Source organism: Salvelinus namaycush, chromosome 21 (genome assembly GCF_016432855.1).
Source record: "Salvelinus namaycush isolate Seneca chromosome 21, SaNama_1.0, whole genome shotgun sequence".
Lineage (NCBI taxonomy): Eukaryota > Metazoa > Chordata > Actinopteri > Salmoniformes > Salmonidae > Salvelinus > Salvelinus namaycush.
Genome location: NC_052327.1, coordinates 42,092,847 through 42,164,935, shown reverse-complemented (window position 1 = coordinate 42,164,935; position 72,089 = coordinate 42,092,847).

Below are 72,089 nucleotides of genomic sequence, written 5' to 3'. Positions count from 1 at the left end.
GGTTTGTAGGCCTCCTTGCTCGCACATGCTTTTTCAGTTCTGCCCACACATTTTCTATGGGATTGAGGTCAGGGCTTTGTGATGTCCACTCCAATACCTTGACTTTGTTGTCCTTAAGACATTTTGTCACAACTTTGGAAGTATGCTTCGGGTCATGGTCCATTTGGAAGACCCATTTGCGACCAAGCTTTAACTTCCTGACTGATGTCTTGAGATGTTGCTTCAATACATCCACATAATTTTCATACCTCATGACGCCATCTATTTTGTGAAGTGCACCAGTTTCCTTCAGCATCTTCACAAGGTCCTTTGCTGTTGTTCTGGGATTGATTTGTACTTTTCGCACCAAAGTACGTTCATCTCTAGGAGACAGAACGCGTCTCCTTCCTGACTGGTATGACGGCTGCGTGGTCCCATGGTGTTTGTACTTGCGTATTATTGTTTGTACAGATGAACGTGGTACCTTCAGGCGTTTGGAAATTGCTCCCAAGGATGACCCAGACTTGTGGAGGTCTACAATTTTTTTTCTGAGGTCTTGGATGATTTCTTTTGATTTTCCCATGATGTCAAGCAAAGAGGCACTGAGTTTGAAGGTAGGCCTTGAAATACATCCACAGGTACACCTTCAATTGACTCAAATTATGTCAATTAGCTTATCAGAAGCTTCTAGAGCCATGACATAATTTTCTGAAATTTTCCAAGCTGTTTAATTAACGGCACAGTCAACTTAGTGTATGTAAACTTCTGATCAACTGGAATTATGATACAGTGAATTATAAGTGAAATAATCTGTCTGTAAACAATTGTTGGAAAAATGACTTGTGTCATACACAAAGTAGATGTCCTAACCGACTTGCCAAAACTATAGTTTGTTAACAAGAAATTTGTGGAGTGGTTGAAAAACGAGTTTTAATGACTCCAACCTAATTGTATGTAAACTTAAGAATTCAACTGTAGGTTGGGGTAAAAATGACTAGGCAATCAGGATAGATGATAAATAGAGTAGCAGCAGCGTATGTGAAGAGTGTGAAAGTGTGTGTGTGTGTGCGTGCGTGTGTTGGAGTGTCAGTGTAGTGTGTGTGGGTAGAGTCCAGTGAGTGTGTATAGAGCAAGTGCAAGAGAGTCAGTGAAAAAAAATGGGATCAATGCAAATAGTCTGGTTAGCCATTTCATTAACTGTTCATCAGTCTCATGTCTCCTGGAGCCTTTTTGGTCCCAAGTCCTCACTTGCCGTGAGGAAGCAGAGAGAACAGTCTATGACTTGGGTGGCTGGAGTTTTTGAAATTGTTTAGTGCCTTCCTCTGAAAACCGGCCAGTATAGAGGTCATGGATGGCAAGGAGCTTGGTCCCAGTGATGTATTGGTCCATACACACTACCCTATGTAGCGCCTTACGGTCGGATGCCAAGCAGTTGTCATACCAAGGGGTGATGCAGCCAGTCAAGATGCTCTCAATGTTGCAGCTGTAGAACTTTTTGAGGTTCTGAGGGCCCATGCCAAATCTTTTCAGTCTCCTGAGGGGGAAGAGGCGATGTCGTACCCTCTTCACGAATGTGTTGGGGTATTTGGGCCATGATAGGTCCTCCCTATAGGCTGTCTCATCATCGTTGCTGATTAGGCCTGCCACCGCCATGTCGCTGGCAAACTTAATGATGGTGTTGGAGTCAAGCGCGGCCACACAGTCATGGGTTAACAGGGAGTAAAGAAGGGGACTAAGCAGGCACCCCTAAGGAGCTCCCGTGTTGAGGGTCAGCGTGGCAGATGTGTTGTTGCCTACACTCATCATATGGGGGCGGCTCATTAGGAAGTCCGAGATCCAGTTGCAGAGGGAGGTGTTTAGTCCCATGGTACTTATCTTTAGCTTGGAGGGCACAATGGGTTGAATGCTGACCTGTAGTCAATGAACAGCATTCTCACGTAGGTGTTCCATTTGTCCAGGTGGGAAAGGGCAGTGTGGAATTTGTGATAGAAAAATTACGTATTTACCTGATTTATTTGATTATAATGGTTAACAATTAATATTTAACTAATTGTGAGATATTTCTGTCTTACTAATGCTGTGTTTTTATGGTCTCCACTCTAGTTCTCTGCAGCTAATCTGGAAGTATGGTCACTAGAGATGGCTTGAGATGACAAATGAGTTAAAGACTGCATTACATAGACAAGAATGTGTTTTACTGAAGATAGCTTAGGAGTAGAACAATCCATCATTGTCTCAAAATCAACCTTGCATCTGGGAAACTAAGCAAGGGAGGGGTGAAACCAGCCAAGACTTAGCAGTCTCATTATTGCAATAATTAAATCGATATTGAATAAAGATGATTGTTTGAAGAAATGGCAAATAGAGATTGCATCATCTGTGGATCTGTTGGGGCGGTATGCGAATTGGAGTGGGTCCAGGGTGTCTGGGATGATGGTGTTGATGTGAGCCATGACCAGATTTTCAAAGCCTTTCAAAGAGACTGAAATACATACCAAATTAAGTTAAATGTACTATTTCTATCAATATTGTGGGAATTGAATTCATGAATTAAGCCCATCATTGGGAATGTTTACTTTTACTCTGGTTGGATTGATCTGATGTTTCCTTGTTTCAGCACTACAAGACAGCTGTTGGGAGACAGGCTTGCATTTACTCTCAATCAAAATGATGGAAGAAAGCTATTCTGATCTTGGTAAACAATTACTAAATGTAAATGACTAATTGTGTCATAGCCTATGATGGGATATGTCAAATAGAAGGAAATGAGTCAGGTGTCCTTTTGCTAAGTAATCAGCATTCTCAAAAGTGATTTTATACATTATAGATGGGACGATAGATTTTGAGCCAGCAATACATCTTGAAGTTAATTTTCCCCCTCATAATTTCTCTGTCAACACTCCATATTACAGAATGAAATTTGGCACACCGGTTGAGAAGGCTGGATAGAAATATAGCATTCTCCCATAGGGATTCTTTAAGAAGACATTCAACAAATTCCAAAAAGTTGTCAACACTGACACGCGAATAACAGAGAAATATTAATTATGGCTTCCATTGGAATATTTGAAGAGGTGTTGTTGACTTAATTAAAACCAATATTTTTTCTGCTATCTCTTCCAACAAAAACATTTGGAAAGATAATTAATTACATGGGGTCTAACTGGCTGATATTTAATTTCTGTTGAATGAGAAACAGAAAAAGATTTTTCAGAATTAGTATTACAGATCATACAGTCTCATTCAAAGTGAGAATGCGGCGGCTCTAAGTTCTATGTTCCGAGCTGTGACCTATCCAAACTGAAACCTCTGTTTCATCTCCAATAGCTATCTAGCTAGCTAACACCACTCAGATGAGTGCTAGCTAGCTAAACAACAGGCAAAGAAAGCTAGCTAGCTGTATTTAGTTATGGAAGGATTTACACAGATTACTTCAGCCTGGAATTAGCTAAATAGCTAGAGTCAGACAACAGCTGATCTTGACACATAGCTAGCTACTAGCTAGCTCACATCCGGATGACAATTAGCGAGCTAGCTAGCTAGTCAATCATACCCAAACAGTGATAAGTTAAAAGCCAACACATAGCTTTGGAGAACTGCCACGCTAGTAACACTGCATTACTAAACCCAAGCTAACTATTTAGCTAGCCACTCTGTAGTCAAAGAACTAGCTTGGGGTATCTACGGTCAGACAACAAAAACACTGCCAGCTCCCACATCTCCTCGAACAAGATCAGACAGCACCCAATAAGAAACTAGCTGAAAATGAATTGCCTTGCTAAGAAACAATTTGCTGTTCAATGTAGTGTACATGCTCACTAGATCAATACACCAGACATCCATTGCTTAACATAGCTAAGCATTCAAAAGAGATTGCAGGTTCTTACCTCATGATGCAAATTCAGTACTTATGTATTTGTTAATTTGTCAGGGACCAAGTACAACATGCCATTTTGTGTGTGTCTCACTGTGTCTGTCACCAGGACGAAACCTCCTCTGTTGAATGTCTCCTCTGTCCCAGTTCAACCACGATGAGCTGTTCGCGTTGTCTGTGAATGCATCCACACACACATACACACACACACACACACACACAAACACACAAACACAAACACAAACACAACTGTAAATCTACCATACACTAACGAAAAACAATTAACAAACCAATCAGTAATTTGGAACTGATGATTCACTATAATGAGATGGGAAGTGAGTACTACTTAGCATCGCTGAGATAGTTGTATTGTAGCATGAGGTCATAATAAAGACAGACGTAGACATGCTCACCTCCTCTCTATTGTGCCTCTTTCTCGTTCTTCCCTTTTTTACTTTTCTTTTCTGGCACCCACTCCTGAAATAGAAGTTTAATGAGACTCTATTGAACAAGAAGGCAGGCCGGTCCAGTTTATTATCCTCCAGCAGTCTCTAATAATGGTCACATTGTTTAGATCATACACAACTATTATACAGTCTGCTACATTAGCTAGTAACACCGTTAACTACATTAGATTAAGTTACATTAACACAGGGTTGAAGTCTACATCATCCTATATTACAGTAAAATCCATTAGGCCTCATTAATGTGTGTGTGAGTGTGTTGCACCTGGAACTGAGGCCAGTTGGTGGGCATGTCTGGACTGTGGGTGTTCCACCAGCACAGATCGTCCTGATGGCCATGAGAGTGTTGTGGAGATCATTACAGTATACAAGAGGAATTTCTTTACCTTCCCTGGAGAGGTGGAAAGAGAGTAAAGGGGAGAGACATTAGAGCAGGCCAGATCCAGCCTGTTTATTAACTTAGACTGGCCCTTTGATCAATTCTGAACATTAATTCAGACTGGCATTTCGCGTATGCTCTATGTTATACTGATCGTGCTATATTATTTTGTGCGTGTAGATATGATTGTCCTTGTTCGATACAGCCATTTTACGGCAAATCTGACCATAATTCTATCCTCCTGATTCCTGCTTACAAGCAAAAATGAAAGCAGGAAGCACCAGTGACATGGTAATAAAAAAGTGATCAGATGAAGCAGATGCTAAGCTACAGGACTGTTTTGCTAGCACAGACTGGAGCATGTTCTGGGATTCGTCCGATGGCATTGCGTACACCACATCAGTCACTGGCTTCGCCAATAAGTGCGTTGATGACGTCGTCCCCACAGTGACTGTACGTACATACCCCAACCAGAAGCCATGGATTACAGGCAACATCCGCACTGAGCTAAAGGCTAGAGCTGCCACTTTCAAGGAACGGAACACTAACCCAGAAGCTTATAAGAAATCCCGCTATGCCCTCCAACGAACCATCAAACAGGCAAAGCGTCAATACAGGACGAAGATCGTTTCGTACTACACCGACTCTGACGCTCGTCAGATGTGGCAGAGTTGGCAAACTATTGCAGACTACAAAGGGAAGCACAGCCGAGAGCTGCCCAGTGACACGAGCCTATCAGACGAGCTGAATTAGTTATATGCTTGCTTCAAGGCAAGTAACACTGAAACATGCATGAGAGCATCAGCTGTTCCGGACAACTGTGTGATCACTCTCTCCGTAGCTAGAAGTTAGAAATTTAAACAGGTCAATATTCACAAGGCCACAGGGTCAGACGGATTACCAGTACGTGTACTCCGAGCATGCGCTGACCAACTGGCAAGTGTCTTCACTGACATTTTTAACCTCTCCCTGTCTGAGTCTGTAATACCAACATGTTTCAAGCAGACCATCATAGTCCCTGTGCCCAAGAACACTAAGTTAACCTGCCTAAATGACTGCCAACCTGTAGCATTCACGTCTGTAGCCATAAAGTGCTTTGAAAGGCTGGTCATGGCTCACATCAACACCATTATCCCAGAAACCCTAGGCCAACTCCAATTTGCATACTGCCCTAACAGATCCACAGATGATGCAATCTCTATTGTACTCCACACTGCCCTTTCACACCAGGACAAAAGGAACACCTATGTGAGAATAATATTCATTGACTACAACACCATAGTGCCCTCAAAGCTCATCACTAAGCTAAGGACCCTGGAACTAAACACCTCCCTCTGCAACCGGATCCTGGACTTCCTGACGGGCCGCCCCCAGGTGGTAAGGGTAGTTAACAACACATCTGCTGCGCTGATCCTCAACACTCGGACCCCTCAGGTGTGCGTGATCAGTCCCCTCCTGTTCTCCCTGTTCACTCATGACTTCACCACAAGAAGGCGCATGACGAGGCTGAAGAAATGTGGCCAGCACCTAAAACCCTCACAAAATTTTAAAGACGCACACTTGAGAGCATCCTGTTGGGCAGTATCACCAACCCGGGAAGGCAACTGCACCAACTGCCCAGGACTCTCCAGAGGGTGGTGCGGTCTGCCCAACACATCACCGGGGGCAAACTACCTGCCCAGGACACCTACTGCATCCGATGTCACAGGAAGGCAAACAAGATCTTCAAGGACAACAACCACCCAAGCCACTGCCTATCATCCAGAAGGCGAGGTCAGTTCAGGTGCATCAAAGCTGGGACCGAGAGACTAAAAAACAGCTTCTATCTCAAGGCCATCAGACTGTTAAATAGCCATCATTAGCATATTTTAGGCTGCTACCTATATATATAGATTTGAAATCACTGGCCACTTTAATAACTGGAACACGAGTCACTTGAATAATGTTTAGCTATATTGCATTACTCATCTCATATGTATATACTGTATTCTATTCTACTGTATCTTAGTCTATGCCGCTCTGACATTGGTTGTCCATACATTTTTATATTCCATTCCTTTACTTAGATTTGTGTGTATTGTTGTGACATTGTTAGATATTACTTGTTAGATATTACTGCACTGTTGAAGGTAGAAACACAAGCATTTCGCTACACGCACAATAACATCTGCTAAACACGTGTATGTGATCAATACGATTTGATTTGATTTGTCCTCACTCTTGCCGTCATCATTCTCCAGTGAGAAAAGGTGGCGGTACTGGGGAGCTTCCCCCGATCTCACTGGCCAGACTGCAAGCATTTCTCTCTGCCAGAAGTCGTCCGAGGCACCCCTCTCCAGAGGAACACTGAGGGGGGAGAGAGGAAGGGAGAGAGAAAGAGGGGAAGACAGAGGGTATAGATTGTAGGAGAGAAAATGTACATGATTTTATCAGTAAGGACCTACGCCAAGGGAGACATTGTTTGTTAATGGGGAAGGAGCAACCCCTTCATTGCACAGCATATTTGTTTGTTTTGGCAGGGGATGCATAGAATGCATCCCGCTGAGAATTCAACAACAATCAGGAAAAACATATCAAATCAAATTGTATTTGTCACATGCGCCGCATACAACAGGTGTAGCCCTTACCGTGAAATGCTTACTTACAAGCCCTTAACCAACAATGTAGTTCAAGACATTGAGTTAAGAAAAAAAATACTAAATAAACTAAAGTAAAAAATATATAATCAAAAAGTAACACAAGAAAATTACGTAACAACAACGAGGCTAGACCTAGTCAATGTACGGTCAAAGTAATGTATAGCTAGCTAAGTCAAAAATAGTTAAATAGCTGGCCAGCTAACGTAAACTCGTACATCGCCTTGGTCCGTACAATTGCCCTTATTTTAGCGCACCAAAAACGTAATACTTCCAGATCAACTGTAATGCCAATACCATTGTAATGCACAATTTCTCCCCTTTCCAACAAAATCGATTACATGACCTAAACACTGCCCGTTTCTGCATAATTCAAGCAGGCAATGAGCCATGTCGGGTCTTTTTAAAAATGGCGGGTGGGGAAGCGAAACTAATGCGTGGTAGTGAGAAGGACAGATGTCGTGTGGGAAAATTGCTTTTTTTCACTCGATCTGTCCAACTTATCACCTTATCGACTCTAAAATGTAAATAAAACACTATAAAGAGTTTATATAATGTGGCATTACATACCTATTTGAAGGTTTGTGTCGAATTTGAATCTGGTTTTTAGGGCGGTGCTAAAGTGATCTTAGAAGTAAACAGCAGCTTTGAGAATGATGATCGCATGCAATGATGACGAAAAAAATTACTAGGTATCCCCTCTTACCCCCGTCACTGTCCCATTTCTTGTTTTTAATCGATGAGAGAAGTGCTACGCCTGGTGGAGAGAGATTGTAAGACGGAAATAGTTGCTTAATGCGTGCTGTACGTTACGACATGACACGTCAAGATGTAACGGAGGGTCAGTTTTTTTCAACTTTTCTCCAATACTATAGAGCCATTACCATGTCGATCAACACATGAATAAAAACCTAGTTCAGACCCCCGATTTTGAAGTCAAGACAGTCGCTACAGTCCCATTAGTTTTCTTTGTAGCCTCGTTTGAATGTCGCGGATACGCACATTTGTACGGAATGGGGTGAGTTTACGTTAGCTAATGTTACAACTTTAACACTAGCTAACGTTTAGTTAACGTTCATTGACAAGCTAGCAGGAAGAGGTGAGGCTAACTAACAAGCCTAGTTACAGTTGTTAATGATGTCCATTGACCAATAGTTACATCACCACCATTTTTGCCACTACGCTGTGTAGCTAGCTAATGCAAGGCTGTGGTGCTACCTTGGCTAGTTACCGAGCTAGCTGGCTAGATAACTGACAGTACTGTGTCAAATACATATATCTAGCTAACATAGGTACAACATTACACAACAGATAAAAGGGAAATTAAAATATTTGGATACAGTGATGGTTAACCTCACCAGCTAGTAAAGCTAGCTAACATTAGCTAGCCAACGTTGTGAACTAATTGAGCAAACCTATTTGTAACATTAGCTGGCATTATTATCTTATGAAATAATTAGCTAGCTAGCTATTAATGTTCATATTGCTTGTGCTAGTTAGCTAGCTACCTAACTAGCTAGGTGGCTAGCTAACTAGTGTCTATTTTCAATGTGTAACCACATATTTGTAAAGTTAATAAATCTTACCTAGAAAGTATGCCCTCCCTCCAGTTTGACGATGTCCAGTACAGTATCCACTTGCCTCGAAAGACTACTAGCTAGCTAACTAACAGACGAGCGTGAGTGTCCCCAATGCCATGGTCCCCACACGATCTCCCACGAGAAGGGGGTAGTTGCAGCCCAATATGGCAACCAGAGTATGGGTGAGCAGGTGTGTCGAAAGGAAAGTAGTGGGCGTTTTGATTGAGCTGTGTTTTTTACCTTCCGTTTCTTACCATGCAACTACCGTATATTGCGATACCATACTGTGAGAGTTTCAACTTCTGTTATGAAGCCAGAGGATGAGTCTGAGTTGTATTTCACTGTTAGTTTTACACAAATAATTGCGTATTTTCAGTTATAAAACTGACGATTTACTATTTTTGATTAACAGTACTGATGATGGGTGTACTGTTGCTTCATTGTTGTATACTTCTGCTTACAGTGACTGTAGTGCTTGTCAAGCGGGAGCGAAGTGCACTGTGTCCCGGTTGCCATTCATGCCTTCCTCATTAAGTAGTAGACTTTATGTTCAGTGCATTCGGAAAGTATTCCTGGCCCCTTGACTTTTTCCACATTTTGTTACGTTACAGCCTTATTATAAAATATATTAAATTAAATGTTTTCCTCATCAATCTACACAATACCCCATAGTGACAAAGTGACAACCTGGTTTTTAGAAATGTTTACAAAAATATGAAAAAACAGAAATACCTTATTTACCTAACTATTCAGACCCTTTGCTGTGAGACTCAAATTAAGCTCAGGTTCATCCTGTTTCCATTTAACATCCCTGAGATGTTTCTACAACTTTATTGGGGTCCACCTGTGGTAAATTCTAATGATTGGACATGATTTTTAGAAGCGCACATAGTTGACAGTGCATGTCAGAGCAAAAACCAAGCCATGAGGTCAAAGGAATTGTCCGTAGAGCTCCGGGGACAGGATTGTGTCGAGGCACAGATCTGGGGGAGGGTACAAAACTGTTCTGTAAGCATTGAAGGTCCTCAAGAACACAGTGGCCTCCACAATTCTTAAATGGAAGAACTTTGGAACCACCAAGACTCTTCCTAGAGATTGCCGCCCGGCAAAACTGAGCAATCGGGGGAGAAGGGCCTTGGTCAGGGACGTGACCAAGAACCCAACAGTCACTCTGACAGAGCTCCAGAGTTACTCTGTAGAGATGGGAGAACCTTCCATAAGGAACAAATCGCTGCAGCACTCCACCAATCAAGCCTTTATGGTAGAGTTGCCAGACGGAAGCCACTCCTCAGTAAAAGGTAAGAGAGCCCGCTTGGAGTTTGCCAAAAGCCACCTAAACGACTATCAGACCATGAGAAACAAGATTCCCTGGTCTGGGGATGCCAAGTGTCAAGTCTGGAGGAAACCTTGCACCATTACTACAGTACATCATGGTGGTGGCAGCATCATGCTGTGGGGATGTTTTTCAGTGGCAGGGACTGGGAGACTAGTCAGGATCGAGGGAAAGATGAACGCAGCAAAGTACAGAGAGATCCAGTGTGCCCAGAAGCTCAGCCTGGGGCGAATGTTCACCTTTGTAACAGGACAACGACCCTAAGCACACAGATAAAGACAACACAGGCGTGGCTTCGGGATAAGTCTCTGAATGTCCTTGAGTGGTCCAGCCAGAGTCCGGACTTGAACCCAATCGAACATCTCTGGAGAACATATGTTCGTCTAAATGGATTTTCATGGGCGAGCAGCCGCACACAAGCCTAATTTCACTATGCGCAATGCCAAGTGTCGGCTGGAGGGGTGTAAAGCTTGCTGCTATTGGACTCTGGGGTAGTGGAGACGCATTCTCTGGAGTGATGAATCACGCTTTACCATCTGGCAGTCTGACAGAGGAATTTGGGTTTGGCGGATGGCAGGAGAACGCTACCTGCCCGAATGCATAACACCAACTGTGAAATTTGGTGGAGGAGGAATAATGGTCTGGGACAGTTTTTCATGGTTATGGCTAGGCCCCTAAGTTCCAGTGAAGGGAAATCGTAACGCTACATCACACAATTACATTCTAGAGGATTCTGTGTGTCCAACTTTGTGGCAACATTTTGGGGAAGGCCCTTTCCTGTTTTAGCATGACAATACCCCCTTGCACAAAGCGAAGTCTGTAGAGAAATGGTTTGATGAGATCGGTGTGGAAGAACTTGACTAGGCTGCACAGTGCCCTTACCTCAACCCAATCGAACACCATTGGGATGAATTAACACGCAGACTGCGAGCCAGGCCTAATCGCCCAACATCAGTGACTGACCTCATTAACGCTCTTGTGGCTGAATGAAAGCAAGTCCCCACAGCAGTTTACCAACATTTAGTGGAAAGCCTTGCCTGCAAAGTGGAGCTGTTATAGCAGCAAAGGGGTGACCAACTCCATGTTAATGCCCAAAATTTTGTGATGAGATATTCAACGAGCAGGTGTCCACATACTGTTGGCCATGTAGTAATACTCTTAGAGTAGGTTTACCCCAATAACCCCCTAGAGTCAATTGCATAAATCTAATTAACATTAAAAAATTCCATTAAATCTGTCAGTTTAAGCTAGAGATACCTGTTTTTTGCATTGGATGCGTCTCAATACACCGCAACCGCCGATATTGCACTTCTGCATCTGCGGTGAAAGGTGGCAGAGCTAGAGCGGTGTTTGTCAGACCGAGACACATCTCAAATTGGGCTTCTCACAAAAATGTCTGTTAAATATGTGTAAAAAAAACTCCAAAATATTTCCTGAGCTTTCTTATATCTTCTAGATATAGGACAAACACTTCAAAATCTTGTTTCTTATGATTTCTTTTTTGACTATTTTTGCCATTTATAAAAGTGTTATTCAATTTGTTTCTCTGGGCTATAGTAATAAAGGCGAAATTCAATATTTTTATCAAATCATTAAAAAAAAGATATATATATATATATTATATCTAAAGGGGACTGAGAATTCTAAATCAAATAGCTAAATGATCCATCATAGTATGACCATCTTAAAACAATTCCATATCTCAGCTTAGAACCCACTAACAAATATACAATGGAATAATGCAACCTTTCATTTGGGGTTATGAGAGTTAAGACAGGTGCGTCTTGCTCTTGAGACATTTATTTGATAAACTATTTAAAGGGTCAATCTGCCGTTGCTTCATCAATTGTTTGACTTTTAAATTATTTACACACACCCATAGATTCTTAAAGAATATACATTATATAATAAACAACGTAATTGTAAACAAACAGTTTAGCCTCTGAATATGGTTAAAATGTATAATTTTGTATCCATAGCTCTATTGATGAAATTGAGAGTGGTTACTTTTCCTCACCCCAATTTCCTCTGGTTTGAATTAAAGATTTCCCCTTTAAAACCTCTCTGGGATACGTGGGACGCTTGCGTCCCACTTGGCCCATAGCCAGGGAAAATGCAGAGCGCCAAATTAAAAGAAATTATATAAAATCAAACTTTCCTTAAATCACACATGTAAGATACCAAATTAAAGCTACACTCGTTGTGAATCCAGCAAACATGTCAGATTTCAAAAGGCTTTTCGGTGAAAGCATAAGATGCTATTATCTGATGATAGCACAACAGTAAACAAAGAGTGTAGCATATTTCAACCCTGCAGGTGCAACACAAAAGGCAGAAATAAAATATAAATCATGCCTTACCTTTGACGAGATTCTTTTGTTGGCACTCCAATATGTCCCATAAACATCACAAATGGTCCTTTTGTTCGATTAATTCCGTCCATATATATCCAAATTGTCCATTTATTTGGCGCGTTTGATCCAGAAAAAAACAGCTTCCAATTTGCGCAACGTCACTACAAAATATCTCAAAAGTTACGTGTAAACTTTGCCAAAACATTTCAAACTACTTTTGTAATACAACTTTAGGTATTTTTAAACGTTAATAATCGATCAAATTGAAGACGGGTCTATCTGTTTTCAATACAGGAGGACAACAATCTAACGCTACTTTTCTAGTCTTGCGCAACTCTCAAACAGTACACAACGTTACACTGATTCCAGATGGCCGTACTTCTTCATTGCACAAAGGAATAACCTCAACCAATTTCCAAAGACTGGTGACATCCAGTGGAAGCGGTAGGAACTGAAAATGAAAACTCATTGAACAGACAGTGACCTCAAAAAAAAAAAAATCTGAATGGTTAGTCCTCTGGGTTTTGCCTGCTACATAAGTTCTGTTATACTCGCAGACATGATTCAAACAGTTTTAGAAACGTCAGAGTGTTTTCCATCCAAATCTACTAATAATATGCATATCTTATATTCTGGGGATGAGTAGAAGGAATTTGAAATTGGGCACGCTATTTATCCAGAAGTTAATAACCAATGGACATATATCAAGATTAGTACCGTTGAACAGATTACACGATGCCAGATTGCATGTGTTTTACATGTAAAAAAACATGTTTACATTACCAAGTACATTATAAGAGCAACATAAATCATGTATAGCTTGAAAATATGTTTAAAGGCTGTCAACTAAAGGCTGTCCATTTCCCATCTGATCGGCCTATGTATTAGGCTAGGTCATATGTAGGGTTATGTCCCACGTGGTGCTCTGTGTTAAGCCTCTGCAGTCCAATCACATGGCAGTATTTAAGCACAAATATCACGCTTAAAAAAGGTTCCCCCTTTAACTTCCAGCAAATTAAATTGATTAGACTAAAAAGTTACACTGCGCCATATCTGATCTTCCGAACTAAGCCCTTTCCCATCCACCCTCTGTCACACTTTTCTTTGTTTGAAGAAATGCTGCTCAGGCAGAATGTGCACCTTATCACTATAGAGTGACTTATTGCTAAAGCTAATAAAATGTCAACGCTATTGTCTTTGTTCTTCTTATCGCTGCAGTTAAGCAATTTAGCCATACGTTCCCACTGTTCAATCACCAGCCTGGTGCAATTATAAAAGTCTTAATGTTTCTGAGGAATATTGTGGAGGATGGAACAATCTCTCAAGAAGTATAAGAGGAAACAAAGACACGCACTGTACCATAGACACGTGAACATCATTGAACATGTTTTTAAATATGCCTGCAAATATATTTGACATGGGTATTTTGGGGAGCAAAGATGAATCTGGGCACCACAACACCACAAAAGACCCCAGTTCAGTGAATCATAGATATAGAAAAAATAGTGCTTTCATGCACAACTTGACTGAAACATCAACACCAAAAACATACACAAAGTAATATATTTGCAGGAATTTGTTTTTATTTGCAGGAATTTGTTTTTAACACAAAACAAAGTGTTATTTTTTCAAGCATTGCATTATTTACAAAACAAGGCAACACTATAGTCTAGAATTTTGCCAATGCTATTTGTTGGCTTATCACTAGTACAGTAGGATGGGTTTTGTTTAATTGAATTATTAATGAACCAATAACCTTTCACCATTTCTGAAACATAATGGAAGATTTGATTTCTCTCAAATTTTGGGGACAAATTTGTTTACATCCCTGTTAATGAGCATTTCTCCTTTTCCAAGATACTCCATCCAGCTGACCGGTGTGGAATATCAAGAAGCTGATTAAACAGCATGATCTTTGCACAGGTGCACCTGGTGTTGGGGACAATAAAAGCCCACTAAATGTGACCCACCACCTGGATTCAGTCCTACAGTATGTAGCAAAATTTGAAATGGTGTTTTTACATTGGATAAAAGTAGCTAGAGCTAGAAAATTGTATATAATACACTGCAGTTGAGGAACAATGGGTAAATCATTCTGCTTTGAAAGTTGATGAATTTGTAAACCCACTTTTGAGAAAATGGCTCGAATGTTTTGGTACACCTACTGGATTGCTGTTCTTTGTCTACAACCATTTAGCATTGTTCACAGCCTTTTAAGGCTTAGCCCCACCCATCTCTTTAAGGATTCACAGTGTAGTTAACAACCAAAGATTTCAAGACTGAAAGTGGTGAAAGTAGTAACAAAAAGTAGTAGTAAAAATACAATTAATCAAGTCCTTGGCCTATATCCTAATCTGACTTTGGTGCAGGTCATGTAGTTTCCATCTCTGGTAAACACACAGTTTATCAAATAAAATCTAAGTTTATTTGTCACATGCACAGGATACAGAAGGTATAAACGGTGCAGTGAAATGGTTACTTGTATAGTGGAGTCTTTTTTTAAGATAACTAGATAGCTAGCTAAACAATGAACCATAATCCCAACTCTAATGCCGCATTCAAAACAACTGGGAACACAGAGATACCGTGACGAGATCCTTAAGCCCATTGTCGTGCCCTTCATACGTCACCATCACCTCATGTTACAGCATGATAATGCACGGCCCCATGTCGCATGGATCAGTACACAATGCCTGGAAGCTGAAAATGTCCCAGTTCTTCCATAACCTGCATACTCACCAGACATGTCACCTATTGAGCATGTTTGGGATGCTCTGGATCAACGTGTAAAACATTGTGCTTCTGCCAATATCCAACAACTTCGCACAGCCATTGAAGAGGAGTGGGACAATATTCCACAGGCACAATCAACAGCCTCATCAACTCTATGCGAATGAGATGTGTCGCTCTGCAGGAGGAAAATGGTGGTCACACCAGATACTGACTGGTTCTCTGATCCACACCCCTACATTTTTCAAAAAGGTATCTGTGACCAACTTTGAAATTGTTGCATGTTGCTTTTATATATTTTGTTCAGAATATTTTGTTTTAAAAACATGCTTTAGTTTTCTATAATGTATCAGTGGCATACTTATTGGCATGTGCAAAAATTCACAACATACACATATGTATGTGGTGAAACAATACACAGGTAAATGCATGGCAAATATATACAGTTCATAAGTATTATGTACATAGAGTAATATACATAGCTACACAGTAATCATGGCATTGCTGCTGGTTTGGCGTGGTGATTATTGTTGGACTAACTTGGCTCATGGTGTCAGGATGTCACTTGAGCTTTGACTTACCCTAATGCCTTTTTTATTTAAAGTAGAAGTCAGTTCTCAGTGGGTTTTCACAATTAGTGGGCTGCTTTACTATTGATTAATGCTAATCAAGAGCAAATTCAATCTCAACATGATGGGAGCTGAGAGAGAGAGAGCGAGAGAGAGAGAGAACAACTTATGGTGGACTGCCAGACTGCCCTTAGCAGATAAGGCTCCATTGAGGAGAACAAGACATGGGATGGAATAATGAATAGTGTTGGCTACCAAGTGAGTATCTGACAGTTTCTAATCTGAAATGCCTGAGAGCTTTTAGCTGCTAAGTCACCAAAAGCTCCGATCAGAGTCAGTGTGGAGCGAGCAGAGGGCCTGCTGTCGACATAATGCCTCTGTCTAAACTGATCTGGGCACACAGTCAGCACACTCAGCTATTAGGTACAGCACACTCAGTTTATTAGGTACACCCATATAGTACCGAGTCCATCCCCCTTTCCCTCCAGAACAGCCTGACTTTTTGTGGCATGGAAACATTGGTCAATTGGTATCAAGGGACTTAACGTGTGCCAGGAAAACATTCCCCACACCATTACACCACTGGCACCAGCCTGTACCATTGACACCAGGCAGGATGGGGCCATGGACTTATGCTGCTTACGCCAAATCCTTACTCTGCCCTCAGCATGACGGAACAGGAACCGGGATTCGTCGGACCAGGCAATGTTTTTCCATTCCTCAATTGTCCAGTATTGGTGATCACGTTCCCACTGGAGCCACTTCTTATTTTTTTAGCTGATAGGAGTGGAACCAGGTGTGGTCATCTGCTGAAATAGCTCATCCGTGACAAGGACTGATGAGTTGTGTGTTTTGAGATGTCGTTCTGCACACTACTGTTGTACTGCGCTGTTATTTGCCTGTCTGTGTTCTGCCTGTTAGCTTTGCAATTCTCCTTCGATCTCTCATCAAGAAGCTATTTTCGCCCACAGGACTGCCTCTGACTGGAGTTTTTTTGTTTGTCACACCATTCTCTATAAACTCTAGGCACTGTCGTGCGTGGAAAGCCCCGGAAGCCGGCCTTTTCTGAGATACTGGAACCGGCACGCCTGGTAAAGTACAGTACAGGGCCACATTTGGAATGCACCTGTCTAACCATGAAGCCATGAAGAGTACAATAGTTCCTCTTTGTACAGAGGCACCTGTAAGTGTTTTCTCTCATGCAAGACCACGTCTGTTTCTTTACCTTGTACTCTTAATAAGCACTCATGAGAAGAACACACAACTCTTAAAAAGCACTCATGGATCACACAAAACACCAGAGAAAGAGATGACTTAGCTATCCTTGAGACAACAGATCACCATGCGCAGCGATACATGCTAGCCAGGGGTCCAGAACCAGAACTGTATTTAATCATCAAAATGAACAGGGGAAATAGCTCATTATTTTCTTTCCATCTGGTTTCACATCCAGCGGGGTATGACAAAACAAAGCACAATTTCATTTCAAGGTTTTGTTGCCATTAGTTCTTAAACTGTCAAGATTTTTGCGATTGGTGTGAGGTTTTTGATGACACCTCACACCAATCCAAATTGTATACAGCAGACGACTCCTTTTGGTCTTTAGTATCAAGATTTGGAATGGCTTTGTTACAGAGACATTTTGACGCCAAAAACTCTAACGTCCAAAGAGTGAACTTAGGAACAATATTTCTAAGATAGGAATGTTAAGAATGGTCAGTGGGGATCTGAAGAATAATCATGTCATATTGCTTTTTATTTTGTGATGTTATTAAAAAATGTATAACAAAAATACTGTAACTTAAGAGAAAGAGCTTTCACACTGTATGTCAGGTTTACACCCTTTATGTTGTGTAGGAAATATGAAGAACGATTAAACTTTTTTTGTTAAGATAGGAATGTGATTTTAGTTTTCTAACGAGATCATAGTTTTCATGTCCGTTGCACATTAACAAACTATATCTTTGGCAAGTTGGTTAGGACATCTACTTTGTGCATGACACAAGTCACTTTTCCAACAATTGTTTACAGATTATTTCACTTATAATTCACTGTATCACAATTCCAGTAAGTCAGAAGTTTACATACACTAAGTTGACTGTGCCTTTAAACAGCTTGAAAAATGCCAGAAAATTATGTCATGGCTTTAGAAGCTTCTGTTAGGCTAATTGAGATACTCTGAGTCAATTGGAGGTGTACCTGTGGATGTATTTCAAGGCCTACCTTCAAACTCAGTGCCTCTTTGCTTGCCATCATTGGAAAATCAAAAGAAATCCACAGTCTGGTTCGTCCTTGGGAGCAATTTCCAAACTTCTGAAGGTACCATGTTCATCTGTACAAACAATAGTACATACGCAAGTATAAACACCATGGGACCACGCAGCCGGAAGGAGACGCGTTCTGTCTCCTAGAGATGAACTTCCTTTGTGCGAAAGGTGCAAATCAATCCCAGAACAACAGCAAAGGACCTTGTGAAGATGCTGGAGGAAACAGGTACAAAAGTATCTATATCCACAGTAAAATGAGTCCTATATCGACATAACCTGAAAGGCCGCTCAGCTAGGAAGAAGCCACTGCTTCAAAACTGCCATAAAAAAGCCAGACTACGTTTTGCAACTGCACATGGGGACAAAGATCGTACTTTTTGGAGAGATGTCCTCTGGTCTGATGAAACAAAAATATAACTGTTTGGCCATAATGACCATCATTATGTTTGGAGGAAAAATGGGGAGACTTGCAAGCCGAAGCACACCATCCAAAACGAGAAGCACGGGGGTGGCAGCATCATGTTGTGTGGGTGCTTTGCTGCAGGGGGGACTGGTGCACTTCACAAAATAGATGGCATCATGAGGGAGGAAAATTATGTGGATATATTGAAGCAACATCTCAAGACATCAGTCAGGAAGTTAAAGCTTGGTCGCAAATGGGTCTTCCAAATGGACAATGACCCCAAGCATACTTCCAAAGTTTTGACAAAATTTGCTTAACTTTTTATGGCTGCAGGGGCAGTATTGAGTAGCCAGATAAAAGGTGCCCATTTCAAACGGCCTCGTACTCAATTCTTGCTCGTACAATATGCATATTATTATTACTATTGGATAGAAAACACTCTCTAGTTTCTAAAACCGTTTGAATTATATCTGTGAGTCAAACAGAACTCATTTGGCACAAACTTCCTGACCAGGAAGTGGAAAGTCTAAAATCGAGGCTCTGTTCTTCTTCTTCTGTTAATGAACCTTTTGAACCTAGACTTGGCGCGCCGATACTGCTTGCCGTGCGGTAGCAGAGAGAACAGTCTCTAACTTGGGTGACTGGAGTCTATGACAACTTTTTGGGCCTTCCTCTGACACCACCTAGTATATAGGTCCTGGATGTCAGGAAGCTTGGCCCCAGTGATGTACTGAGCCATATGCACTACCCTCTGTAGCCCGAGCAGTTGCCATACCAGGCGGTGATAAAACCGGTCAGGATGCTCTCGATGGTGCAGCCGTAGACTTTTGAGGGTCTGGGGACCCATGCCAAATCTTTTCAGTCTCCTGAGGAGGAAAAGGTGTTGTCGTGCCCTCTTCATGAATGTCTTGGTGTGTTTGGACCATGATAGTTTGTTGGTGATGTGGACACCAAGGAACTTGAAACTCTCAGTCAACTCCACTACAGACCCGTCGATGTGAATGGGGGCGTGTTTGGCCCTCCTTTTCCTGTAGTCCATGATCAGCTCCTTTGTTGTTGCTCACATTGAGGGAGAGGTTGTTGTCCCCGCACCACACTGCCAGGTCTCTGACCTCCTCCCTTTCGGCTATCTCATCATTGTCGGTGATCAGGCCTACCACTGTTGTGTCGTCAGCAAACTTAATGATGGTGTTGGAGTCGTGCTTGGCCACGCAGTCGTAGGTGAACTGGGAGTACAGGAAAGGACTAAACACACACCCCTGTGGGGCCCCCATGTTGAGGATCAGCGTGGCAGATGTGTTGTTGCCTACCAATACCACCTGGGGGCGGCCCATCAGAAAGTCCATGATCCAGTTGCAGAGGGAGGTGTTTAGTCCCAGGGTCCTTAGCTTCTTAGGGATAGGGGGCAGTAATCGGAAGTTTGGATGAATGAGGTGCCCAAAGTAAACTGCCTGCTACTCAGGCCCAGAAGCTAGGATATGCAGCTAGTGTCCCACCTGGCTAACATCCAGTAAAATTGCAGGTTGTGTGTAGATTGCTGAGAAAAAATGGGTCTGGATACTTTCCAAAGGCACTGTAAATAAATATATTTTGTGTGTGTGTGTGTGTTTACAATATAATTATTTCGCATCTAGCTACATATTGGTTACCTGACAACATCACAAAAACTATGTGTGCGCTTCCATGGGGCATAAGTCAGCTTGTTGTGATTCTGGATAGCCATATTGCTAGCAAGAATGACACTGCCATGTGGGGAATCATAAGTTAACAATTTCAGCATATTTCACAATGTTATTGATAGCTTGTCTTGTTTTGAGGTGTTTTGACTGATTTCATGTCAATACAAATATGGCTAAAATTTGCTAGCAAGCTAACCAACAACTGTAACAATGTGTTTGAAACAACAAGTGGTCATTGTGCAAATATATTTGTTTATAATAAACATTGGAGACAAAGTATAGTTTACATGTTAACAATCTAAGCCAACCTCATCTGGTTTTCCCCATGGATGAACACATTTAGATTTTATTGCTAAAGGGACAGAAGCAACACAGATATCGTCGTTAGTAAATGGTAAGACAGTTGAATGTTAATCAGGTGTAAGATTGAGTGAACTGCTAATATCATTAAGGAACAGAAATTATCCCAGATTTTACCTTTAGCTCAATTCAGGTACACATTATTTGCCTGGTGTTCATATTGTGTGTGTGTGTGCGTATATTGCTTCTGTGTGTGTCGGTTCAGAATACTCCGTATTGCTACGGCACTGATACTATGCCGTCTCTGTAATAATATAGGAGATCCAGGAAAGCAGAACTTCAGACAGCAAGGAAGAGAGGGGAGCAGACAGGACAGAGTGAGACAATACAAACATGGCATATTCCCACGGGGGGCCAGTACAAAAAAAAAAAAAAAGTATGAATGTATGTACTTGTAAGTCGCTCTGGATAAGAGCGTCTGCTAAATGACTTAAATGTAAATGTAATATTCCTCTCAAGTCAGAGGAAGTAGTCCTTGCTAAACATTACCTCTAAAAAAAGAAAGATGCCACTTCTGACATGTCCTGTGTGTATAAATTGTTAGACCCTGATATGTTTCCATCACTGAAGGCAATCATACAGGCCACGCTGACCATCCCAGTTAGCAGCTGTGAGAGGTCTTTCAGTGAATTAAGGCATCTAAATACCAGATTTAGGAGCCTAATGACTGAAAATAGAAAGACAATTGACAAAGATATACAGTACCAGTCAAAAGTTTGGACACATCTACTCATTCCAGGGTTTTTATTTATTTTTCTAAATTGTGGAATAATAGTGAAGACATCACAACTATGAAATAAGACATACAGTATGGAGTGTGCAAAGCTGTCATCAAGGTAAAGGGTGGCGACTTTGAAGAGTCTCAATAAAAAATATATTTAGATTTGTTTAACACTTTTTTGGTTAGTACATGATTCCATATGTGTTATTTCATAGTTTTGATGTCTTCACTATTATTCTACATTGTAGAAAATAGTAAAAATAAAGAAAAACCCTGGAATGAGTAGGTGTGTCCAAACTTGTGACTGGTGCTGTATGTCTATATTTGGTCATAGTTGATCTACCCTGTCCAAACTTTTGACTTGTACTGTCCATACTAACACGCTTGGGAAAGAGTGATGTCAGACAGGTTTGCACCTACAGTTTCATTTTGTTTAATTTCTAATCTTTATGGATGGACTAACATCCTAGTACTGTGTAATATAACTTGCAAACATTGTGAATATTTAATTGGAGAAAGGATTGCAAATATCATCAAGTACTCAATAATTTATTTGTCTGTCGCACCAGTAATATGGGAGGGACAGGTCGAGATAACCTGACATTCTAAAAGATGGATGGGGAGTTATTGGGGTGGAAAAGTGTGAAGTGTTGTTACTACAGGGGTGATGGAGGGGGTGTATTTGTTTTTGTGTAATTAATTAGGTTGAAATATTGTCCTGTAGCTAATTGACCTTGGAATCTGTGATTTATTTCCACAAACATTATAAAATCATGATTTTCAAGTGTGCCTGCGTTTGTACATATTATCTTCAAAAGTCGTGTTCACTGCTAGCGTGCGGGGCGCTTCGTTTAGGTTGGATCCAAGATGGCGTAGCAGTGCAGACGTTGTTTGTCGTTCTCCCGTGTAAATGTTGTGTTTTTTGCATATATTTCAATGTATTTTCAATCTCTTTGTCATTTTAAAATGAAATATACCTTCCAGCAACCCACCTCACTCAATGTGATACGGATCTGCTATTTTTAGACCTTACAGCCAGAACCTCCATCAGAAGCTGGCCATCGGAAGCTAACCAGCTAATTAGCAACTAGCTATTTAGTCATTCTTAGCCACTGCTGGCGGCCTTTACCTCTTGCACAGGCACCTGCCGCTTTTAGCCTGGATAATACTTGGCAGCCTGCCAGTATCGGACTGTTTTTCTCCACTACTACACTAGTTTCCTGCCGTAAGCCCCGGACCATTACTCCTGATCATCACAGCTAGCTAGCTGCCACCGAGTGGCCCAGCCCCGAAGCTAGCTTTGAGCCAGGCCAACCTCCCGGCCTGCTCAGTGATCCCTCGGCTACACAGCTGACGCCTCCCGGACTCTTCACTAACACGACTAGGATCCACTACTCCACCAGATTCTTGCCATAAGCTCTGGACCTTTGCATCGGATCATCGCTGCTAGCTAGCTGCTACCGAGTGGCTTTAGTGGCTATAACCCTTGTCCCGATGTAGCACCAGTTAGCAGCGAGCCAGGTGCGTCTCCCGGCTAGCAAACAAAATTACTCCAGCTACAATACCTCTTTTGCCAACTCGCCTGGACCCTTTGTCGACACGGAGCCCCGCAGTTCCATCACGACTGGTCTGCCAACGTAACTCCATCCGTTGTGCCCTCAACCGGCCTTGGCCGGACGTCGGAGCAGACGCGTCTACTAGCCCCGGCCTGCTAACTCCTTTGACTTTTTTGTGTCTCCCGCTTGCTAGCGTAGCAACGACTACCTAGGGGCTTCCCTGTTTCATCTATTGCTGTTCACTGGACCCTATGATCACTTGGCTACATAGCTGATGCCTGCTGGAATGTTCATTAATCACGGTACTCCATTGTGTTGATTTTTGTTTATGTGTCAGCCTCGAACTCAGGCCCTGTGTGTAGTTAACTGACCCTCTCTGCCCATTCATCGCCATTTTACCTGTTGTTGTTGTCTTAGCTGATTAGCTGTTGTTGTCTTACCCGTTGTTGTCTTAGCTAGCTCTCCCAATGAACACCTGTGATTGCTTTATGCCTCACTTTATGTCTCTCTCTAATATCAATATGCCTTGTATACTGTTGTTTAGGATAGTTATCATTGTTATAGTTTAATGCGGAGCCCCTAGTCCCACTCAACATGCCTGAGATACCTCCTTTGTCCCACCTCCCACACATGCGGTGACCTCACCCAGCATAACTAGTGCGTCCAGAGATGCAACCTCTCTTATCGTCACTCAATGCCTAGGTATACCTCCACTGTACCCGCACCCCACCATACCCCTGTCTGTACATTATGCCCTTAATCTCTCCTACCACGCCCATAAATCTGCTCCTTTTATTCTCTGTCCCCAACACACTAGAACACCAGTTTTGATAGCCTTTAGCCGTACCCTCATCCTCCTCCTCCTCTGTTCCTCGGGTGATGTGGAGGTTAACACAGGCCCTGCGTGTTCCCAGGTGCTCTCATTTGTTCTGTAACCGTAAAAGCCTTGGTTTCATGCATGCTAACATCAGAAGCCTCCTCCCTAATTTTGTTTTACTCACTGCTTTAGCACACTCCGCCAACCCTGATGTCCTTGCCGTGTCTGAATCCTGACTTAGGAAGGCCACCAAAAATCCTGAGATTTCCATCCCCAACTACAACATTGTCCATCAAGATAGACCTGCCAAAGGGGGAGGAATTGCAATCTACTGCAGAGAAAGCCTGCAAAGTTCTGTCATACTTTCCAGGTCTATGCCCAAACAGTTCAAGCTTCTAATTAAAAAAATGTATCTCTCCAGAAATAAGTCTCTCACTGTTGCCGCCTGTTATAGACCCCCCTCAGCTCCCAGCTGTGCCCTGGACACCATATGTGAATTGATTGCCCCCATCTATTTTCAGAGTTCGTTCTGTTAGGTGACCTAAACTGGGATATGCTTAACCTGTTTGGGCTGCAGGGGCAGTATTGAGTAGCCTGGATAAAAGGTGCCCATTTCAAACGGCCTCGTACTCAATTCTTGCTCGTACAATATGCATATTATTATTACTATTGGATAGAAAACACTCTCTAGTTTCTAAAACCGTTTGAATTATATCTGTGAGTAAAACAGAACTCATTTTGCAGCAAACTTCCTGACAGGAAGTGGAAAATCTGAAATCGATGCTCTGTTCTAGGGCCTGCCTATAAATGTGCTTGATATGTATTAGTATACATGCACTTCATACGCCTTCCACTAGATGTCAACAGGCAGTGAGAGAAGAAATGGAGTGTATAACATGATCTGAGGTCGAATAAAAGCTCTTGGCATGACGTGACACCAATTTCCTGTTTTCTGGAACGCGCGAGAAGGGACCTGGTATTGCCTTCTGAAAAGCTGTCGTTATAGACGACTAATATCTCCGGCTTTGATTTTATTTGATGAATGTGACAATATCATCGTAAAGTATGTTTTTTCAATATAGTTTTATTAGATTATAGAATTTTTTTCGGGACGTTAGGCGTGTTGCTTTGTCTGCGTTTGTTCACGAAGGAGAGCTTCGCGCCACTTTGCTAGCTTTCCGTGCTAATTGACTGGAGAAGAGGACATTCTAAAACCAAACAACGATTGTTCCCGACAAAGGACCCCTTGTACAACATTCTGATGGAAGATCATCAAAAGTAGGACACATTTTATGATGCTATTTCATATATCTGTCGAACATGTGTACTATTAGTTTGCGCCCAGATTTTGGGCACTCTCTCGCTATAACTAAGCTGGATATCGTAATGAAGTTATTTTTAGAATTCTAACACGGCGATTGCATTAAGAACTAGTGTATCTATCATTTCCTATACAACATGTATTTTTTAGTAACGTTTATGAATAGTTATTTGGTCAGAATATGTGAGTGTCATAAAAATATCCGGACATTCTGGGAAAAAGATGCTACGTTAGCACAATGTATAACCACTGATTTCAGCTCTAAATATGCACATTTTCAAACAAAACATAAGTGTATGTATAACCTGATGTTATAGGACTGTCATCTGATGAAGCTTATCAAGGTTAGTCAAAAATTATATATCTTTTGCTGGTTTGTTACGATCGCTAACTTTTGCTGCTGGTAAATGGCTTGTGTTTCTGGCTATTGTGGTAAGCTAATATAATGCTATATTGTGTTTTCGCTGTAAAACACTTAAAAAATCTGAAATATTGGCTGGATTCACAAGATGCTTGTCTTTCATTTGCTGTACACCATGTATTTTTCTTAAATGTTTTATGATGAGTATTTAGGTATTTCACGTTGGTGTCTGTAATTACTCTTGCTGCTTCGGTGCTATTTGTGATTGTAGCTGCAATGTAGAACTATGATTTATACCTCAAATATGCACATTTTCGAACAAAACATAGATTTATTGTATAACATGTTATAAGACTGTCATCTGATGAAGTTGTTTCTTGGTTAGTGACTAATTATATCTCTATTTTGTCGGTTTTTTGAAAGCTACCTATGCGGTGGATAAATAGCGTTGTGTGTTTGGCTATTGTGGTGAGCTAACATAAATATATATTGTGTTTTCGCTGTAAAACATTTTAAAAATCGGAAATGTTGGCTGGATTCACAAGATGTTTATCTTTCATTTGCTGTATTGGACTTGTTAATGTGTGGAAGTTAAATATTTCAAAAAATAATTTTGCGCTCTGCGAAGGCAGCGGAATGTTGTGGGTGTTCCGCTAGCGGAACGCCGGGGCGAGAAAGGTTAAATAAGCATGCCCCTTTCAAAAAATATAGAACTAAAAACAGATATAGACTTGGTTCACTCCAGACCTGACTGCCCTCGACAAGCACAAAAACTTCACTTCACTGCACTAGCTTTTTCAAACAGAAATTTGAATCCTGTAGCTCTAACTTCAAAAAGTTTTGGGACACTGTAAAGTTCATGGAGAAAAAGAGCGCCTCGTCCCTGCTGCCAACTGCACTGAGGCTAGGAAACACTGTCACCACCGATAAATCCACGATAATCGAGAATTTCAATAAGCATTTCTCGACGGCTGGCCATGCTTTCCTCCTGGCTACCCCAACCCCGGCCAACAGCTCCGCACCCCCCGCAGCTACTTGCCCAAGCCTCCCCAGCTTCTCCTTCACTCAATTCCAGATAGCAGATGTTCTGAAAGAGCTCCAAAACCTGGACCTGTACAAATCAGCTGGGCTAGACAATCTGGACCCTCTCTTTCTAAAATTATCCGCCGTCATTGTTGCAACCCCTATTACCAGTCTGTTCAACCTCTCTTTCGTATCGTCCGAGATCCCTAAAGATTGGAAAGCTGGCGGTCATCCCCCTTTTCAAAGGTGGTCGCACTCTAGACCCAAACTGTTACTGACCTATATCCATCCTGCCCTGCCTTTCTAAAGTCTTCAAAAGCCAAGTTAATAAACAGATCACTGACCATTTCGAATCCCACTGTACCTTCTCCGCTGTGCAATCCGGTTTCCGAGCTGGTCACGGGTGCACCTCAGCCACGCTCAAGGTACTAAATGATATCATAAACGCCATCGATAAAAGACAGTACTGTGCAGCCGTCTTCATCGACCTGGCCAAGACTTTCAACTCTGTCAATCACCGAATTCTTATCTACAGACTCAACAGCCTTTGTTTCTCAAATGACTGCCTCACCTGGTTCACCAACTACTTCTCAGACAGAGTTCAGTGTGTCAAATCGGTGGGCCTGTTGTCCAGACCTCTGGCAGTCTCTATGGGGGTAACACAGGGTTCAAATCTCGGGCCGACTCTTTTCTCTGTATATATCGCTCTTGCTGCGGGCGATTCCCTGATCCACCTCTACGAAGACGACACCATTCTGTATACATCTGGCTCTTCTTTGGACACTGTGTTAACAAACCTCCAAACGAGCTTCAATGCCATACAACTCTCCTTCCGTGGCCTCCAATTGCTCTTAAACGCTAATGAATCTAAATGCATGCTTTTTAACCAATCACTGCCCGCACCCGCCCGCCCGACTAACATCACTACTCTGGACGGTTCTGACTTAGAATATGTGGACAACTACAAATACCTAGGTTTCTGGCTAGACTGTAAACTCTCCTTCCAGACTCATATTAAACATCTCCAATCCAAAATTAAATCTACAAAAGCTGCACATTTGTGGCCTGCTGGAGGTCATTTTGCAGGGCTCTGGCAGTGCTCCTCCTTGCACAAAGGCGGAGGTAGCGGTCCTGCTGCTGGGTTGTTGCCCTCCTACGGCCTCCTCCACGTCTCCTGATGTACTGGCCTGTCTCCTGGTAGCGCCTCCATGCTCTGGACACTACGCTGACAGACACAGCAAACCTTCTTGCCACAGCTCGCATTGATGTGCCATCCTGGATGAGCTGCACTACCTGAGCCACTTGTGTGGGTTGTAGACTCTGTCTCATGCTACCACTAGAGTGAAAGCACCGCCAGCATTCAAAAGTGACCAAAACATCAGCCAGGAAGCATAGGAACTGAGAAGTGGTCTGTGGTCACCACCTGCAGAACCACTCCTTTATTGGGGGTGTCTTGCTAATTGCCTATAATTTCCACCTTTCGTCTATTCCATTTGCACAACAGCATGTGAAATTTATTGTCAATCAGTGTTGCTTCCTAAGTGAACAGTTTGATTTCACAGAAGTGTGACTTGGAGTTACATTGTGCTGTTTAAGTGTTCCCTTTATTTTTTTGAGCAATGTAGTTACATAGTGTTTCCTTAGACCCGTTGGTGTGGCTGGCTTCTGGGTTAAGCAGGCAGTTTGTCAAGAAGCAGTGCGGCTTGGCTCTCGACCTTCGCCGAGTCCGTAGGGGAATTTCAGCGATGAGACAAGTTTGTAACTACCATTTGGATATCACGATAAAGGGGGTAACGCCATGGGACAGAACATGTTGAATACATTGGCCATGATGTCAATCCAGCATGACTTCTGGAAACTCGGATCTGGGTAATCTCAGACTTCAGTGAGTTCAATACAATTGGGAACTCAGATAAAACTAGCTCCGACTGGGAAAATACGGAAAATAATTTTGAACGATAATCCAACTCTGAATTCGAAATCGGGATTTTGGGCCTCTTTCTAGAGTCCCCAAGAAGGACCACCGTACCACCTTCCTGTGAAGTGAGCACAGCACAACAAAGTGAGTCCAAAAATGTCTTGTATGCTGCTTCATAAATTATGTCAGAGGTATATGTAAAATGTAGCTAAGAAAGTAAAACTAAGATGTATGTTGTCTAGTAAGCTGTTAGTAGCCCATGTGCTTCACCCTAATAATTTGCTCCCTTTTCACCTCATAACTTAGCCTACTGTTCTGACTTGGTGGTGCACATTTAGCCTATAGCCTGTGTTAGAGAAATGTCATCATTGAATATTGTAAGAGCGCTCATTGTCTGATTATATGCCCCCTTTATTTATCCAACGGTTCTGACTTGGTGTACAGGGAGAGTACTGTAAGAAAAGCTCGCTCATTAATGACCTAATCAAAATTCCGGATTGCCTCTTATACGCTCCTTGTCCCCTTATGCCATAGTTTGTACATCTCAATTGTCAGTAGAAACCACGTTTGTTTAAACAAGTCAGCCATATCAGCTATGTTTTTTTGAAAGGCAGTAAATGAGACTGAATTAACTGTTTCACTGCCAGACAAGGCTGCGCTGATGGCCAGGTATAGCAGTGGTAAGGTGTTGGGACTGCTGTTGGGACTCTGCTGCTGGGACAGCTTTATGTAGGCCTTTATGTAGTTTATGTAGTTTGTCAGCCCTGTTTATCACCGTTATAGTGCAACGAATGTATTGTTTAATGTTGTTTAGTGGCTTTTCTGGCATGCATCAACAAAAATAAAAAAGTAAAAATTGTTTGCCCCACCAAAATGTACATACACGGAATATAATGATAAGATTAATGTTTCAATTTAGATGACATCGGTAAAGTTTTCTCTGTCATCTTTTGCATAGACATTTAGGGACTGGGGTAAAAATACAATAATGCAAAAACAAGCAGAAAAGATTTTCTTTGCAAAATGTCCAAATGACATCAGTTTGACTGGTTGTAAGGAAAAAGAAAGCTGTGTTTCTGATAAGATTTCAGTTAGACTTTGGTGCATATTTTACTTGCTTGAAATACTATCAGCTTTTAGGATGATTTTATGATTGTCACGTTCCTGACCTGTTTTCCCTTGTTTTGTATTTATTTTGTATGGTCAGGGCGTGAGTTGGGTGGGTTGTCTATGTGTGATTTTCTATGTTGGGATTTTGTGTTCGGCCTGGTATGATTCTTAATCAGAGGCAGCTGTCAATCGTTGTCCCTGATTGAGAATCATACTTAGGCAGCCTGGGTTTCACGTGTGTTTTGTGGGTGTTTGTCTACCATGTTAGTGTTTTCACCACACGGTACTGTTTCGGTTTTCTGCACTTCGTTTATTGTTTTGTATTTCAGTGTTCAGTTTCGGTTTTAATGAATCATCATGAGCACGAACCACTCTGCATATTGGTCCGATCCTTCTCACCTCTCCTCGTCCAATGAGGAGGACGATATAGACTATCGTTACAGAAACACCCACCAACAAAGGACCAAGCAGAGTGGAAAAGGGCAGCGACAGCAGCAGCGGAGAAAAATCCAGGACTCATGGACGTGGGAGGAGATTCTGGACGGCAAGGGACCCTGGGCTCAGCCAGGGGAATATCGCCGTTCTAAAGCCGAGTTGGAGGCAGCGAAGGCAGAGAGGCGCTGGTATGAGGAGGCAGCGTGGCGACGCGGTTGGGAGCCCGAGAGTCAGACCCAAAAATGTATTGGGGGCACACGGAGTGTGGCAAAGCCGGGTAGGAGACCTGAGCCAACTCCCCGTGCTTACCGTGGAGTGAGAGGGCGTCGTACTGGTCAGACACCGTGTTATGCGGTGGAGCGCACGGTGTCCCCAGTACGCGTGCTTAGCCCAGTGCGGGCTATTCCATCTCGCCGCACTGGTTGGGCATCGAGCCGGGTGACATGAAGCCGGCCCAACGCATCTGGTCTCCAGTGCGTCTCCTCGGGCCGGCGTACATGGCACCAGCCTCACAAATGGTGTCCCCGGTTCGCCAGCATAGCCCAGTGAGGGCTATTCCACCTCGCCGCACTGGCAGGGCTACGGGGACCATTCAACCTGGTAAGGTTGGGCAGGCTCGGTGCTCAAGAGCGCGTGTACTCCTTCACGGTCCGGTATATCCGGTGCCACCTCCACGTACCAGTCCTCCAGTGGTAGCCCCCCGCACCAGGCTGTCTCTCCGTCTCCTCCCTACAGGTGTACCCGTCTGCCCAGCGCTGTCTGAGTTTCCTGCCCAGCGCTGTCTGAGCTGCCTGCCTGCCCAGCGCTGTCTGAGCTGCCTGCCTGCCCAGCGCTGTCTGAGCTGCCTGCCTGCCCAGCGCTGTCTGAGCTGCCTGCCTGCCCAGCGCTGTCTGAGCTGCCTGCCTGCCCAGCGCTGCCTGAGCTGCCTGCCTGCCCAGCGCTGCCTGAGCTGCCTGCCTGCCCAGCGCTGCCTGAGCTGCCTGCCTGCCCAGCGCTGCCTGAGCTGCCTGCCTGCCCAGCGCTGCCTGAGCTGCCTGCCTGCCCAGCGCTGCCTGAGCTGCCTGCCTGCCCAGCGCTGTCTGAGCTGCCTGCCTGCCCAGCGCTGTCTGAGCTGCCTGCCTGCCCAGAGCCAGTAGAGCCGTCCGTCTGTCCCGAGCCAGTAGAGCCGTCCGTCTGTCCCGAGCCAGTAGAGCCGTCCGTCTGTCCCGAGCCAGTAGAGCCGTCCGTCTGTCCCGAGCCAGTAGAGCCGTCCGTCTGTCCCGAGCCAGTAGAGCCGTCCGTCTGTCAGGAGCCGCTAGAGCCGTCCGTCTGTCAGGAGCCGCTAGAGCCGCCCGTCTGTCCCGAGCCGTCAGAGCCGCCCGTCTGTCCCGAGCCGTCAGAGCCGCCCGCCAGACAGGAGCAGCCAGAGCCGCCCGCCAGACAGGAGCAGCCAGAGCCGTCCGCCAGACAGGCGCAGCCAGAGCCGTCCGCCGGCCATGACCAGCCAGAGCCGTCCGCCGGCCATGACCAGCCAGAGCCGTCCGCCGGCCATGACCAGCCAGAGCCGTCCGCCGGCCATGACCAGCCAGAGCCGTCCGCCGGCCATGACCAGCCAGAGCCGTCCGCCGGCCATGACCAGCCAGAGCCGTCCGCCGGCCATGACCAGCCAGAGCCGTCCGCCGGCCATGACCAGCCAGAGCCGTCCGCCGGCCATGACCAGCCAGAGCCGTCCGCCGGCCATGACCAGCCAGAGCCGTCCGCCGGCCATGACCAGCCAGAGCCGTCCGCCGGCCATGACCCGCCAGAGCCGTCCGCCGGCCAGGAGCCGCCAGAGCCGTCAGCCGGCCAGGAGCCGCCAGAGCAGTCAGCCGGCCAGGAGCCGCCAGAGCCGTCAGCCGGCCAGGAGCCGCCAGAGCCGTCAGCCGGCCAGGAGCCGCCAGAGCCGTCAGCCGGCCAGGATCCGCCAGAGCCTGCAGTCCGCTAGGCGATGCCAAAATCGCTCTTCACTCCAGCGCTGCCGTAGTCTCCCGCCTGTCCGGCGCTCCCGGAATTTCCCGTGCATTTGGGAACCATGGCTAGGGTCCCCAGGCCAAGGTCGGCGGCGAGGATCGCCGCTCATAAAAGGCCACGGGGGCGATTAAGGAGGTGGACAAAAACATTGTTTAAGTGGGGTCCACATCCCGCGCCAGAGCCGCCACCGCGGACAGACGCCCACCCAGACCCTCCCCTAGAGTTTTAGGTGGTGCGCCCGGAGTTCGCACCTTAAGGGGGGGGGTTCTGTCACGTTCCTGACCTGTTTTCCCTTGTTTTGTATTTATTTAGTATGGTCAGGGCGTGAGTTGGGTGGGTTGTCTATGTGTGATTTTCTATGTTGGGATTTTGTGTTCGTCCTGGTATGATTCTCAATCAGAGGCAGCTGTCAATCGTTGTCCCTGATTGAGAATCATACTTAGGCAGCCTGGGTTTCACGTGTGTTTTGTGTGTGTTTGTCTACCGTGTTAGTGTTTTCACCACACGGTACTGTTTCGGTTTTCTGCACTTCGTTTATTGTTTTGTATTTCAGTGTTCAGTTTCGGTTTTAATTCTGGATGAGTTATTAGTAAATCTATAGCCCCTTTCACACCGGACTAGTATTACTAGAGAATGTTGAAAATGTATTTTTACCCGAGAATGTCCGTTATTCCAGAGGACTATTCAGAGGGATATATTTTTTCCAAACAGCGCCCTGTAATTCTTTATTTAAAAAAAAAGACAGTTATGATAGAAGCTTGCAGTTTTTTTTGTAGGTGTGAAGATATTTCAACAAGTCCAGGCGATAACAGGCTACACTTATAACTCGAGCTTGGTTCCCAAGTTTCAAAAAAATCGAATCAAATTTTATTTGTCACATACACGTATTTAGCAGATGTTATTGCGGGTGTAGCGATCATCTTTAGTATAGTGTTTGTCTTAATATTTAGGTGTGATCATATCATTGGGATATTTTAGCGATCCGCAGTAGAAGACATCCTAAATGCTCCCCAGCCTTCAGATGTGAGCTGAACAGCTAACTCGCGATTGATATGTGACCGACATGATCTATTTGGTCCCATCAGCAGCCCGGTGGTCCAAAATAGCATACAATGGGTGTGTTTGTAAAATCAATCTGGAGTGCCAGAGTGTGCTCAGAGTGCGCTCTGGGCGTTCATAAACTCAGAGCGTTGTCAGATTGTCCGTTCATAAATGTAGAACATTGAATGCTCTGGCCGAGGAGTAGGGTTGATCTGAGTGTTCTGACCTAACAACAGCAGTCAAGTACCCAAGCTAACTGGCTAATGTTGGCAAGCTACTTCCAGACACAAATGTGACCGACTGGCTCGATTCGGTCTTATGTAGCAACATTTTAAATTGTGCTTTTTACATTAGATTAAAGTATAGACTGAGAACTAGAAAATTGTATATCAATAACTACAGTTGAGGAACGATGGGACAGTAATTATGCTTTGAAAGTTGATAACTTGTAACCCCACCTTTGAAAAAATGTCCCTTGAATGATTTGGTACACGTAATGGTGAGCTCTTCTTTGTCTACACCCATTCAGCATCATTCACACCCTCTTAACCTGTCTAGCCCCAGCGTTCCGCTAGCGGAACTCCTCCCACATTCCACTGAAAAGGCAGAGCGCGAAATTCAAAAAATATTTTTGAGAAGTATTTAACTTTCACACATTAACAAGTCCAATACAGCAAATGAAAGATACACATCTTGTGAATCCAGTCAACATGTCCGATTTTTAAAATGTTTTACAGCGAAAACACCACATATATTTATGTTAGCTCACCACCAAATACAAAAAGGACAGACATTTTTCACAGCACAGGTAGCATGCACAAAGCCAACCTAACTAACCAAGAACCAACCAAACTAACCAAGAAGCAACTTCATCAGATGACAGTCTTATAACATGTTATACAATAAATCTATGTTTTGTTCGAAAAATTTGCATATTTGAGGTATAAATCAGTTTTACATTGCAGCTACCATCACAGCTACCGTCAGAAATAGCACCGAAGCAGCCAGAGTAATTACAGACACCAACGTGAAATACCTAAATACTCATCATAAAACATTTCTGAAAAATACATGGTGTACAGCAAATGAAAGACAGGCATCTTGTGATTCCAGCCAATATTTCCGATTTCTTAAGTGTTTTACAGCGAAAACACAATATAGCATTATATTAGCTTACCACAATAGCCAGAAACACAAGCCATTTACCAGCAGCAAAAGTTAGCGATCGTAACAAACCAGCAAAAGATATATAATTTTTGACTAACCTTGATAAGCTTCATCAGTTGACAGTCCTATAACATCAGGTTATACATATACATTATGTTTTGTTCGAAAATGTGCATATTTAGAGCTGAAATCAGTGGTTATACATTGTGCTAACGTAGCATCTTTTTCCCACAACGTCCGGATATTTTTCTGACACTCACATATTCTGACCAAATAACTATTCATAAACATTACTAAAAAATACATGTTGTATAGGAAATGATAGATACACTAGTTCTTAATGCAATCGCCGTGTTAGAATTCTAAAAATAACTTCATTACGACATGCAGTTTACGTTATGGCGAGAGCGTGCCCAAAATCTGGGCGCAAACTACTAGTTCACATGTTCGACAGATATATGAAATAGCATCATAAAATGGGTCCTACTTTTGATGATCTTCCATCAGAATGTTGTACAAGGGGTCCTTTGTCCAGAACAATCGTTGTTTGGATTTAGAATGTCCTCTTCTCCAGTCAATTAGCACGGAAAGCTAGCAAAGTGGCGCGAAGCTCTCCTTCCTGAACATACGCAGACAAAGCAACACGCCTAACGTCCCGAAAAAATTTCAATAATCGAATAAAACTATATTGAAAAAACATACTTTACGATGATATTGTCACATGTATCAAATAAAATCAAAGCCGGAGATATTAGTCGTCTATAACGACAGCTTTACAGAAGGCAATACCAGGTCACTTCTCGCGCGTTCCAGAAAACAGGAAATTGGGGTCACGTCATGCCAAGAGCTTTTATTTGACCTCAGATCATGTTATACACTCCATTTCTTCTCTCACTGCCTGTTGACATCTAGTGGAAGGCGTATGAAGTGCATGTATACTAATAAATATCAAGCACATTTATAGGCAGGCCCTAGAACAGAGCATCGATTTCAGATTTTCCACTTCCTGTCAGGAAGTTTGCTGCAAAATGAGTTCTGTTTTACTCACAGATATAATTCAAACGGTTTTAGAAACTAGAGAGTGTTTTCTATCCAATAGTAATAATAATATGCATATTGTACGAGCAAGAATAGAGTACGAGGCCGTTTAAATTGGGCACGATTTTCCCCCAAAGTGTAAATAGCGCCCTCTATCCTCAACAGGTTTTAAGCCTTAGCCCCACCCATCTCTAAGGATTCACATGCATGACATCAGCATCCTGGTGGTCCAAAATAGCATATCTGGTGTATTTTAACACTAATAAACCCATCCGTTTGAACATTAAATTAGCATATGTCAATCTAGCAAACCAGGCAACTAAAAGCAACTTCATAAACAATGTTTTGGATTGTTTCTAGCTTGTTAGCTAGCTAATTAACATTAATTTAGCTGGTTGGCCAGTTCAAAAATTGATCACGTCATATAGTTTAGCTCATTTGTATTAATTTTTACAGGAAAATAAACTCACAACAAGATCATTATTTACAAGTTAATGGTAAGCTAATTACAGAAATTAGCATATGATTGTGAGTGTGATGAAATAAAAGCATGGCATTCTACAGGAGAATATTAGCACTTGGACACTGTCTCATTGGCCTAACATTATATCCTAATTCGACTTTGGTGCACGTCATGTTGTTCTTCACATTACCATCTCTGGTAAACACACACAATATAATATAAAAGTAATGTTTATTTGAACAATGCACAGGAAACTGAAGGTTTAAACAGTACAGTGAAATGGTACCTTGCATGGTGGAGTTTTTGTTTAGACATATAGCTAGCTACAGTTGAAGTCGGAAGTTTACATACACCTTAGCCAAATACATTTAAACTCAGTTTTTCACAATTCCTGACATTTAATCAGAAAATTCCCTGTCTTAGGTCAGTTAGGATCACCACTTTATTTTAAGAATGTGAAATGTCAGAATAATAGTAGAGAGAATGATTTAGTTCAGCTTTTATTTCTTTCATCACATTCCCAGTGGGTCAGAAGTTAACATACACTCAATTAGTATTTGGTAGCATTGCCTTTAAATTGTTTAGCTTGGGTCAAACGTTTTGGGTAGCCTTCCACAAGCTTCCCACAATAATTTGGGTGAATTTTGGCCTATTCCTCCTGAAAGAGCTGGTGTAACTGAGTCAGGTGTGTAGGCCTCCTTGCTCGCACACGCATTTTCAGTTCTGCCATTTTGCAACAACTTTGGAAATATGCTTAGGGTCATTGTCCATTTGGAAGACCCATTTCAGAACAAGCTTTAACTCCCTGAATGATGTCTTGAGATGTTGCTTCAATATATCCACATAATTTCCCCTCATCATGATGCCATCTATTTTGTGAAGTGCACCAGTCCCTCCTGCAGCAAAGCACCCCCACAACATGATGCTGCCACCCCATGCTTGACGGTTGGGATGGTGTTCTTTGGCTTGCAAGCATCCCCCGTTTTCCTCCAAACATAACGATGGTCATTATGGCCAAACAGTTCTATTTTTGTTTCATCAGACCAGAGGACATTTCTCAAAAAAATACAGTCTTTGTGCAGTTGCAAACCATAGTCGGGCTTTTTTATGGCGTTTTTGGAGCAGTGGCTTCTTCCTTGCTGAACAGCCATTCAGGTTATGTCGATATAGGACTCGTTTTACTGTGGCTATAGATACTTTTGTACCTGTTTCCTCCAGCATCTTCACAAGATCCTTTGCTTTTGTTCTGGGATTGATTTGCACTTTTTGCACCAAGGTATGTTCATCTCTAGGAGACAGAAAGCGTCTCCTTCCTGAGCGGTATGACGGCTGCGTGGTCCCATGGTGTTTATGCTTGCGTATTATTGTTTGTACAGATGAACGTGGTACCTTCAGGCGTTTGGAAATTGCTTCCAAGGATGAACCAGACTTGTGGAGGTCTGCAATTCTTTTCTGAGTTCTTTGCTGATTTCTTTTGATTTTCCCATGATGGCAAGCAAAGAGGCACTGCATTTGATGGTAGTCCATGAAATACATCCACAGGTACACCTCCAATTGACTCAAATGATGTCAATTAGCCTATCAGAAGCTTCTAAAGCCATGACATAATTTTCTGGAATTTTCCAAGCTGTTTAATGGCACAGTCAACTTAGTGTATGTGAATTAGTGAATTATAAATCAATTATAAGTGAAATAATCTGTCTGTAAACAATTGTTGGAAAAATGACTTGTGTCATGCACAAAGTAGATGTCCTAACCAACTTTACAAAAGTATAGTTTGTTAACAAGAAATTTGTGGAGTGGTTGAAAAATGAGTTTTAATGACTAAGTGTATGACCTAATGACCTAAGTGTATGTAAACTTCCGACTTCAGCTGTATTACCTCAACTACCTCGTACCCTGGCACATTGACTCGGTACCGGTTCTCCTTGTATATCGCATAGTTATTTTATTGTGTTACTATTTTCTTTTTTCTTTATTTAAACTCTGCATTGCTGGGAAATGGCTCGTAAGTAAGAATTTCACGGTATAGTATACACCTGACTTCAATTGTATTTACATGGATGAACTCTTCTCCCTTCCTGTCACGGATGCCATGGTTGCCCTTAGTTTGAAGATCCAGAGACAGGTGTTTTATACAATAGCCTTCTGTGTTCTTTTTTCGACTCCTGCTTCATATTTGCAATCAAATGTCAGAATGTTCTCCATCTCCTTATCCATCATACTCTACTTCCACCGGGCATTCCACTGATTTCAAAACTTTGTCCCCCAGAGAGTGGAGAGCAACACTTTAGCAATTATTCTTGATATCTTTCAAAAAAATCCACATTAGTAGGGATCACCTACACATACTGAGCAGCCCTTTGATATAGACAGAAGCGAGCTACATGGCAGACCAATCTGAACTCATCTCTCAGCATGTCCAGCCCATCCATTATCTCAAATCAAATCAAATTTTATTTGTCACATACACATGGTTAGCAGATGTTAATGCGAGTGTAGCGAAATGCTTGTGCTTCTAGTTCCGACAATGCAGTAATAACCAACAAGTAATCTAACCTAACAATTCCACAACTACTACCTTATACACACAAGTGTAAAGGGATAAAGAATATGTACATAAAGATATATGAATGAGTGATGGTACAGAACGGCATAGGCAAGATGCAGTAGATGGTATAGAGTACAGTATATACATATGAGATGATTAATGTAGGGAATGTAAACATAAAGTGGCATAGTTTAAAGTGGCTAGTGATACATGTATTACATAAAGATGGCAAGATGCAGTAGATGATATAGAGTACAGTATATACATATACATATGAGATGAGTAATGTAGGGTATGTAAACATTATATTAAGTGGCATTGTTTAAAGTGGCTAGTGGTACATTTTTACATAATTTCCATCAATTCCCATTATTAAAGTGGCTGGAGTTGAGTCAGTATGTTGGCAGCGGCCGCTAAATGTTAGTGGTGGCTATTTAACAGTCTGATGGCCTTGAGATAGAAGCTGTTTTTCAGTCTCTCGGTCCCTGCTTTGATGCACCTGTACTGACCTCGCCTTCTGGATGATAGCGGGGTGAACAGGCAGTGGCTTGGGTGGTTGTTGTCCTTGATGATCTTTATGGCCTTCCTGTGACATCGGGTGGTGTAGGTGTCCTGGAGGGCAGGTAGTTTGCCCCCGGTGATGCGTTGTGCAGACCTCACTACCCTCTGGAGAGCCTTACGGTTGTGGGCGGAGCAGTTGCCGTACCAGGCGGTGATACAGCCCGACAGGATGCTCTCGATTGTGCATCTGTAGAAGTTTGTGAGTGCTTTTGGTGACAAGCCGAATTTCTTCAGCCTCCTGAGGTTGAAGAGGCGCTGCTGCGCCTTCTTCACCACGCTGTCTGTGTGGGTGGACCAATTCAGTTTGTCCGTGATGTGTACACCGAGGAACTTAAAACTTACTACCCTCTCCACTACTGTCCCGTCGATGTGGATAGGGGGGTGCTCCCTCTGCTGTTTCCTGAAGTCCACGATCATCTCCTTTGTTTTGTTGACGTTGAGTGTGAGGTTATTCTCCTGACACCACACTCCGAGGGCCCTCACCTCCTCCCTGTAGGCCGTCTCGTCGTTGTTGGTAATCAAGCCTACCACTGTAGTGTCATCCGCAAACTTGATGATTGAGTTGGAGGCGTGCATGGCCACGCAGTCGTGGGTGAACAGGGAGTACAGGAGAGGGCTCAGAACGCACCCTTGTGGGGCCCCAGTGTTGAGGATCAGCAGGGTGGAGATGTTGTTACCTACCCTCACCACCTGGGGGCGGCCCGTCCAGGACCCAGTTGCACAGGGCGGGGTCGAGACCCAGGGTCTCGAGCTTGATGACGAGTTTGGAGGCTAATATGGTGTTAAATGCTGAGCTGTATTCGATGAACAGCATTCTCACATAGGTATTCCTCTTGTCCAGATGGGTTAGGGCAGTGTGCAGTGTGGTTGCGATTGCGTCGTCTGTGGACCTATTGGGTCGGTAAGCAAATTGGAGTGGGTCTAGGGTGTCCAGTAGGGTGGAGGTGATATGGTCTTTGACTAGTCTCTCAAAGAAAGCACTTCATGATGACTGAAGTGAGTGCTACGGGGCGGTAGTCGTTTAGCTCAGTTACCTTAGCTTTCTTGGGAACAGGAACAATGGTGGCCCTCTTGAAGCATGTGGGAACAGCAGACTGGGATAAGGATTGATTGAATATGTCCGTAAACACACCAGCCAGCTGGTCTGCGCACGCACGTTTAAATGTTTTACTCACCTCGGCTGCAGTGAAGGAGAGCCCGCAGGTTTTGGTAGCGGGCCGTGGCTAAATCTCAGTCAATCATGGCTAGCGGGAAGCTTCCTGTATTTTTCCGTGGCTAAACCAACTAGGCTCTTAATTTAACAATTGTATTCTTATTTACAGTTGGCACACGCGTTTGTTATTAAGGCACATGAAAGTTCACATGTTCTTAAAGACATTTCTGCCCAAAAAACCATTTAGATAAAACATGAATGTTTACGTTCAAATGCCTCTCCTGTGAAGCAGTGATGCGAGACATACACCTAGTTTCCTGAAACAATTCACTTTTGGCATGCGTACAGTTAAGCCCTAATGCTTAGCCCTAGTCGTATGCACTAATACTAAATAATAAAAGGAAAACCTCAATGTAGACTATTTAAATTGCAAAATAATTTAACCTGTCTAGGATAGGGGTTCCGCTAGCGGAACTCCTCCCACATTCCACTGAAAAGGCAGAGCGGGAAATTCAAAAAATTTTTTTTTTGAAATATTTAACTTTCACACATTAACAAGTCCAATACAGCATTTGAAAGATAAACATCTTGTGAATCCAGAAAACATGTCCGATTTTTTTTAAATGTATTACAGCAAAAACACCACGTATATTTATGTTAGCTCACCACCAAATACAAAAGAGGACAGACATTTTTCACAGCACCGGTAGCATGCACAAAGCCAACCTAACTAACCTAGAACCAACCTAACTAACCTAGAAACAACTCCCTCAGATGACAGTCCTATAACATGTTACACAATAAATCTATGTTTTGTTCAAAAAATGTGCATATTTGAGCTATAAATCAGTTTTACATTACTGCTACCATCATAGCTACCATCATAGCTACAGTCAGAAATAGCACGGGAGCAGCCAGAGTAAATAGACACCAACGTCAACTACCTAATTACTCATCATAAAACATTTCAGAGAAATATATGGTGGATAGCAAATGAAAGACAAAGATCTTGTGAATACAGCCAATATTTCCGATTTTTGAAGTGTTTTACAGCGAAAACACAATATATCGTTATATTAGCTTACTACATTAACTAGCACACAGCAGCATTGATTCTAGTCGAACGGTAGCATAGCACAGTTCGACAGATATATGAAAAAGCATCCCAAATTGGGTCCTTATCTTTGTTGATCTTCCATCAGAATGTTCTCCAAGGGGTCCTTTGTTCAGAAACGTCTTTATTTCGATCCAGAACGAACGATTTCCCTCTTGAATTAGCAAGCACACTGGCAGTGCGACGCTAACCTCTCCATCTTGACAAAATTCTTGCGTCGCATCACGTCTAAAGTCCAGAATAAATTTCAATAATATAATTAAACTATATTGAAAAAACATACTTTAGGATGATTCTGTGACATGTATCGAATAAAATCGAAGCCAGAGATCATATTCATCAATAAGGACGGTTTTCCAGGAGGCAATACCAGGTCCAAATTCGCGCCTCCCAACAAAAAATAAATGGCGGTCCTCTCAATCAAAGAGGTTGTATTCATTCCCTGAACGAGATAATCACCTCATTTCTGCTCTCACTTCCGCATGACACCCAGGGGAAGGCGTATGGCGTGTTTCTACAGTCATAAGTGACATGCCCTTTTATAGACAAGCTTTTGAAGAGAGACCTCGATTTTGAAAATCTCACTTCCGGATAGGAAATGGGCTGTAAAAAGATTTCTGTTTCACTTAGAGAAATAATTAGAACTGTTTTAGAAACTAGAGAGTGTTTTCTATCCAATATTAATAATAATATGCATATTGTACGAGCAAGAATTGAGTAGGAGGCCGTTTTAAATTTTGAACGATTTTCCCCAAAAGTGTAAACTCCACCCCTAATCCTTAAGAGGTATTGTTTATCTTTATTCAATCCGCCTGCCACCCACCCGCCCTCCAGCCACACACTATATAATGGTTCTAAACATGTCCGCCCCGGAGATATAACCGCGGGGACTGCGGGTTATGAGTCAACCCGCGCATCACTAGTGTGTAGCATGAGTGTATATGTCTGTGTGGATGTGTGCGTGAGTGAGTGCATGTGTGCTAAGGTGTGGAGAATCAGAACATTACATGTAACACTAAAATGTGTGCTAGTTGTTAGCACCTCCCTGACCTGGGTACATTCAATTCAGATGTGCCTTACTCAAGAACAGACTGATATCTCTGATTTACACACTTTATTTTATGATCATGACAGGACCATATATAGCTACTGGGTAAAGAAATCCGAGCCCATAAACACATGATATTTTCTCTATTTTCCAAATGTTCTTCTTCTGTGCTCTGAACAAGACAAATATTGGACATAAATTCAGATACTACTGTATGTAGATAACGTCTACAGCTCTAGGCCAACATTATATTTTCCACATCATACAAATAAAAGACATATCACAAATCCTAAAGTTTCCATTTCACTCCTTAGCGCTAGCACCGTTTCTATGCCAACTGACAGATGTTAAAAGATGGCTGTTCATGGGCATCATTCTGGTACTCAGGCTTGATTTGCTCAAGCACTGGTTTCTATCCTAAATCCTATTTATATTTATTTCCTGAAGCAGAGGGTATATTCAAGATGTGCCAGTCATTCAATAATGAAATTACTTGGTGAAAACAAACAAATACCTTCTTTGAACACCATGATAGGTACAGTTAATGGAAAAATTTTAATATTTTTTTTTATATTGGCATGTAGCATATTCCATGGTGAATAAAACTCAAATCAGAAGTCTCAAACTGCAGCTGTTATTGAGGCTCACATTTTGGCCGCCACATCTCAGGGATAACCACCTTTTTTATTTTATTTCGCTTCATAGAAAGGAGTCATCAATCCTCTGTGACAAAGTTCCAGTGTCGTCAGCTCCCCGAAGGCTCCATGTCTAATTAAATATACCACATACCTGTCCTCAGCTGCTTTTTCCTGCACTATGACAGACGCTATTTGCAAGTGCTTGTGGATTTCTGTGTCACATGACGGTATAGGCAACATTCAGAAATGTTTTTGTTGTTGTAGTGGTTAATAACATATTCAAGGTTGAAGTTGTATTTTTGCAAATATGCAAGCATATTTGTGGCTTGAGTGTAATCAGCTTTAGCAGTGTATAAATGCCACCGCACTGGTATCAACATGAAGCTGATGGAAAACCAAATAGGGATGTTTGCTGTGTAGGCAGTAAAATAAACTCGAACTTACATTGTATTTAAATGTTCTGTCAGCATATTAGAGCTCACACTGCATTGATATTTAGGTCACACAAGGATTTGTAGGCCCAGGTTGAATAGAAACATTTCAAATCTTGCTGACACAATGAGAGTAATGTAAACTGATCACTCTCACTGTTTACTAAGTGTATTATAAAAAGCCATATCTATAAACCCATAGTGAAAGTGACAGCTAGTAGTACATGATTGTAAAAACATTCAACTATACAACCAATTCCCTGTTGACATTCAAGTAGCTGCTTTAAAATCCTTGCCAAATCGCCTGGTAGACTCCAACTGTCAAGGTCTGTCACGCCCTGACCTGAGATATCTCTGTTTTCTTTATATTTTGGTTAGGTCAGGGTGTGACTAGGGTGGGTACATTCGTTTTTGTATTGTCTAGGGTTTTTTGTATGTCTAGGTTTTTTTGTAGGTCTAGGTGATTTGTATGTCTATGGTGGCCTGATATGGTTCCCAATCAGAGGCAGCTGTTTATCGTTGTCTCTGATTGGGGATCATATTTAGGTAGCCATTTTCCCTTTGGTGTTCGTGGGTTCTTTTCTATGTTTAGTTGCCTGTCAGCACTCTTTTGTATAGCTTCACGTGTTGTTTTGTTATTTTGGTTCGTTTGTTCAGTGTTCATTCTTAATATAATAAAGAATGTACGCATACCACGCTGGGCCTTGGTCCGATTCATATAACGAACGTGACAAGGTCTCTCTGTCCTCCATCCTTGTTATCATCCATCCCCACTAAAGCCATGAAGAGTCCTCCCCTGCCACTACAGAACTTGTCCATTAAAACACATGGAAAATCACAATGAGCGAAGATACTGATTTGGCTGTGACACTGCAAGACACTCTTTGACAGGACAAATTATATTGCATGATCTGACTTGACTAGTTAAAAAAAGGTTAACTAAAAAATACATTAAAAAATCTTGTCTTATTGTCAGTGTGTGTGACATACACTCCTGGCTACAGGGCTTTAAGCCATAAGACTGCTGAACAGTTAATTAAACAGCTACCCAGACTTTGTGCTTTTCATCCCCTGCCTACATGCACATAGTACTTCAATCAATCACCTTACCAAACCTACATCAAATCCAATTTTATTGGTCACATACACATGGTTAGCAGATGTTAATGCGAGTGTAGCGAAATGCTTGTGCTTCTTGTTCCAGTGCAGTAATATCTAACAAGTAATCTAACAATTCCCCAACAACTACCTAATACACACATCTAAAGGGGTGAATGAGAATATGTACATAAGTATATGGATGAGCGATGAGTGATGGCCGAGCGGCATAGGCAAGGTGAGGTAGATGGTATAAAATACAGTATATACTGTACATGTGATATGAGTAATGTAAGATATGTAAATATTATTAAAGTGGAATTATTTAAAGTGGCATTGTTTAAAGTGACTAGTGATCCATTTATTAAAGTGTCCAGTGATTGGGTCTCAATACAGTATATACATGTGATATGAGTAATGTAAGATATGTAACATTATTAAAGTGATACATTTATTAAAGTGTCCAGTGATTGGGTCTCAGTGTAGGCAGCATCCTCACTGAGTTAGTGATGATTATTTAACAGTCTAAAGGCCTTGATATAGAAGCTGTCTCTTTTAGTCTCTCGGTCCCAGCTTTGATGCACCTGTACTGACCTCGCCTTCTGGATGATAGCGGTGTGAACAGGCAGTGGCTCGGGTGGTTGTTGTCCTTGATGATCTTTTTGGCCTTCCTGTGACATCGGGTGCTGTAGGTGTCATGGAGGGCAGGTAGTTTGCCCCCGGTGATGCGTTGTGCAGACCGCACCACCCTCTGGAGAGCATTGCAGTTGAAGGCGGTGCAGTTGCCGTACCAGGCTGTGATACAACCCGACAGGATGCTCTCGATTGTGTATCTGTAAAAGTTTGTCAGGGTTTTGGGTGACAGGCCAAATTTCTTCAGCCTCCTGAGGTTGAAGAGGCGCTGTTTATCCTTCTTCACCACACTGTCTGTACATGTACATGTTACCTCAATCAATCACCCCAACTACCTTGTACCCCAGTACACTGACTCGGTACCGGTACTCCTTGTATATAGCCTCGTTATTGTTGTTTTATTGTATTGTTTTATTGTGCAACTGTTTTCTTTTTATCATTTTGTTTATCTATTACTTTTTAACTGCATTGTCGGGAAAGGGCTCGTAAGTAAGCCTTTCATGGTAAAGTCTACACTTGTTGTATTCGGCAGATGTGACAAATACAATTTGATTTGATAAAATACTAACTGGTTTGCATTAATACAAGTGACATGAGATGTGCTAGAAAGATCTGGAAGCTGAAGGACTGAAATGCCATAGTGCCTTCCGGTTGGCAACCTACTTAACCCACGCAGCTCTGTCTACATGCAGCACTGACCTGACCTGATGCAGAGTTGAAGGTAACCTTCGTCATGCACGAAGACTGCATAAAGCTGAACTGAGACACTAACAATAGTGTATATTGGAAATGGCACAAAGGTGTTATGACATGCCTATTTATCAAATAGCTTCCATGAAGAGAACGTTCCAGTCACCTTGTTATGTTGGAGCAAGAGTTGAGCTGAAGCTTTTCAGCGTTTTATTAAGAACTGTTCCTCGTTGATTCCGAGTCAGATGTAATGATTTTACTAACTGAACCATAACATGATCATTTTGACTTGGTATTGACAATCAAGAAATAGTGGAATCTATGTAGCCTTCCTACATGTTCCCTAGCCCACCTCATCACCTGTCATCCATATAACTGTCCATCCATTGTCCCTCTGGGATACTCCTCCATCACTGCAGTAATGGCTTTCTGGTTGGCCTGATAATGGTTTGAGCCAGGTGTGGATGTATCTGCCCATAAAATGCAGAAAATGACAGACATGACTTCAAACCAGGGCCCAGTTTCCCAATAGCTATGGAACTGAGGCTTACGAGTGTTTTAACGATGCAGCGTTCCTGCAACGGACAGATATTTAACAATGTTTGCCAGAACACCATATAGAGAGAACATTTACATTTGACATGTTTGTCATGTAGCAGATGCTCTTATCCAGAGTGAATTACAGTTAGTGTATTCATCATAAGACAGCTAGGTGGGACAACCACATATTACAGTCGTCGTATGAACATTTTTCCTCAATAAAGCAGCTATCAGCAAAGTCAGAGCTAGTGGGGGGGAGTAGGTGTGTCCAAACATTTGAATGGTACTATATGTAAAATGTATATGTAAAATGTATGTATATGTAGCAGAAAGGCTGTCAAAGGAATTGTCCGTAGCGCTCCAAGACAGGATTGTGTCAAGGCATAGATCCAGTTCCTCTTACTGTTCCGTAGGCAAGTACCATGGTTTTGTAGTGGATGCGAGCTTCACCTGGAAGCCAGTGGAGTGTGCAGTGGAGCAGGATGACATGGGAGAACATGGGAATGTTGAACATCAGGCGGGCTGCAGGGTTCTGGATAAGTGGCAGAGATTTGATGGCACAAGCAGGGAGCCCAGCCAACAGCGAGTTGCAGTAGTCCAGACGGGAGATGACAAGTGCCTGGATTGGCATGATGACTCCTTGCTGTCCCCAGTCCACCTGGCCGTGCTGCTGCTCCAGTTTCAACTGTTCTGCCTGCGGCTATGGAACCCTGACCTGTTCACCGGACGTGCTACCTGTCTCAGACCTGCTGTTTTCAACTCTCTAGAGACCGCAGGAGCGGTAGAGATACTCTTAATGATCGGCTATGAAAAGCCAACTGACATTTACTCCTGAGGTGCTGACTTGCTGCACCCTCGACAACTACTGTGATTATTATTATTTGACCATGCTGGTCATTTATGAACAGTTGAACATCTTGACCATGTTCTGTTATAATCTCCACCCGGCACAGCCAGAAGAGGACTGGCCACCCCTCATAGCCTGGTTCCTCTCTAGGTTTCTTCCTAGGTTTTGGCCTTTTCTAGGGAGTTTTTCCTAGCCACCGTGCTTCTACACCTGCATTGCTTGCTTGTTTGGGGTTTTAGGCTGGGTTTCTGTACAGCACTTTGAGATATCAGCTGATGTAAGAAGGGCTATATAAATACATTTGATTTGATTTGATTAGGAGCTGCGCAACTTCCTATGTGAGGTAAAGTTGTGCTCTATGGATGTTGTAGAACATGATCCTCCATGAGCAAGTCACTGCTTTGATGTTGGCAGAAAACGACAGGGTGTTGTCCAGGGTCATGCCAAGCTTCTTTGCACACTGGGAGGGGAACAGCGTGGAGTTGTCAACCGTGATGGAGAGGTCTTTGCGCAGGTAGGCATTCTCCTGGAGGAAGAGTAGCTCAGTTTTGTCGAGGCTGAGCTTGAGGTGGTGGGCCGACATCCAAGCTGAGATATCTGCCAGGCACAGAGATGCATTTCACCACCTGGGTGTCAGAAGGGGGGAACGGGAAAAGTAGTAGAAAAGAGACCCAGCCCTGAGAGGGTGGAGAGGAGGATCTGATGGTTCACTGTGTAGAAAGCAGCGGATAGATCTAGGAGGATGGTAACAGAAGATAGAGATTTTAGCTTTGACAGAGCAGAGAGCCTCTGTGACACAGAGAAGAGCAGTCTCAGTTGAGTGACCCGTCTTGAAGCCTCACCTGTTAGGGTCAAGAAGAACGTTCTGAGACAGGGGATGCAGCCAGAGGTCAGGTATGAGTTGATGAGGGAATTGAGGAATGGGAGAAGGTCTCCAGAGATGGTCTGGAGAAGGGAGGAGGGGATGGGGTCGAAAGTTCACAAAGTGAGTCATTGGAGCATGTGGCGACACTGATAGGATCGAAAGAAATGCAGCGCTGTTCTCGGATCAGCTTTCTCTATTCAGATCTTACCTTAACATTATAAGTATTTTACAATACTGACGATCAGCTCCTAAAGAGATAATACCACCTATGGTGTCAAATATTGAGGCGGCTTATTCTAATGATTACCCAGTAATTATGCACTTAATCACAGATTTTGCACATCATTGCGCAAATGTTGTTACACATCATAAAATATGTTGATAAAAACAGATTACAAAGTGTAGCATACAATTAGTGAAATAGAACTCAATTGATTGAACATGAAATTGATATCAATATGATTTAAATATATTGGCCTATGTATGTAGACTATAGGTCTTTCTCTATTTATCTTTTAACGGGGTTACCTTGATTTTCATTTAAATCATATTTTTATCCTTCGTTTGTTTGTAACAATAGCAAAGACATTGGAAACTTTGTATTTGTCATCATCAGAGATGGATAAACCATGTGATTCTATGTTTAGCGGAGATCTTCTGTGTATAAAGCCAAAGGGCAAAAAAAAAAACGCCGCACTTAGCTGTTCTACAAGAGGTCTACGAGGCAGTTGATTGTTTTCAAGAGCAACTTTAGTAATAATGGTTTTGGGAAACAGCTTGGAGATTTAACAATGCTCCTACAAAAGTTCCAACAATGAACAATCTTATTTAAGATGCTTTTAGGAAACCGGGCCCTGGTGTGTGCGAGTGTGTGTGCGTGTGTGTGTGTCTGCACATGGTCATGTTTTGTGTGGTTGAGAGATATTAAAGTCCCTAACAGAAAGGATTGTACGCAATGCATTCAGTAAAAAGGCTTTCACAAATAGTCTTGATCATTATCTCTAAAAGTCTAGAATAAGTGAATAAATGCCAACAGTTCTCTCCATTTCTCTCAATCAGGATGTGATCGCCTCTACTGTATGTATAATGTTATAAAAATGTATCTCTTCATCCAAAGAAGACAGTGGCTTTGTCTTGTTGTCAAATCTTCTTACCAACTCTCTCAAGTCAAGACAAGGGCCTAGATTTCGATTTCAGCTTTCCACTAATCACATTTGCAAATGTGGTGGCTTATTTCTGCTTTACCAAATGAGGAGAGTTACAAACTTCACACACCAGTCAGAGTTATACTTAAATAGTTTTTTTCCTCGTCAACCTACACACAATAGCACATATTGACATAGCAAATACAGGTTTTTAGAAATGTTTGCTAATCTATTAAAAACAAAACGGAAAAATAACATTTACATAGGTATTCAGAACCTTTACTCAGTACTTTGTTGATGCACTGATGGCACCGGTGGCAGCGATTACAGCATCGAGTCTTCTTGGGAATGATGCTACAAGCTTGGCACACCTGTATTTGGGGAGTTTCTTCCATTCTTCTCTGCAGATCCTCTCAAGCTCTGTCAAGTTGGATGGGGAGCGTTGCCGCACAGCTATTTTCACGTCTCTTCAGAGATGTTCGATCGGGTTCAAGTCCGTACTCTTGCTGGGCCACTCAAGGACATTCAAAGACTTGTCCCGAAGCCACTCCTGCATTGTCTTGGCTGTGTGCTTAGGGTTGTTGTCCTGTTGGAAGGTGAACCTTCGCCCCAGTCTAAGGTACTGAGCGCTCTGGAGCAGGTTTTCATCAAGGATCACTCTGTACTTTGTTCCGTTCATCTTTCCTCGATCCTGACTTGTCTCCCAGTCCCTGCCGCTGAAATACATTCCCATAGCATGAAGCTGCCACCTTCATGCTTCATTGTAGGGATGGTGCCAGGTTTCATCCAGACGTGATGCTTGGCTTTCAGAAAAAGTGTTCAATCTTGGTTTCATCAGACCAGAGAAACCTTTTTCTCATGGTCTGTGACTCTTTAGGTGCCTTTTGGCAAACTCCAAGCGGGCTGTCATGTGCCTTTTACTGAGGAGTGGCTTGAGTCTGGCCACTCTACCATAAAGGCCTGATAGGTGGAGTGCTGCAGAGATTGTTTTCCATCTGCAAGGTTCTCCCATCTCCACAGAGTAACTGCAGAGCTCTGTCAGAGGGACTATTAGATTATTGGTCACCTTCCTGACCAAGGCCCTTCTCCCCCGATTGCTCAGTTTGGCCGGGCGGCCAGCTCTAGGTAGATTCATAGTGGTTACAGACTTCTTCCATTTAAGAATGATGGAGGCCACTGTGCTCTTGGGGACCTTCAAAACTGCATAAATGTTTTGGTACCCTTCCCCAGATCTGTGCCTTGACACAATGCTGTCTCGGTGCTCTATGGACAATTTCTTCGACCTCTTGTTTTTTTTTTTTCTCTGACATGCACTGTCAACTGTGGGACCTTATATAGACAGGTGTGTGCCTTTTCAAAAAATGTCCAATCAATTGAATTTACCACAGATGGACTCCAATCAAGTTGTAGAAACATCAAGGATGATCAATGTAAACAGGACATACCTGAGCTCAATTTCAAGTCTGAATACTTATGTAAATAAGGTTTCAGGTTTTTTTTTCAATACATTTGCAAACATTTCTTAACACCTGTTTTCGCTTTGCCATTATGGGATATTGTGTGTAGATTTCTAACGATTTTTTATTTAAATACATTTTAGAATAACTCTGTAACGTAACAAAATGTGGAAAAAGTCAAGGGATCTGAATACTTTCTGAAGGCCTATATACTGTGTTTCAATCATATTGAAATCAATTTGATGTTTAATCAATTGCTTTCTATTTCGCCATGTGTAGGCTACTCTGTAATTTATTTGTAGCAATATATTTAATGATGTGTAACAACATATAGAAACAACATGTTTTTCTCCATTCCATTTATTCTATTCAAGCCATTAGAATGTGCCTGTGCTCCTATAGCTCCTCCAACCAGCCTGCTTTGATGTGATTGCTAGAAGTCAACTGATATTGTAGTAGAGGATTGATAGAACAATAATGCACCATTCATGACCAGTCCTTTCCCATTAATCTGTTGCTGTATTGATGTTTGGATGAGGTCTAACCAATGTTGAAGTGCATTGGTTTCAATGGACATGACACTGTGTGGTGGATGAATCAGAATTAGTTGGGTTAGTTGGGTAACATAAGTATTTAAGATGTCATATCTGCATAATATTCTTATTATTCTTAAGTTACCTGTAAACTTTGCCAAAACATTTCAAACTACTTTTGTAATACAACTTTAGGTATTTTTTAACGTAAATAATCGATAAAATTGAAGACAGGATGATCTGTGTTCAATACAGGATTAAAACAAACTGTAGCTAGCTTTCTGGTCACGCGCCTCTATCTAACAGTACACTTCAAGTGACCCTCGTTCAAGATGGCCGTATTTCTTCATTACACAAAGGAAAAAACCTCAATCAATTTCTAAAGACTGGTGACATCCAGTGGAAGCAGTAGGAACTGCAAGAAGGTCAATTAGAAATCTGGATTCCCAATGAAACCTCATTGAAAAGAGAGTGACCTCAAAAAAATATATATCTGAATGGTTTGTCCTCGGGGTTTCACCTGCTAAATAAGTTCTGTTATACTCACAGACATGATTCAAACAGTTTTAGAAACTTCAGAGTGTTTTCGATCCAAATCTACTAATACTATGCATATCTTATCTTCTGGGGATGAGTAGCTGGCAGTTGAATATGGGTATGCTTTTCATCCAAAAGTGAAAATGCTGCCCCCTATCCTAGAGAAGTTAAGGGGGAACCAATTTCTTGTCTCCAACATGTCTGTGGGCAAGTCACTGCCTCCTTTCACATTGGGGGAGGTGTAGGGCAGTGTCTGGAACCATTGTATGTCCTCTCTGATGTTGCACATGCTGGGATAGTGTATGACCTAGAGGCTCACTCCCCTCAGTGAGTTTGTCCAGGAGAGGGGTCAAGAAGGGGTTTACTTGAGATGGGTATATCTAGAGTTGACAATTGATTTATGCCATTGGATGAGATGGTGTTTCTGTGCTATGAAGTACCAGGAACGGGATTAGAACATCGTCTTAGGGACCAAACTGAACAATAATTTATAGCGAATGTTATCTGGCTAAGGGATACTCCTTTCTCATTTATAAAGTCCCTTTGTGAACTGTTCCTAAGATCTGTGGTTCGTCATGTAAGTTGAGAGGGGTGTATCTTGGCTATAAAAGATCTTTGTACTTTTCTGTTGTCACTTTCAATGGTTCATTAGAGATGGCGCATCATTGAAAGTCAAATGCTATTGCAAAGCTCTTATTATTAAAGATGTAGTTTAACCTTTCAGTAATACCCATCCCGGATCCGGGAGCATCCTCATCAAAAAAGCTGACTAGCATAGCCTAGCCTAACGGGACAGGGATATCATATAATATAATTTTCATGAAATCACAAGTCCAATACAGCAAATGAAAGATAAACATCTTGTGAATCCAGCCATCATTTCCGATTTTTAAAATGTTTTACAGCGAAAACACTATGTATTTCTATTAGCTAACCACAATAGCCAAAGACTCAACCGCATATTTTCACCATGTTTCTACCGCATAGGTAGCTATCACAAAACCGACCAAATAGAGATATAATTAGTCACTAACCAAGAAACAACTTCATCAGATGACAGTCTTATAACATGTTATACAATAAATGTATGTTTTGTTTGAAAATGTGCATATTTGAGGTATAAATCATAGTTTTACATTGCAGCTACCATCAAAAATATCACCAAAGCAGCCATAATAATTACAGAGAGCAATGTGAAATACCTAAATACTCATCATAAAACATTTATGAAAAATACATGGTGTACAGCAAATGAAAGATAAACATCTTGTGAATCCAGCCAATATTTCCGATTTTTTTAAAGTGTTTTACAGCGAAAACACTATAGCATTATATTAGCTTACCACAATAGCCAAACACACAACCGCATTTATTCACCGCATAGATAGCATTCGCAAAAACCAGCAAATGATATAAAATTAATCACTAACCTTGAACAACTTCATCAGATGACAGTCTTATAACATCAGGTTATACAATACACTTATGTTTTGTTCGAAAATGTGCATATTTAGAGCTGCAAACCGTGCTTATACATTGTGAAAATGTAGCAACATTTCCCCAGAATGTCAGGAGCTATTTTGGACACTCACCTAATCTGACCAAAGAACTCATCATAAACTTTACTAAAAAATACTTGTTGTATGGCAAATGAAAGATACACTGGTTCTTAATGCAACCGCCGTGTTAGATTTTTAAAAATAACTTTACCATAACAAACAGCTTGCGTTATTGCGAGACAGCGCCCGCCAAAACGGCGGAGAATAGAAATAACATTTTCCACAGAAATACGAAATAACATCATAAATTGTTCTTACTTTTGCTGAGCTTCCATAAGAATCTTGTACAAGGAGTCCTATTTCCAGAATAAATCATTGTTTGGTTTTAGAATGTCCTTTTCTCCTGTCGAATTCGCGCCACAATGCTAGCCAAGCTTGATGACGTTCCCAGTTTCTCTCGACGCAAAGAACGTAAAACTCCAAAAGTCCCAATAAACGTTGAATAATCTGATAAAACTTGGTTGAAAAAACATACTTTACGATGTTATTATAACATGTATCAAATAAAATCAGAGCCGGAGATATTAGCCGTGTATACCGAACGCTTATCAGAAGACAATATGGAGGTGCTTCGCGCGCCTAGGTAGAGAAAGGAAATTCCTGACCTGCCACTCCAAAAGCTCTTGTTCGATCTCAGATCAAGCTAGACACCCCATTCCACCTTCCACTGCCTGTTGACATCTAGTGCCAGTTGAATAGGCAGGCCCTGGATCAGAGCCTCGTTTTCAGATTTTTCACTTACTGTATGGAAGGTTGCTGCAAAATGAGTTCTGTTTTAAATGAGTGTTTTCTATCCAATAGTAATAACAGTATGCATATTGTATGATCTAGAATAGAGTACGAGGCAGTTTAAATTGGGCTCGATTTTTTCCAAAGTGAAAATAGCGCCCCCCTATTGACAAGAAGAATACATTTTAGAATAAGGCTGTAACGTAACAAAATGTCAAAAAAGTAAATGGGTCTGAATACTTTTCAAAGGCACTGTATGTAGCCTTTAGGCCTACTGAATATATATTTTAACCTCTCTTGGGTAGGGGGCAGTATTTTCACATCCGGATGAAAAGCGTGCCCAGAGTAAACTGCCTGCTAATTGCTTATCCAAGATACAGTGGAAATGGGGTCATATTGCACTTCCTAAGGCTTCCACTAGATGTCTTTAGAACCTTGTTTGAGGCTTCTACTGTGAGGTTGGGGCGAATGAGAGGGGAATGAGTCAGAGATCTGCCAGAGAGCCACGAGCAGACCATACGCGTTCACGTGAGAGAGTTAGCTTGCGTTCCATTGCATTTCTGAAGACAAAGGAATTTTCCGGTTGGAACATTATTGAAAATGTATGTTAACCTGTTTGGGCTGCAGGGGCAGTATTGAGTAGCCGGATAAAAGGTGCCCATTTCAAACGGCCTCGTACTCAATTCTTGCTCGTACAATATGCATATTATTATTACTATTGGATAGAAAACACTCTCTAGTTTCTAAAACCATTTGAATTATATCTGTGAGTAAAACAGAACTCATTTTGCAGCAAACTTCCTGACAGGAAGTGGAAAATCTGAAATCGATGCTCTGTTCTACGGCCTGCCTATTAATGTCCTTGATATTTATTAGTATAGATGCACTTCATACGTCTTCCACTAGATGTCGACAGGCAGTGAGAGAAGAAATGGAGTGAGTAACTTGATCTGGGGTCGAATAAAAGCTCTTGGCATGACGTGTCACCAGCTTCCTGTTTTCTGGAGAGCGCGTGAAGGGACCTGGATTTGCCTTCTGATAAGCTGTCGTTATGGACGACTAATATCTCCGGCTTTGATTTTATTTGATACATGTGACAATATCATCGTAAAGTATGTTTTTTTCAATATAGTTTTATTAGATTATTGAAATTTATTCGGGACGTTAGGCGTGTTGCATTGTGTGCCTTTGTTCAGGAAGGAGAGCTTAGCGCCACTTTGCTAGCTTTCCGTGCTAATTGACTGGAGAAGAGGACATTCTAAATCCAAACAACGATTGTTCTGGACAAAGGACCCCTTGTACAACATTCTGATGAAAGATCATCAAAAGTAGGACCCATTTTATGATGCTATTTCATATATCTGTCGAACATGTGAAATAGTCGTTTGCGCCCAGATTTTGGGTACTCTCTCGCTATACCTAAGCTGGATGTCGTAATGAAGTTATTTTTAGAATTCTAACACAGCGATTGCATTAAGAACTAGTGTATCTATAATTTCCTATACAACATGTCTTTTTTAGTAACGTTTATGTATAGTTATTTGGTCAGAATAGTTGAGTGCCATAAAAATATCCGCACATTCTGGGAAAAAGATGCTACGTTAGCACAATGTATAACCACTGATTTCAGCTCTAAATATGCACATTTCCGAACAAAACATAAGTGTATGTATAACCTGATGTTATAGGACTGTCATCTGATGAAGCTTATCTTCTTGTCAATATGGGGGCGCTGTTTCCCCATTGGAAAAAATAGTGCCCAAATTAAACTGCCTCGTACTCAATTCTTGCTCGTACAATATGCATATTATTATTACTATTGGATAGAAAACACTCTCTAGTTTCTAAAACCGTTTGAATTATGTCTGTGAGTGAAACAGAACTGGACTTAGAGCAATTTTCCTATGAGGATTTGAAAATGCTGAAATCTGCTTGCTGTTCCCAGAACAGTTTATTAATTTGCCTGTCCTCTATTGGTTGAGATGCACTGCATATGCCTTCCCCTGGGTGTCAGCGAATAGAGGGACTTGAAATGGAGTCTCTAGGCAGATCTGAAAGTTTATAAATTGCTTGGAAACGAGGTGTCCGCTCTTTTGACTCTTCGCTCTGACGCAGGGAGGGCCTTGGCATGTCGTGCTAGAAGCTCCTGTTTTAGCTCTTAGATATATCCGGCTCTGTTTTTATTCGATATAGGTGTTAAAGACATCATAATGTTGTTATTTTAAACCGAGTTATATCAGTTTATGTCAGTATATTGCGATTTTCGGGTATTTCATTTCCTGGCGTTCTAGGGGGTTGGGTATCTCTCTCTCGCATGCTAAAGTTTACTGCTAATTGCAACGTGGAAGAGGACGTTCTCCAACCTAGCAACGATTATTTTGGACAAAGGACACCTTTCCCAAGATTCTGATGAGAGTTCATCAAAAAGTAAGAACTATTTATGCTGATAATTCGTTGTTCTGTTGAAAAATGTCAAATAATAATTCCGCCATGAATTTCGGTGCGTCTCGCTTTAGCGCACGCTGTATGCTTGAAGTAACGTTAATTTTAAAAATGTAACCCAGCGATTGCATTAAGAACTAATTTGTCTTTCAATTGCTGTCCAACCTGCATTTTTTAGTCAAGTTTTGGAATAGTTACTGATTAGAATAGGTGCCTCTTCAAAGATTTCTCCTGCCATTTTCTGGGCAGCTTTGCTACTTTTCTCATTGTATAACCACGATTTGTGGCGCTAAATATGCACATTTTCGAACAAACTCTATATGCATTGTGTAATATGATGTTATAGGACTGTCATCTGAAGAATTCTGAGAAGGTTAGTGAAAAAAATAATATATTTTGGTGGTTTATACGTTATCGCTATTTTTGCCTTGAATCAATGCTGTTGTGATGTTTGCTATTGTGGTAAGCTAATATAACGCTATATTGTGTTTTCGCTGTAAAACACTTAGAAAATCTGAAATATTGGCTGGATTCACAAGATCTGTGTCTTTCATTTGCTGTACGCTGTGTATTTTTAAGAAATGTTTTATGATGAGTAATTAGCTAATACACGATGGTCTCTGTAGTTATTCTAGTCGCTTTGGTGAGAGTTGTGATGGTGGCTGCAATGGTAAACTATGATTTATACCTGAAATATGCACATTTTTCTAACAAAACATATGCTATACAATAAATATGTTATCAGACTGTCATCTGATGAAGTTGTTTCTTGGTTAGTGGCTATTTATATCTTTATTTGGTCGAATTTGTGATAGCTACTGATGGAGTAAAAAAATGGTGGAGTAATAAAGTGGTGTCTTTTGCTAACGTGGTTAGCTAATAGATTTACATATTGTGTCTTCCCTGTAAAACATTTTAAAAATCAGAAATGATGGCTGGATTCACAAGATGTGTATCTTTCATTTGGTGTTTTGGACTTGTGATTTCATGAACATTTTATTATATGATATCCCTGTGGCTTTAGGCTAGGCTATGCTAGTCAGCTTTTTTGATGGGGGGGATCCCGGATCCAGGTTTGGGAGGTGTTAGAGGTTAACAAGGTTAGTCAAAAATTATATATCTTTTGCTGGTTTATTCGCTATCGCTAACGTGCCTATTGCTATCGCTAACGTGCCTTGATGAATGAATGCGGTAGTGTGGTAGGCTATTGTAGTAAGCTAATATAATGCTATATTGTGTTTTCGCTGTAAAACACTTAAAAAATCGGAACTATTGGCTGGATTCACAAGATGTTTGTCTTTAATTTGCTATACACCATCGATTTTTCAGAAATGTTTTATGATGAGTATTTAGGTATTTGACGTTGGTGTCTGTAATTACTCTGGCTGCTTCGGTCCTATTTGTGACGGTAGCTGTGATGGTAGCTGCAATGTAAAACTGATTTATACCTCAAATATGCACATTTTTCGAACAAAACATAGATTTATTGTATAACATGTTATAAGACTGTCATCTGATGAAGTTGTTTCTTGGTTAGTTTGGTTGGTTCTTGGTTAGTTAGGTTGGCTTTGTGCATGCTACCTGTGCTGTGAAAAATGTCTGTCCTTTTTTGTATTTAATGGTGAGCTAACATAAATATATGTGGTGTTTTAGCTGTAAAACATTTAAAAAATCGGACATGTTGGCTGGATTCACAAGATGTTTATCTTTCATATGCTGTATTGGACTTGTTAATGTGTGAAAGTTAAATATTTCTAAAAAATATATTTTGAATTTCGCGCCCTGCACTTGAAGTGGCTGTTGTCATATTGTGCCCTGCTTCGGGCTTGCAGCCAGAAGAAGTTAAAAACATCCTAAAGATTGATTCTATACATCGTTTGACATGTTTCTACGGACTGTAACAGAACTTTTTGACTTTTCGTCTGCAGCTAGTGATCGCGCGTCATTAATTTAGATTACTGTGGTAAACGAGCAAATTTGACTTTTGGCCAAGTGGGACGTTAGCGTCCCACATATCCTAGAGAAGTTAATGCAGCTGGTGGCCACACCAGTAACTGACTGTTACTTATGATTTTGACACCCCCTTTGTTCAGGGACGCATTTTTTTATTTCTGTTAGTCACATATCTGTGTAACTTTGTAATATGTTCAGTACTTTGTACTGTGTCAGATTTCTTTTTTTAAATTACAGAAAAAGCACACCATGCAATAATCTGAGTACAGCGCTCAGACACAAAAACAAGCCATACAGGTACCCGCCATGTTGTGGAGTCAACAGAAGTCAGAAATAGCATTATAAATATTCACTTACCTTTGGTGATCTTCATCAGAATGCACTCCCAGGAATCCCAGTTCCACAATAAATGTTTGTTTTGTTCGATGAAGTCCATCATTTATGTCCAAATACCTCCTTTTTGTTTGCGCGTTTAGGTCACAAATCCAAATTCATGAGGCTCGAGCACTAGGTCCGAAAAGTCAAAAAGTTCCGTTCCAGTTCGTAGAAACATGTCAAACGATGCATAGAATCAATCTTTAGGATGTTTTTAACAAATCTTCAATAATGTTTCAACCGGAGAATTCCTTTGTCTTTAGAACAATGGAACGCAGCTAACTCTCACGGGAGCGCACGAGACTGAGCTGATGGCACTCTGCCAGGCCTCTGGTTGAAACAGCTCTCATTCCCTCCTCCTTAACAGTAGAAGCCTCAAACAAGGTTCTAAAGACTGTTGACATCTAGTGGAAGCCTTAGGAAGTGCAATCGGACCATATTTCCACTGTATCTTGGATAGGCAAAGAGTTGAAAAACTACAAACCTCAGATTTCCCACTTCCTGGTTGGATTTTTTCTCAGGTTTTTGCCTGCCATATGAGTTCTGTTATACTCACAGACATCATTCAAACAGTTTTAGAAACGTCAGAGTGTTTTCTATCCAAATCTACTAATAATATGCATATCGTAGCTTCTGGGCCGGAGTAGCAGGCAGTTTACTCTGGGCACCTTCTTCATCCAAGCTACTCAATACTGCCACCCAGCCATAAGAAGTTAACCTTTTCACATGTACCAACACATGGGTGTGATCATTCTACAGCGGTAGAAGTTTTGTTATTTATTCTGACAATGAGTCTGAGTATGAAAGTCAGGAATCAGATTCTGACAGTGAGGAGCTGCCCCCCAACCTTGTAGCCATTGAGAGCCCTGAATCTGAGGATCCCTTGTCCACTGACGAAGTCCCAGGTCCCTTTGAAGATACTGGTGGTGATGGAGGCAGACCGACAGTGGATGAAGTACAGGAGTTCTGTGGTAGCTGGAAGGCCGCCAGCCATTTCACCCCTCCTGGCCCTGCTGTTTGCTTTGATGAGTCCCAGTCTGGAGTGCAACGCCCCTTGCCATTTCCAACTGAGGCAGAGTGCTTCAAGTTGTTTCTGACAGGAGCTGGTGGGAGACATAGTAGAGGAGACCAATCTCTATGCCTTGGAGCTACAGGAGAAGAGAGAGCCAGGAGTGGAAGGTAAACTCGATAAATGGGTGACAACAAAAATTTGTGAAATGTATACCTTCCTGGTGACAGTCCTTCTCATGGGGATAGTAAAGAAGAACTCCCTAAGAGAATACTGGAGCACAGATCCTTTGTTTGCAACTCCCTTCTTGCCACCCTCTTTTACCAAGACCGCTTCCTAGTTCTGCTGCGATGCCTGCATTTCGTCAACAATGCTATTGCCATCCTAAATGACCCGTTATACAAAATAAGAAATGTCAACAGCTTGCAGTAAAGTGGAATGACAAAACAAGATATCCATGTCCTCTCTACTGTCCATACAGCAACCATGTCGGCCACAGGGAAGGTGGACCACCTGACGGGAGAGGGAAAATTATAACCAGACTGCGTGCTTGACTATAACCCAAAATGGGGGCAGTGGATAAGGCGGACATGATAAACAGCTTTGTGCAATGCACTCAGAAAACGACCAAGTGGTATTAAAATATATTTTTCAATTAGGGTAGAGGGTAAATAGGGTAAATCAGGGTAGATTCTAAATACAACAAGCCAATACTTCTGACGCAATTAGCATTGTATTACAGAGCTAAAAGCAGAATGTAACTAGCTACATCAGCACAATTGAATATAACACCATAAAGGTTATGAAATGAGTAACGTTACCTCGCCTGTCCACGGTTATAAGGAATATACACAAATATATAATGCATCATACACACAGTGAGCTACAGTAGAAACCGTATAACACGACATACAGAAAATATTATAACGTATTAAGGCACTTACTTTGATAGAAACGCAGTCCGGATTTGAACATGGGTGTCTGTAGTGACGCCTCTAGCAGTAAGACACTGTGCCTTAGACAGCTGCGCCACTTGGGAGACCTGGGTAGCTTGAAAATACAGCACATGCTAATACTTCTCTGACGCAATTAGCATTGTTTTCCAGAGCTAATAGAAGAATGTAGCTAGCTACCTAAGCATTGAGTATAACACCATAAAGGTTATGAAATGAGTAACGTTACCTCGCGTGTCCACGGTTATAAGGAATATACACAAAAATATTATGCTACAGTTATTATTGGTAACTAAAACAACTATGACTGCGATGCAGGCAACAGACAGAACATGTGGAACACGTGTGTGTAGGACGGGAGATGAGCAAATGTCTGCAGACTTGAACTGCACAAACAATTGGGAAGTGTTTGGGGAATTTTGTCCGGGTCAAAAACGTCAAAGAAATTGATTGATCCGCAAAAGTGTGAATGAATGAAAGCGGAACACACCTCAATTCAAACTTTTTGATAGAAAATAATTTGAAATAGACAAGTTGAAAACAGTTTGAGGGCAGAGCGGATTAAATGTACTGTTGCGTTTTCTCGACATAGCTCATCCTGTATAAATACTCCAGACTCTGACCTTCTGATATTGCTCGTTCTGATATATATATATATATATATATATATATATATATATATATATATATATATATATATATATATAGTATTTTATACACTGCCGATTTTGCAGGTTTTCCTACTTACAAAGCATGTTCAAATACTTATGTCATGCAATAAAATGCTAATTAATTACTTAAAAATCATACAATGTGATTTTCTGGATTTTTGTTTTAGATTCCGTCTCTCACAGTTGAAGTGTACCTATGATAAAAATTACAGACCTCTACATGCTTTGTAAGTAGGAAAACCTGCAAAATCGGCAGTGTTTCAAATACTTGTTCTCCCCACTGTATGTGTTAAACATTTATTGCATTGCTGGAGCTAGAAACATAAGCATTTCTCTGCCTCTGCTTTAACATTGCTAATCTGTTTACAATGGTATGAATGTATAGTATTGGAAATCTAATCTCAATTCTCCCTCCGCATAGTCCACGCCTTTCCCATACCCATTACCTTTACCTGTACAGCCCGAACAATATTAAGTGCAAATCAGAACATGTTGGTCATCGTATTACAAAGCCATTTGAGTGTCTTGGATAGGAGAACTGTGCCCTCTAAACCCAATGACAGCATAACAGAAGGACACGTCTCAGAATCACTGGACATCAAAACCTGATTAGTGTTTCCTGCATGGCCCTTATTCAATTACTTTAAAGGAAACAGAACTTCTGTAGTTGTCATCCCATCCACTTTGACTGGGGTCTGAGACCAGGCATCTCTATACTACTCTCAGACTGCAAGTACTGAGTGGATAAAGATAATTCAGATGTTTTTATTTTAATTTTATTCACCTTTATTTAACCAGGTAGGCCAGATGAGAACAAGTTGTCATTTACAATTGCGACCTGGCCAAGATAAAGCAAAGCATTGCGACACAAACAACACAGAGTTACACATGGGATAAACAAACGTACAGTCAATAACACAATATAAAAATCTATAAACAGTGTGCAAATGTAGTAAGATTAGGGAGGTAAGGCAATGAATAGGTCATTATGGCGAAATAATTACAATTTAGCAATTAAACACTGGAGTCATAAATGTGCAGAAGATGAATGCGCAAGTAGAGATACTGGGGTGCAAAGGAGCAAAAACAAAAAATAACAATATAGGGATGAGGTAGTTGGGTGGGCCAGCCAACGAGAGCATACAGGTCGCAGTGGTGGGTAGTATATGGGGCTTTGGTGACAAAACGGATGGCACTGTGATAGACTACATCCAATTTGCTGAGTAGAGTGTTGGAGGCTATTTTGTAAATGACATCGCCAAAGTCAAGGATCGGTAGGATAGTCCGTGTTACGAGGGTAGGTTTGGCAGCATGAGTGAAGGATGCTTTGTTGCGAAAATAGGAAGCCGATTCTAGATTTAATTTTGGATTGGAGATGCTTAATGTGAGTCTGGAAGAAGAGTTTACAGTCTAACCAGACACCTAGGTATTTGTAGTTGACCACATATTCTAAGTCAGAAACGTCCAGAGAAGTGTAGCAGCGATCGGTTGAAGAGCATGCATTTAGTTTTACTTGCATTTAAGAGCAGTTGGAGGCCACGGAAGGAGGGTTGTATGGCATTGAAGCTCATCTGGAGGTTTGTTAACACAGTGTCCAAAGAAGGGCCAAAGGTATACAGAATGGTGTCATCTGCATAGAGGTGGATCAGAGAATCACCAGCAACAAGAGCGACATCATTGATGTATACAGAGAAAAGAGTCGGCCCGAGAATTGAACCTTGTGGCACCCCCATAGAGACTGCCAGAGGTCCGGACAACAGGCCCTCCGATTTGACACACCGAACTCTGTCTGAGAAGTAGTTGGTGAACCAAGCGAGGTAGTCTTTTGAGAAACCAAGGCTGTTGAGTCTGCCGATAAGAATGTGGTGATTGACAGAGTCGAAAGCCTTGGCCAGGTCAATGAAGTCGGCTGCACAGTATTGTCTATGCAGATACTTTCATTACTGCTGTTGTCAATGTTCTCGGCTGACTAAATTGCTGTCTAAATTGTGGTGATTTCTCCCTTATGTACCGAACACAGATAAGCATTTTTGTTACATTTTCTGTTTGACAGCTAGTGGCATTGTGCCGCTTTATAGAAGCTGTCATCCTGTCAAACCAAGAAAGTGTTATGTAGCATGCTAACAGATGTCCAACAGAGGCAATGGGAGGGTAGTGAGCGAACAGAAGGGAGATGGAGGAGCCGCAATGCAAGGTTCCCAAGGACAAAATTGGCACTTATTGATTGCAGTAGCAGACTGGTGAAGATGCACAGCTGCTGTAGCAGGCTTGTCATTGTCAGAATGAATGTGTTCTTAAATAAGGCTGAGGGTGCAGAATAATAACTGGACCCAATGAAAAATAGATACAGGTTACCGCAAAGCGAAGGACGGAGAGATAGGAGAAAGATGAAGAGACGGGAATAGATAAATGCAGGATAGAGAGAGAGAGTCTAGGAAGAAAGAGACAGAGCTGGGACAGGAAAGAGATTGAGAGTCAGAAACATTTCAGGGTGAGACTATTGAGAGGCAAGACTGAAAGAGACAAATAATGAATTAGGCGACAGAGCAGGAGAGAGACTGAGCAGGAGAGAGACTGAGCAGGAGAGAGACTGAGCAGGAGAGAGACTGAGCAGGAGAGAGACTGAGCAGGAGAGAGACTGAGCAGGAGAGAGACTGAGCAGGAGAGAGACTGAGCAGGAGAGAGACTGAGCAGGAGAGAGACTGAGCAGGAGAGAGACTGAGCAGGAGAGAGACTGAGCAGGATAAAGACTGAGCAGGATAAAGACTGAGCAGGATAAAGACTGAGCAGGAGAGAGATTGAGCAGGAGAGAGATTGAGCAGGATATAGATTGAGGAGGAGAGAGACAGAGCGGGATAGAGCCTGAGCGGGATAGAGCCTGAGCGGGAGAGAGCCTGAGCAGGAGAGAGCCAGAGCAGGAGAGAGCCAGAGCAGGAGAGAGCCAGAGCAGGAGAGAGCCAGAGCAGGAGAGAGCCAGAGCAGGAGAGAGCCAGAGCAGGAGAGAGCCAGAGCAGGAGAGAGCCAGAGCAGGAGAGAGCCAGAGCAGGAGAGAGCCAGAGCAGGAGAGAGCCAGAGCAGGAGAGAGCCAGAGCAGGAGAGAGCCAGAGCAGGAGAGAGCCAGAGCAGGAGAGAGCCAGAGCAGGAGAGAGCCAGAGCAGGAGAGAGCCAGAGCAGGAGAGAGCCAGAGCAGGAGAGAGCCAGAGCAGGAGAGAGCCAGAGCAGGAGAGAGCCAGAGCAGGAGAGAGCCAGAGCAGGAGAGAGCCAGAGCAGGAGAGAGCCAGAGCAGGAGAGAGCCAGAGCAGGAGAGAGCCAGAGCAGGAGAGAGCCAGAGCAGGAGAGAGCCAGAGCAGGAGAGAGCCAGAGCAGGAGAGAGCCAGAGCAGGAGAGAGCCAGAGCAGGAGAGAGCCAGAGCAGGAGAGAGCCAGAGCAGGAGAGAGCCAGAGCAGGAGAGAGCCAGAGCAGGAGAGAGCCAGAGCAGGAGAGAGCCAGAGCAGGAGAGAGCCAGAGCAGGAGAGAGCCAGAGCAGGAGAGAGCCAGAGCAGGAGAGAGCCTGAGCAGGAGAGAGAGCCTGAGCAGGAGAGAGAGCCTGAGCAGGAGAGAGAGCCTGAGCAGGAGAGAGAGCCTGAGCAGGAGAGAGAGCCTGAGCAGGAGAGAGAGCCTGAGCAGGAGAGAGAGCCTGAGCAGGAGAGAGAGCCTGAGCAGGAGAGAGAGCCTGAGCAGGAGAGAGCCTGAGCAGGAGAGAGCCTGAGCAGGAGAGAGCCTGAGCAGGAGAGAGCCTGAGCAGGAGAGAGCCTGAGCAGGAGAGAGCCTGAGCAGGAGAGAGCCTGAGCAGGAGAGAGCCTGAGCAGGAGAGAGCCTGAGCAGGAGAGAGCCTGAGCAGGAGAGAGCCTGAGCAGGAGAGAGCCTGAGCAGGAGAGAGCCTGAGCAGGAGAGAGACTGAGCAGGAGAGAGACTGAGCAGGAGAGAGACTGAGCAGGAGAGAGACAGAGCAGGAGAGAGACAGAGCAGGAGAGAGACAGAGCAGGAGAGAGACAGAGCAGGAGAGAGACAGAGCAGGAGAGAGCCTGAGGAGGAGAGAGCCTGAGCGGGAGAGAGACTGAGCAGGAGAAAAAGACATAAAGCAGCGAGGACACAGAGTTCAACCCTGTGGAGGTGTGGTGTCCTTCCATTGTCTTCACAATGACTTTGCATGCTCAGGGCTGGGTGCTCCGTTGGGACAACCGTGGGGATTGGATTGTGAGGCTGGCTGGATGATCTCTCTCTCTCTTTCGACCTGCAGTGCTACTCAATGACAAAGCTGACTAGGTGTTTACCTATGTGTATATTTTGCAGCATATTTAATGCAGTTCTGTACCATTAATAGGTACACTCTTTCAGTATTGTGCCCCAATTATACAACAATAAATGATTTCCCCTTTACAATATTAACAGAACTTTATACTGAACAGAACCGTGTACTGCACATATCTGGGCTGAGGACTGAGGAAGGATGCAGTCCTTTCCTCTACCAGTAGAGAGTGCTGTGGCTATGCACCTATCATATCCACTGAAGGGCTATTTTACCTATTCCTCATATTCTCTGGTGTTTGGTCACAAGTGCTACACAGGGCCCGTGGTAGTTATTGTAGCTAGCGCTCTGTGTGAATCAGATGCTGAGTATGTTATTTCCTTTGAACCATAGTGACCTTCTTTAAATAATGTTTTAGAGAACTTTTCTGAAGCATGATGCATGAAAATGCCATTATATTATCCATTGCAATTACAGCTTCAAAATCACTACATCTTGGAGCAGAGTTATAAGGGGTAAGTATCTCACAACCACTACACCCAAGAGCAGCAGCATGGGGGGAAGTGTCAATTCAGTTTAATTCAAAGAACTTTATTGGCATGGGAAACATATGTTTACATTGAATAAACAATCAGCAATTAACAGTGAATATTACACTCACAAAAGTGATCAAAAAAGTTATCCATTATCTCACAAAGACTATACCTCAGATCAGCAGTATATAGGGGGGGGCTCTAACACAAGTGTTGGTTATTGAACCCTTGCATCCCAACATAATGAGGCAGGATTAGAGTCTGCCCTGTCTCATTATCCCTTTAGAGTGTCTCAGGCTCATCCAGGTTTTAATTACGCTAGACCACCAGGGCCCACTGCTTCCCCCCAAGCTTTTGATCTTCAAAGGGCCCCACAGTGTCAGAGAGCACGAAGGGGCCCGCGCCATCCACCCTCACCTCCCTGCTTCATGGGTGCTGCCGCTGTCGGGGGTAGGCCCCTGGATCTGGAGACTCAAGGAGAGAGCTGTATGTGTGTGTGTTTGTGTGTGTTTATCTGGAGGGTATGTAAACAGCAACGCTGATCGGGGTGCATACATACTGTAGACAACAGTAATAGCAGTGTGTGTAATGTCACTAGGAGAGGGTAGAGATCTCATTCCGTATACAGTAGACCATAATGATAAGGTACAATCATTCACAGATCAAAGAAAACCACACTATAGGCTCACTCAGAATATGCTGTATTTTAAGGACAGGTGTGCTTTCCTGTCAATGTGTTGTGTCCGTGATAGTAACAGCCTCTAATACTAGTTAAATAAAGGTGTATGTTTTACCTGGTGTGAAACCACACTAGTTTATCTGCAATTGATTGAATTGGTGCCTGTACAGTAAACTGTAAACACCAGGCACCACATGATGTAATTGTGTAATGACAGGAGACACAGAAATAGGAGACAGTCAATATTTCTGTCTCTTGGTGGGTTTGTGGTGGCTATTGATTGTGGTCAAGAGATGTGATTGATTTTCCCATCTTCCCTACCTCTTGACTCCTCCAGACCTCCTCTCCCTTTACTTCTGCCTCTTTCTATCTCCATTCTTCTCTCTAGCCCCTCTCTCTCCTCCCCTATCTCTCTCTCTCCCCTCTGTTTCACCCTTCTCTACCACAGTGGAAATCCTTGTGACACTTATTTGTTGATTCCAGTTGGATGCAGCTGGTCCGATGCCAGGCAGTAGAAGGCGTGAACGGAGATATTCCATAACTTATCATATGTATCCCGCCACTCTTTGGGAATAAACAATGTGAACGGAGCAAGGGTGCATCTGAAGGTCTCACAAGTGTTTCTTCAGTCTGTCTCATCAATCCAATTTTACTTTGGAACCATATTTTCCTTTTCCTGTGAAAATAAATAACCTATTAAAATTTTCAAATCTACAATCTACCTTTGCACATCCATTTAGGAAAAATGTAAGAAATGTATAAGTGCATTATACATACTGTATATTAAGACACACCCCAGCTAGAGCGTAACGTTCTGAGAACCATTATGTTTCTTAGAGCTTGGTGAGAGTGTGGTTGTCCAATGGTTATTTTGCATACAACCTTCCCTCAACTTTCTGGCAAGGGTGTAGGATAGTTGATTGATTTTGGAACATTCTCAGCACATTTAAAATGAAATGTAAAAAATAAATATACTTCATATTCATCATCTCCAGCACCACCCCAACATAAACATACAGTATGTGGAAATTACGCGTTTCTATGTTTTGTGGAAAAAAATATAGAAGAGGATAAGTGTTTCTAATGGCACCGGTGTGCATCATGTGATTTTAACCAATTGCCTACTAATTGTCTACTAATCTTCCTCTAGATTTTTACTACATAGGACAATTTTGAAATGTCCCTTTAAGGGACTTAACAAAAAAATATTGTTTTCATTAAGGTCAATGTCAAATGTGTTTATTCCACAGACTCTTGTGACGTATTCGTAAGCTAACATTATTTTCTGCATTGAGGCAAGAAAACGTTTAGTTTTTACGAACATGTTGATCATGTCTTTTGTGTACAACATGTACAGTAAATATCCGCATGTTACCTAACTCCCTTCCTGAAAAAAGAACATGAAATCCCGCTTACACTTAATAGGCTACTGAGGCATGGAATGCAATAGTTAGAACATGTCGACCATGTTATTTGTGTTCAACATGAAGTTTGTAGGCTACACCAGACAAAGGCATTCATCGCCGATCACATAAAAAAATATTCTGTACAGAAATCTCAGTATCTTTAGCCAAATCAGGTTTACAGAAAATCTGGAACCAGAGCCACTCCCTAAATTTCAAAGTGAAGAATCTGAGTCTCAGCATCATTCTGTTATCTTGGAATTGCCCTCCAACAAAGCAGAAGAGAGGTTAATTTTCTTAGACCACCAAATATGAATCAGCAGGCCTCTGACCCTACGGTCTGACTGAAATATTGCTTTTCTTATCCAGCTGTTAGTTGTATCTAATTAAAAAAGATAGTACCTCGCTTAAGACCGATGCTATTGAAAAACAACTCTAGCAAAGTTGGTCGCTCCAAGCCACAATAATGAATCACCAAATGTTTGTAAGCCAATACTCCCATTAATTATCCCAGCTACATTAACATCTCCCTTGCTGACTACGGCAGAACCACAGTTCTTCTCAACGTGATGAATCCTCAGTGACTTTGTGCATCTTTCCCCCCACATTCTCTGTGATCTGATCTGTGTGCATTTACGCAGTAAGCGTCTGTGATTATGTGAGTAATGCAAACCACGGCAGTCTGAAGCCCTGGGGATGCCTCCTGACAGAGAAAGGGGATGAGAAGAGGATAGCCAGAGGCAGGATGGGGGCACAGTTTACCATCAGTGTAACGACACTACTTCAGTGCTGGCTCAGGGAGGAGGAGGAGAATGGAGAGGAGGAGGGGGTAATTGTGGAGGAGTTATTACGGGAACACGACAGAGCACAGCCTCAAAGTACCGGTCGTATTAGATAAGTGTGGCGTCCCACTTGACTGGCACATTCAATTAGCTCAGCCCGTATTGCAGACGTGGCATGTCTTAGGAACAAGGGTGTGTGTGTGTGTGTGTGTGTGTGTGTGTGTGTATGTATGTGTATCTGTGTGCGTGTGTGTGTGAGGGGTGTCTAATTGTGCCGTAAAAATGTGGTATAATATCTCTCTGCGCCAAGGCCACACGTCTCCCTCCAAGGCAGGTGACACAACAGATGCAATAAAACATGATAAGACACATATCAATTTCAAAAGGACTTTCTAAAGGATGCAGATAAACATACTTGCTGGTTGTAGACTTTGAAGCCTTTGATAGGCACTATACTAAGTGCCAGTTCAGATCCATTTTTGACTTCCAGCTCATGAGAAGTTTGTGTTAAAACCAGGGCAAGGAGAACTAAATTACTGAAGCAGCCACACATTTCTCAGGACAGTTCCATAGGGCTCCTACTGTAGTTGCCACCACAATGAGATGAGCTTGAGCAGCTGCCATGTGCAAACATACAGGAGCATGTTTCTGCATTTCCGCTTCCAAAGCGGATGGAGTGGCAATCAAATGATTATCCAGACGCCCCGCTCCCCCTGGGCGTAATCAAGAGGAGAGTGGAGGGAGTCCTCACAGGAAGGCTCATGAAGAGGGGCACAGCAGTCTGTCCTCCAATCTGCTCCTTGACTAACGCCTTATTGTCAATAGAGGGGACACAGGAGGGATACAGGAGAAAGAAGTGGTTGTTTCATTGATGCTATTGGAAAGAAAGAATAATAATGAAGTCAATATCAGGCAATATGTATTTGTATATGTTACCTATGCTTATCATCCATTAACCTAATTTCAAACTCTAGGCGTGACATTTAGAAATGACATGTTTACACTTAAGGCATTTCCTTGTCGTCACATGTAACTTAAGTGTGAAGCAAGTAGAAATGTGTGGGTTGACGTTCTGTGCTGTGAAGCATCTACGCTTTCTCTACAGGTATGTATTCTAAATATATTTAGTGTCCTGTTTTGGTCTTGAATGTCATCAAAGCATAAACAACTCAATAAACAGATGCAACCCCTTTTTTCCTTATGGCATATCCTCATGTGGTCTCCAACTATTTAAGGAGCACTTGTTTTTCTGTTGATAATTAGAAAAACGAGATTTCAGTCTGAGGTGTGTTTTTCAGTCTTAGAGGTGTGTTTCAAAATCAAATCAAACTTTAATTGTCACATGCGTCGAATACAACAAGTATAGACGTTTACCGTGAAATGCTTACTTTCAAGCCCTTAACCAACAGTGCAGTTCAAGAAGAGTTAAGAAAATATTTATCAAGTAGATTTAAAATAAAAAGTAATAATACAAAGTAACACAATAAGAATAACAATAAAGAGGCTATATACAGGGGGCAACGGTACTGAGTCAGTGTGTGGGGGTACAGGTTAGTTGAGGTAATCTGTACATGTCGGTGGGAGCGAAGTGACTATGCATCGATAACAAACAGCGAGTAGCAGCCGTGTACAAAAGGGAGGGAGGGGGAGGGGGGGGGGGGGGGGGGGTCAATGTAAATTGTCCCGTGGCGATTTAATCATTTGTTCAGCAGTCTTATGTCTTGGGGGTAGAAGCTGTTGAGGAGCCTTTTGGTCCTAGACTTGGCGCTCCGGTATCGCTTGCCATGTGGTAGCAGAGAAAACAGTCTGATGGGACACATAGTCTCTATGGGTGACTGGATGACTGGAGTCTCTGACAATTTTATGGGCTTTCCTCTGACACCACCCATTATACAGGTCCTGGATGGCAGGAAGCTTGCCCCCAGTGATGTACTGGGCCGTTTGCACAACCCTCTGTAGCGCCTTACGGTCAGATGCCGAGCAGTTGCCATACCAGGCGGTGATGCAACCAGTCAGGATGCTCGCGATGTTGCAGCTGTAGAACCTTTTGAGAATCTGGGGACCCATGCCAAATATTTTCAGTCTCCTGAGGGGGAAAAGGTTTTGTCGTGCCCTCTTCACGACTGTCTTGGTATGTTTGGACCATGATAGTTCATTGGTGATGTGGACACCAAGGAACTTGAAACTCTCGACCCGCTCCACTACAGCCCCGTCGATATTAATGGGGGCCCGTTCGGCCCGCCTTTTCCTGTAGTCCACAATCAGCTCCTTTGTCTTGCTCACATTGAGGGAGAGGTTGTTGTCCTGGCACCACACTGCCAGTTCTCTGACCTCCTCCCTATAGGGCGTCTCATCGTCATTGTCTGTGATCAGTCCAACCACTGTTGTGTCATCAGCAAACTTAATGATGGTGTTGGAGCCGTGTCCGTGTTTGGCCAATCAGTCGTGGGTGAACAGGGAATACAGGAGGGGACTAAGTACACCCCTCTGAGGGGCCCCAGTGTTAAGGATCAGTTGCATATGGAGGTGTTTAGTCCCAAAGTCCTTAGCTCAGCGATGAGCTTCTTGGGTACTGTGGTGTTGAACGCTGAGCTGTATTCAATGAACAGCATTCTCACTTAGGTGTCCCTTTTGTCCAGGTGGGAAAGGGCAGTGTGGAGTGCAATAGAGCTTGCATCATCTGTGGATCTGTTGGGGCGGTTTGCGAATTGGAGTGGGTCTAGGGTGTCCAGGAGGATGCTGTTGATGTGAGCCATGACCAGCCTTTCAAAGCACTTCATGGCTACGGACGTGAATGCAATGGGGCGGTAATTATTTAGGCAGGTTACCTTCGCTTCCTTGGGCACAGAGACTGTGGTAGTCTGCTTGAAACATGTAGGTATTACAGACTCGGCAGGGAGAGGTTGAAAATGTCAGTGAAGGTGCTTTGAGTACACGTCCTGGTAATCCGTCTGGCCCAGCGGTTTTGTGAATGTTGACCTGTTTAACTTCTACTTGGTCACAATCCCGGATCCGGGAGCATCCTCATCAGTAAAAAAGCTGACTAGCATAGCCTAGCATAGCGCCACAAGTAAATACTAGCATATAAATATCATGAAATCACAAGTCCAAGACACCAAATGAAAGATACACATCTTGTGAATCCAGCCATCATTTCCGATTTTTAAAATGTTTTACAGCGAAAACACTATGTATTTCTATTAGCTAACCACGATAGCAAAAGACTCAACCGCATATTTTCACCATTTTTTTACCGCATAGGTAGCTATCACAAATTCGACCAAATAAAGATATAATTAGTCACT